At 38.3% G+C, this 64,533-nt stretch overlaps 2 protein-coding genes across 5 annotated transcripts; one reads left to right on the forward strand and one right to left on the reverse strand.

Moving 5' to 3' along the window:
* Nucleotides 1–16,225: 16,225 nt before the first annotated feature.
* On the forward strand, nucleotides 16,226–29,824 carry Cdkn3 (cyclin dependent kinase inhibitor 3). Of its 3 annotated transcripts, none has more exons than XM_005337963.3 (8): nucleotides 16,226–16,349; nucleotides 18,595–18,677; nucleotides 20,594–20,649; nucleotides 21,166–21,210; nucleotides 23,519–23,741; nucleotides 26,555–26,586; nucleotides 27,472–27,575; nucleotides 29,469–29,824. In XM_005337963.3, exons 1-8 carry the CDS (start codon nucleotides 16,341–16,343, stop codon nucleotides 29,553–29,555), a joined length of 639 nt encoding a protein of 212 aa, XP_005338020.1. In that variant the 5' UTR covers nucleotides 16,226–16,340; the 3' UTR covers nucleotides 29,556–29,824. The 3 variants fall into 3 exon arrangements, with proteins under 3 accessions (XP_005338020.1, XP_021590733.1, XP_013219558.1); XM_021735058.3 differs by having other exon boundaries at nucleotides 27,475–27,575; XM_013364104.4 differs by lacking the exon at nucleotides 21,166–21,210.
* Nucleotides 29,825–31,340: 1,516 nt separating this feature from the next.
* On the reverse strand, nucleotides 31,341–47,786 carry Cnih1 (cornichon family member 1). 2 transcript variants are annotated; one of them, XM_021735060.3, is made up of 6 exons: nucleotides 47,578–47,786; nucleotides 42,986–43,054; nucleotides 42,693–42,740; nucleotides 38,839–38,951; nucleotides 37,417–37,560; nucleotides 31,341–35,345 (listed from the first exon to the last, which is right to left on the reverse strand). In XM_021735060.3, exons 1-6 carry the CDS (start codon nucleotides 47,656–47,658, stop codon nucleotides 35,318–35,320), a joined length of 483 nt encoding a protein of 160 aa, XP_021590735.1. In that variant the 5' UTR covers nucleotides 47,659–47,786; the 3' UTR covers nucleotides 31,341–35,317. The 2 variants fall into 2 exon arrangements, with proteins under 2 accessions (XP_021590735.1, XP_005338018.1); XM_005337961.5 differs by lacking the exon at nucleotides 42,693–42,740 and having other exon boundaries at nucleotides 47,578–47,780.
* Nucleotides 47,787–64,533: the final 16,747 nt, after the last annotated feature.

Here is a 64,533-nt window from a genome sequence, read left to right on the forward strand (position 1 = left end):
GATCACAGTAGCAAAAAGTTGACAAAAACAGATGTGACTTAACTAGATGGTTCAGCCAGAGACGTTGTCAGTTTGTGTAAGACCCTTCAAAATGAAGGGACCAGGCTAAGCAAAGGAGAACACCTTAGCCTAAGAAGGCCAGCATTGGTGCTTTGCAAGAGGCAGACTCACAATCGTGTTACTAGAAGAAATTTGTATTTCTCTCATAGACTAGTTCAGGGATGGACAAACTTTTCTGCAAAAGGTTTATACTAAATATGTCAGACTTTTCAGGATTAGTCTGGTTTCTGCTACTGTTACAAATACCTAAGATAATCAACTTAAAAGATTTCAGAGGCTTCATTCCATGGTCATTGGGTCCCATTGCTTTGGGGCCTGTGGTAAGGTAGGGTGTCATGGTGGGAGCATATGCTGCAGAATGCTGCTTGTCTTGTGGCTCCCCAGAAACAAAAAGAGAAGAAGAAGAGCCAAGGTCCCCAATCCAATTCAAAGACATGCCCCCAAGGCATGTAACTTCCTTCCCCTCCCACCTCCTCAAAGTGCCACCACCTCCCAATAGTACCATAGACTGGGGACCAAGCTTTTAACATGGGCCGTTGGGGCACATTCAGGATTCAAACTACCATGTAGACTAGACAGTGTTGATTACAATTACTCAGCTCAACTTGTTACAGTGCAAAAATGGCCATAAACAATACCTACTGAATGCATGTGACTGTGTTCCAATAAACAGTCCCGTGATAATGGCCCATGGGCCATAGTTGATCATTCTCTGGGCCAGACACCAAAAAAAAGTTATATCACAGAGGTGAATTTTTTGTCATTGGGCAATTAAAGAGAAAACATGGGCAAAGCCCTGCTGATTGAGAGAACAAAGAGAAGCTAAAACACCCCTAGTCTACCCTGGCCCTCCATCCCTTCCTGCCACGGGACCAGACTGTCTCTGCAGAGTCAGCAGGAGCTAGCACACCCACTGAGGCAGAGATGGCAGGTTCTGCCTGATACTCAAAAAGACCAGGGCTTTACTCATCCCTGGGGAGTATGTTCTGAGAAAAATTGATGGGACACTTGATGCTAAAGAATAAAAAGGAGGTCTGTGGAGATAACACTGGGAGGAATCGGGAGAAGAGGAGAGCTCTAGAATAGGGGAGTATCAGACATCCTGAAGAACACCCAGAGAGGACTTGTTCCCCTTAGTCACATGGACCTGGGACTTAGTTTACCTAGACCCTCCCTTGAATCCTTCAGCAAAAGAAGAATTTTGTTTGCGGGTGGGGTGTCTAGTCGAGAAGTTGACCAACCAGGACTCTGAAGCCTCCCCACCATGCCCTGCTTCGTTTCCTTACCCCCTCTGCCTCACCGAATCAGCTCCTGCCCTCTGGCTTTCTGACCGTTCCTTGAACCTACCAAGAACATTCCCACCTCATGGCCTTGGCACTTGCTTACTTTCAAATGGAAAACTCTTTCCCTAAATATCCAAGCAGTTCAATCCCTCTTCATATGACATCTGAAAGATGTCTTCTCCAACTTTCTTTCCAGAATGGCATGCTGCTCAGGCTCCACCTTGTTTTCATTTGACTCTCTCCCAAGAGCACGCAAACTTCATAGAGGATATGATTTTGTTTGTTTGGTTCACTCCAGTATTCTCAGCACCTCAAATAGCACCTGGTATACAGATGGTTCTCGATCAATATTTACAGACCTAATGGATGAATCAAAGTCCAACATGCAATGGGATGGCTAATTTTAGTTACCAATTTGGCTGAGTTATGGGATCCAAATATTTGTCAAACAAATCTGGATGTTTCTAGAGGGTGTTTTTGTATGAAATTAACACTTAAACTGGTGTATTTTGAGTAAAACCAATTTTCCTCCATAATGTTGATGGGTCTCATCCAATCAGTTGAAGGCCTGAATCAAACAAAAGACTAATAGCACCAGCTCATCTGGGTCTCAGCCTTCCCTGCAGATTTTGGACTTAAAAGCCTCCTTAAATCATGTGAACCAAGTCCTTAAAATAATGAGTGTACACACACACACACACACACACACACACAATCTGTTGTGGAATATTAAGAGAACCAGTCAATCTATAGTGCATTAAGCCAATCCCTGCCTCCTTTCCCATTCTCCTACTCTCAAGAACAACCGGAGATGTGCTATGGGACATAAAGGAGGGGTCATTTGATTAGCTAAGGAATTGTCTTCAATATTGGTTTTATTTTCTTGTATCAGTTTCTGTTGGAGGGTGGTTGTTCTTAAAGGGAAGGATTTGCCTTATTAATTAAACAATGAAGATCAGACAGTACAGCTTTATTTCAGAAGCCTCCAATGTCGGTGGCTGTTGAACTTTGAGAACATAGCCAAGCAAGGCATGATGGAACCCAGCAGTGGGAAGTGCTGAGGTATATGGACAAATATTTGGCCTACAAAATGTCTAAATGGCCTTTCAAGAATCTAAAACAAGAGAAGGAAAGAAAGCAGTTCCAGCTATGGTCTCCATGCAGGAATACAGATTATTTGTTGCCACATCTGATTTTTTAAAAAAATAACCAGAAATAACCCCCACCATCTCTACCTCTGTATCTTTTTTTTGCTTTTGCTTTTGTTTTTTTTCTTCTTTCTTTTTTTTGGTTTTTGTTTGTTTATTTTGGTACCAGGGATTGAACACAGAGGCGCTTAACCACTGAGCCACATATCCAGTTCTTTTTTCTTTTATTATTTTGAGACAGGGTCTTGCTAAATTGCTTAGGGCCTTGGGAAGATGCTGAGGCTGACCTTGAACTTGTGATTCTCCTGCCTCAGCCTCCCAAGTTGCTGGAATCACAAGTGTGCATCACACACCTGGCTATTTTTCAGTTGTTGATAGACCTTTATTTTATTTATTTATTTATTTATTTATTTATTTATTTATTTATTTATATGCAGTCCTGAGAACCAAATCCAGTGCCTCACACATGCCAGGCAAGTGCATTACCACTGAGTCACAGCCCCAGCCCCTCTCCTTTTTAATGTAGAATTTTTCATCCAATAGAACAGTATGCAGGGTAAATGCAACATATCTGAAGACCAGACTCAGCTTGTTGGCCATCGATTTGCACCCTCTCTTTGATCTTTAATGTAAATCCCATATCTGGAGCAATTAAACAGAGGAGGAAAAGTTGAGAAGAGAAGCAAGGAGACAAAAAAAAAAAGAACAAGAAGTTAGAAAAGGAAGCAGAAAGGAGAGAAAAAGAACAAGATTGATATAAAAGGAAATGAACAGAAGTGTGTGTTTATTAAAACGCTACCTTTGGGGGTGATCTGTTTCATAGTAATGGATAACAACCACAACACAGGTTTCAAGATTAGGATATTAAAACCAAGCAACATGGAATAAAATGAGATCTTAATGATGATAACAGGAATTTTAAAAGTAAACAAACACACAACAGAGTTTCAACAATCCAAAAGTTCTTTGAGAAGAAGAATAAAATCAACTTTCAAGTAATAATAAACGGTACAATACTCTTTAAGTTCTGCATAGCTAGTTGGGTCTCATGAAATATTTTGCTGACTTTTGCTAGCTCCTGTAAGGTCACAAGTGATGAATGAGTTTGGCTGAGGTCTGAATGTTGACATTTTCATTTATGTTAATGAGAAAGAGAGAAGTGAATCAGCCGAATCATCCATCAATCACGTGAGCAAAGTCTGCTGAATCAGATCGCAGTTTTCAAATACCAGAGAACACTTTCTCAACATTTTTGAGCTATTCACAATGTAACAGTCATAGGTATAACACACTTAAACTGAATTTGCACTTTGCCCTCCTGGGGACATTTGGCAATGGACATTGTTATGACTAAGAAAGGGCTATGGGTGTCTGGTGGGTGGAGGCCAGGGATGCTGCTAAACCTTCCACAGTGCACGGGTCAGCCCCTCAAACAAAGAATTATCTGGTCCAGAATCTTGACAGTGTTGGGGATCAGAAACTCTGCCTAGACTAATAACAAAATGATACATCAAGGCTTGATTGGTAGAGCTTTAGCAATTCCAGGTCATCTTCAACCAAACAAGGAGTGAGATTATTCAAAGTTGGCATCACTCTCTCTGGAAACTGCTCTATGATCAGTTCATTCTTACTCCTAGAGTGTGACCCTTTTAAGTAATTGTTGAAAGCCTGGGGTTCTTAGCAAGCCCCTCATATTTGATAGTCCTCAAACTCAATTTTTATCTACTGGCTTTATGGGTCTGTGGAAAATTCTGCTCAGTCTCTCCGATTTTCAGTTCCTCTTTCAAAACTAACAAGAACCCTTGGGAGTAAACAACCTCAAATGCCAACCTCACCCCTCTGAGTTCTCTCCCCTCCTAGTTCTCGGTCCTACAGTTCCTCATCTCCTTAGTAGCTCTCTGATGCCTTCGAACATTTAAGAAATATTTTTACCTGCTTCTTCAATAGAATTAAGTGGGAATACTGGTCCAAACCATCTACCCAGTCATTGCCAGAAATGGAATCCTGGTATGATCTAATTCTTAAAAGACATGTTAGATTAATGAATATAAGCTATAAGGGGCAACAATAAAATCAGGAAGACAATCAGGAGCTATGATAGTAGTCTAAGAGAGACATGACGACATGAAGTTCAGTAGGGTGATGTGGTTAAATTACATGATTTGGGGTAATGACCGTGTCTACCTTCTAGTGTTGAGAGCCACAGCCAAAGGGGCCCCAGCAAACTTCCAGCTGCCGGCTGATGATTGGCTCACAGCAGCCCCAGCAACATCTAGCTGATTGGCTCCTCTGCGGTGATGCTCATTGGGCTGTTTCCCTGCCCTTTCAGACCATGGAGCTGCTCATTGGGGGACTTCTTTGGCTCCACCTATGCAACCCAGCCAATCGGCCTCAAGAGCAGGAGGATTGTGGGAGGTGGAGAGGCTGGTGTGGGGGTGAGAGACTTGTGGGAAGCCGGTGGTGACAGTTGGGCTCTGAGGGTTTTTTCCTGAGGAGCTGTTTTGTTTGGCATGCGTAGTTCTAAAACTAAAGTTAGTTTCTTTTGACAAGTGGCTCCTGAATTGTGCCCAGGCAGACTGCGGCATTCTAGGGACATAGTAAGTACTACATGAGTAGGACATACCTGTGAAGTACTACATGAGTCAAGACAGCCTAGGTGATGCCTCCATAACAAAAAAGAAAACTCTCCATGGCTTAAAATGACAAAGATCTCTTCTGGCTCACTTCACATGTCCATGCAAGTCAGGGAAATGTTCCACTCTGTATCATCCCCACCCCAAAACAGAGACCCTCTCTTTGGAACTAGTGCAGAAGAAAAAGGTGTAAAGATCATATGCTGTTCTTAAGGCTATCACCCAAATATGGCATATGTCATTTCCACTGTCACTTGCATTGACTAAAATAGGGATTGACCAACTTCCTCTGTAAAAGGGCAAAGTGAACATTTTCAGCTTTGTGAACCACATATGGTCTGCACCATGAACTTTTTTTTTTTTTTTTTGACAACCCTTTAAAAAAACGTAAATACCATTCTTAGCTTACAGGCTACAGAATGTAATTTGCTGACCCTGGAACAAAGCAATTCAATTAGTTGGAAGAAAACTAAAAGTATTTTTAGCATCACCAATGACAACTACAAGTGCTAAGCAGTGCCCATCACTATAAGATACTTAATCTCAATTAATTCTTCATCATCAACATAATCATCATCATTCAGAATTTCTGAACATGTTTCTGAGGTTTTTTTTCTATTTTCCCCCATGGGATCACAGAACTTGTCATCGTAGCATGTCACTTAGAGCAAAAGTAGAAGAGAAATGTTTTTAATATTATTCTTCATTATTCTCTAACATGTTTCTTTTTCTTCTATGTTGCTCCCACCTGTTTTTATCCCAGATTGCCTATCCTTGGTGGAGACTTGACCATTCTTCAAGTTCCCACTGAAGCAGAATCAAGAAAGAACATGCAAGTTCTAGAAACAGAATTTTTGCTTCAAGCCTAAATCTACTTAAAAAAATAAAGGACCTTGGATAATGAGACCTTAATTCCCTCAGTGTTCTTATGCCTGATTGTAAAAAGATTTTGATAATGTTTATCTCATAGTGCTAGAAGAAATATAAGTTAATGTATCACTGACCAACTGCCACAAAAAAAAAAATGCATGCTACAAACAACCCCAAATCTCTATGATTTACTTAATAGAGTGATTTCTTCTCACGGATGTAAGGCTGAGCTAAAGATTGGCTGAAGCTCAGCTTATCCAGGCTGGGCTTAGCTGGACAGCTCTGCTTATCTCAACTGGGCTCTGTATGTATGGAGGTTGATAGGGTTGTTGGCTGATTTTGATGTGGCTCTGCTGGGGAACTGAACTTTATTCCACAAATCTCTCATCCTCCTTCTAAGATAAGTGTGCTATACCAGAAGTGTTTTTCTAATCATAACAGAAGAAGAGAAAGAAGATAAACCTGACTGAACTAGAATTTTTTAAGCATTTGCCATATTATATGGTGCAGCAAAAAGTTAACACAACAAATTAATTTGCTAACCTTAGAAAGGCCTGCTTGCAAGCTTGGCCCTTGACTGGCATCTAGAAATTTAGATTTGGGGAGAGTTCCCACCATTCTCTGATGAGAAGGGATCATCATGCCTAAACTTTTTTGTACAAACAGTGTGTTCATGCTGAACATCTGTTTTCCTTGTGGGAGTCTGAAATTTGGGTACCCACTAGTCTCCAGTGAAACTACTGGTCATTGTGTCTGAATTTGTCAGCAACAGCAAAGGAATCATTGCTTGAACTCTATAGCCTTGGATAGCAAGACTGCTGAGACTGCAACTTCTGGGAATCTTTTGGTGTGAGGATACTGGGAGAAACGCCCATTTACAGGTGGCCACTGTTAAGGGGACAGATTCCATACCTGGTGTGGAATTTATGGGTTTGACAGCTTTGAATTCAAATGCCTACTGCCCTGGGGTGGAAGAAATATAGGCAGGCACACTCAGTAGCCTTGAGGCTCCAGCTATTAAAGCTAGAGAAGATATGAGGTAAGTAGATAAGCTCCAATTACCCCATTCCTGCTCCACTTTGCTTTTGTATACCTTGAAGAAGTTTTTCTCACAATAAATCCTTTTGATGTTCTTTGCCTATATAATAAAGCATGGGCTCTCCCTCTTTATTTGAGATCAGACCCCACCAGGGCTGATTCCCCCACTAAGCCTCACTATTGGGTCATTGTCTTTATTTCTTATTTCTAATCCCCTTAGCAACCTGAATTTGGGGAAATTGAGTAAACGAAACTCAGGTCGTGATGTGGGTTTGTCCGATTAAAAAAAAATGTACCACACATGTTGTCACAACCCATTAATAGGGGAACTAAGACATCCTGTGTGACTCCCATAGAAAAGGATTCTTGGAGGCTTTTTAGTGGTGCCCCCTTCTCCACTAAAAATCTTAATTAAGCTTCTCCAGAGACCCTCACATAATTGTTCCTAGACTATTAGGAAGAATTTCTGCAAAAGCGTTCAAATGTGGTTAGGCTTCCTATTTCCTGTTGTTGTGTCTTGCAATAACTAAATTTGGCTGCAAGCTTCATAATGTTATTTCTGCTTTTGTGGTAAAATGTGTAAAAATCTCTGAATAATAAAAAAATAGAAAGCAATTTCTGTGAACTCAAAGAAAAACACCTACTTTTATGTAGACTTGGACTTGGGTTTCAGAGGAAAGGACTGATTAGGTGAAAGCCCCCTCTGAACCGGCTGCAGCTTCCTGCTAACTCCTCAGTGTCCCACCTTCTCTGTCCTACATTAGCTTGAGCCTAGTTTCCTCCAGAATTTGTCTCATGCACATTTATGCTTCCTGATTTTGCTTGATATCCTTTTAATATCTAATAAGTCATAACCATGAAAGGAACCATATACTGAGTTCAAATGATCCTACTGAATCATCCAATCTGGAAGAAGACATACTGATTCCATTGACTCCATTGGTGTCAGAAGTGGGATGTGCTAAAATAACCCTGACTTGCTGGAACATGACAAAGACTTCTTTGGGGAAAGGAAGAATGAAGAAGTAGAAGGTGAAAACTTTTAAGACCTAGATGGCCATGCATTACTCAGAATATTAAACAAGAGCTAAGTTGCTGTGTGTTTTGAGGGAAGCATCTACCTATGGAATTTGAAAATGAGAGAATTTGAAAAGGAGAGCAGGCCCGCTGGATCACCTGGTTGCTTTTGGCCATGCAGACTAAAGTGAAAGGGGGAAAACTGCTGCTCCAAGATGCCTTTGCTTTTTGTTCTCTCCTTCATTTGAGAAAAGAAAGAGCCTAAAAATGCCCAAAGGCGAGTTTTTGGATAGGTCAAAAATGTTAAAAGTTTACATTGTCTTTCCTCCAGGTGGGAAGAATATAAATGAGTTTCTAAGGCTAGAGCCAAGGTTTAGATAAACCAAGGTGGGAGCATCCCAGTCAGTGGACTGCTGCTACCGTAACTTGCTGCTCCTTGCTTTCCAGTCAAGATCTTGCCTGGCAGCTGTAGTATTCACCATGCAATGCTAAATTTACTGCTGGGTGTATGAGTAAACTTGCAAAGGGGGAAAAAAGAGGGACATTTTTTGTGAGTACTGTATCTGGATGTAATATAGAAAATGATAGACAATGTTATATACTTCAATTTCAATCAGAGAAAGCTGCAAAGAAAAAAGTGTTAATTGAGCACTTTTTTATATTTGCTCCAATGGGCAGAATATAAACTATTTGAGTACTGGGCTGGGGATGTGGCTCAAGCGGAAGCACGCTCGCCTGGCATGCGTGCGGCCCGGGTTCGATCCTCAGCACCACATACCAGCAAAGATGTTGTGTCCACCGAAAACTAAAAAATAAATATTAAAATTCTCTCTCTCTCTCTCTCTCCTCTCTCTTTAAAAAAAATAAATAAATAAACTATTTGAGTACTGAAGACATAACCAGTCTTCATAACTGAGTTTTACATGATATTGCCTATTGGAGCTGCAGGAAAAAGGAAGATAACATGAAAAGAGAAGCAATCTCCGGATGGGCATACAGTTTTAGAATTATTTTTAATACCTTTATTTTTATTTTTTTTATTTGGTGCTGAGGATTGAACCCAGTACCTCTTGCTTGTGAGGCAAGTGCTTTACCACTGAGCTACAACCCCAGCCCCAGTTTTAGAATTTATAACAGTAGTTTTAGTTTGCTAATAAACTCTCACAAAAATCAGATGTCTATACCTCAGAGAGGCTGGTGACTTTCCAGCCTGCTATGTACCTATTTTGAAAAGGATCAAATTGGACTGACATGATTGATTGATTTTGGTACCAGGGATTGAACTCAGGGGCACTCAACCACTGAGCCACATCCCCAGCTCTTTTTTGTATTTTATTTAGAGACAGGATCTCACTGAGTTGCTTAGGGCCTCACTGAGTTACTTAGGTCCTCGCCAAATTGCTGAGGCTGGCTTTTACTCGCAATCCTCCTGTCTCAGCCTCCTGAGCCTCTGGGATTACAGGCATGTGCCATGGCACCCAGCCAAACTGACATGATTTAAAAGGACTTAGTAACACCTTTTTTGTCACTTGTACTAGAAACACAGCTGTCCAGCCCATTGCTGCTGCCTAAACATAGTCTTTTTGGCTTCTTCTTCTTTTTTTTTAATCTTTAAACTCACAGACCCTAATTCCTTGGACTTTAGGTCAAACCTGATACTATCTGTGATGGGCAGTTTCAGTTTCAGGACAAACTATACTGAACTACAATCAGGCATAGACTCAATTAATAATTCTTCAACTTGGGGACTAATGCAGACTGGGACATGCTTTAGGGGAGACATAAACTATGAAAACATCATGGATGCTAGCTGGACCATGGAGTCACATTCAGATGTTCATGGAAGAGGGTTTACTCTCTGATAAGACAACCTCAAATCAAGCTGCTGCTTGCCTCTGTATTTCTGATACAGACATTGATTGCAATCCTAACATGTGATTATTGCCAACAGCTACACACTGAGGAAGGCAGGCACATCCCAGTGATTGTGACCCTTCCACCACTCATGACAGATCAGACTCTCAACCCCCTCTGGGGAATGTCTGACTTCTGTTGACTCATTTGCCTTTCTGGATCAGTGGCAGTTTGCTGCAATGGATTGAGAGCCTGACTCTACTATTCTCCCTTTTCTCCTGTGTACACAGGAGATTGAAAGCAGTTTGATTATTAAGTTCAGCCATTCCCAGAGAGGGATTGATTTTTCTAGGCTGTTCACTAGATAAAATGATCAGAACAAAGAGGTGGAAGGTTATGTAAACTCATTTGGAAACTTTCAGAAAATTCAGAAGTCTCTCCTGATTGCTGAACATGACATACCTTTTTAATTAAGTGGTATAAAAATGTCATATGCAAAAAAATGCTTTTATCCCCTTGTATGTGACCTTTTGGACAAAAGGTTTGTTGGGTAAGGGGAGGAAGTGATTAGAAAAAAAAATGTAATGGTTACTAAATGGAAAAACACTGATTTTGTAATGAAAATTAAAAAAAAAAAAACCACCCTGGCACCTATTAAACATTTTTTTTAAGAGAGAGAGAGAGAGAGAAAGAGATTTTTTAATATTTATTTTTTTAGTTTTCAGCAGATACAACATCTTTGTTTGTATGTGGTGCTGAGGACCGAACCTTGGGCCCCACGTATGCCAGGCGAGCGCGCTACTGCTTGAGCCACATCCCCAGCCCAGACATCTTTTGTTTTCAAAACTGTTATTGGAAGCTTTCCTATCTTCCCAAGCTGCTGCAGGCACTTTGAATCCAAACTCATTCCTGAGCCTGCAATTACAAGGGACAGAGGGGATGGTGAGACAGCTGGATGGCCTTGGTCCTGCACTTTCCACAAATGTTATCCATATTTCTAAGGCACACAAAGTGATGTCCCAGACAAGCAAACTATTTAAATATGACTGTCTCAGAAACTCCTTCTAAAACCAAGGATCTGACCTAAATTATTTGGACTGGAGTGAGAATCCCATGGTGGGAGGCCACATTGGGGCCTGATTAACTTGCAATAGCGACCTTCACTTTTGTGAACTTTTGTGCTGGCCACATGTGCCCTCTGGGATTGTACATTGCTATGTGTGCTCTCTCATGGCACAGCCTCCACCCTGAAAGGCTTCAGCTTACTGGCCAGAGTTGTGCTGTGGCTGCATTGATGCCTCAGGCCAAAACAAGAAGGTTCATACAAAAACTTAAGGAGAAAATACCTAGCTTTTTAAGATAGATCTTTATGGTTAATGGGATATGTCTTAACTGACTCTGAGAATCTTGAACCTGGTTCTCCCTGGACTTGGCCCCATGCACCTTTCTCTTTGATGACTTTGGTTGGTATCTTTCACAAGCTTTTAAATGCAGCTCTGAGTACAATCAATGCTGAGTCATGTGAGACCTCCTGGCAAATTTTTGAACCTGGGGGTGGATCTTGGGAGCCTCCCAACATCCACACCCACTCAGACTCCATTGGCCAAGGCAAGTCACAAAGCCAAACCCGGAGTCAAGGAGTTCAAAAACATACTTTACCTCATTAGTGAAAGGATCTGCAAAATCTCTTGGCAAAGGCCATGGATATCAAGAGGGTTACGGATTGAGTGCTATCTATCACGACTTATGTAAATATTGTAAGAAATTAGAACAGTCCTTAACATGTTTGGATATGGTTAATAAATTATTATTCCACAAAGCTTTCCCAGATTTTTCTGGTGTATTTTGATTTCTCTCTCTGATCCTTTTCAACAAGTCACTTACCCATACAATAGAACTGAGCCTTGATTACATAGTTTTATTTCAAATTCCTCACAAAAATATTACATCCCCCAACAATACTATCAACCTCTAAAGTAAAGTATCAGATTCCCTGAGTTTCTGGGCACCATCTTGAAAGCCTTCTATGGCTAAGTCTGAGGGGAATTGGGTGTTGTGCTAGGCAAGATCTCATGGAGCCATGGCTAATCTCCAGTTTTGCATTTATTATGTTTTGGATGTGAGGTGTCCCCAAAAGCTCATATGTGAGACAATGCAAGTAGATTTAGACAAGAAATGATTGGGTTGTAATAATCTTAACTCAATCTGTAAATTAACCCACCAATGAGATTAACTGAGTGGTAGATAAAGGTAGATAACGTGTAGCTAGAGGAGATGAGTCCCTGGAGGCTTGCCTTGGGGTATATATTTGTGTCTGGCAAGTAGAATCTCTCTGCTTTCTGATCATCATTTTGAGCTACTTCCCTCCACCACACTCTTCTGCCATGATGTTCAGCCTGACCTCAAGTCTTGAGGAATGGAGCCAGCTGTATGTGGACTGAGACCTCTTAAACCACGAGCCCCCAAATAAATTTTTCCTCCTCTACAATTGTTCTGGTCAGTTCTTTTAGTCACAGGAGTGAAAAAGTTGACTAAAACAGTGTTCATTCATGTAACGAATGTTTGCTCATGTTTTCTGGGCAAACAACAGAGAAAAAAACTGGACAAAACTGAGTTTACATTCCAGTGATCCTGCCCAAGGTATTGATCAAACGCTTCAGAACTAAGGCATTCTAACCAAACCAGCAAGAACTCAAACTATAAACCAAATGCCAACATACCATTTTTAAGGGAGATGGACCCTTCCAGTGATTAAAATATCCCTGTGAACATCTATAATTAAGATTTTATTTTTAAGTATTAAATATTTTTTTAAATTGAGCTACATCTTGCCATCAATAGCATCTTAAAATTGCTACGCTTTTTCTTCTTGCTTCCCAAGGTTGAACTGCTCCTTTGCATCAGCTGATGCTCAAAGTATGGAGATGAATTTGTGCAAGAGCCTCTTAGCAAGGCCTAGAAGTGGCACATATCACCTCCCACTCATTAGCAGGAACTCAGGTACATGAACATCGAGCTGTAAAGAAAACTGGAAAAAGTAGCTGTGTGCCTGAGTAGAGGAGGAAATTGTTAGGTGAAACACCAATCTCTGCTATACCCCTCCTGGGAAGGGCAAGAAAAAACATGGACATTTCCTTTTTAGAGTGCTTCCTTAGCTGGACTTTCCAGCCAGCTGCCATTTTGTTGGGATATACTTAATACAGATTTATCACTATAGTTACCAAGTTAGAGTTCTCTTTCACATTCAGTTCTGCCTTCTTCATATTATAGTCTGATTCCCCTGATCCTATTTTTGCACAGCTTTGTCTGGAGTTCCATTTTATCTCAATTAACTTCTGCAGACCACCTAGGTAATCTAATATGTGAGCATTTTTACTAGTTTAACACCTAGTATGCCACCTGTGCCCAAGTTCTGGGACACTCAATTGAGCACACATCTAAAAGATACAACAAATTTTTCTAGAGATGCAGAATAGCATACATAGTGCTCAAGATCATCAGCCTGTAGCATCCACCCACCTGGGTCAATTCCCTGTTCTCACTTGCAGTTAACCTTGAGCAAGCTGCTCATCTTTATGACCCACCTCTTTGGATAACTAAGTGAAACGAATTAAAAGAAAAAGATGCAGTAAAGGAACTTAAAACTGTGCCCAATACATTAAAAAGCTCTTGGAAAATGGCAGTTGTTACTCGTTATTGTTAAAGATCACATAGTTCCAAATGCTTCTACACAATGACTAAATATTCTGCCTCTGGTAGAGATTCTTTTTTTTAATATATATTTTTTAGTTGTAGATGGACGCAATATCTTTATTTTATTTATTTATTTTTATATGGTGCTGAGGATCAAAACCAGTGCCTCACAGATGCAGACCACCTAGGTAATCTAATATGTGAATATATCAGTGCTCTACCACTGAGCTACAACCCCAGCCCTGGTATAGATTCTTATTCCATCAGATAGCCAAGAAGTATATGTTTTCTTTTTAATGGTGCGTGGTGTAGAAAGCTGTTAACCTCATGGCGACTAAGAAGTAAAAGAGAAACAGAAAGGGCCTGGGGTTCAAATATCCTCTTCAAGGGTGTAACTCTCAGTGACCTAACTTCCTCCCATAACGCTCCACCTCTGAAAAGTTGCACCATCGCACAAGAGCACCACAGGCTGTCAATCAGGACTTTAATACAAGTGCCTTTGGAGGACACTTTCCAAACCATAGCAACCAGTTTTTCTCCTTCCTATCCCTTTCTTTGGCCCTGTTTTCTCTCAGTGACCTTGCAGCAAAGAAAATAGGTCAGGTGCTTCTGACATTTTCTTTTCCTTCAACACACCTTCCCAGTCTTCTTCACTTTAACCGGTGAGAGAGTGGGGTCAAAGCTAAACTATGAGTGCCTCAAATGCCAATAACCAACCTCTACCTCTTTCACAGTGTCACCCAGGCCAGACTGGTTTACTTTTAAATGTATGCAAATGTAAATGTATTTCAAACTGGGCACAGCCATTGTGCTTAAAGTGTCCATGACCATAGTCATACATCAGAAAGTTGGTGCACCTCAAATGCTTGTTGATTATTTGACATAAGTAAGGCAGGACTCTAAGTCTAGATATCCCCTTGTACATAGTACCAGGGCCACCAATTTGAAATATGAACTTGTTGAGAGCCACAGCCGAGTCAGAATGACGCCTGGAATATTGCCAGAGGGAATGGTTGAAAGGTGACGCCAGCGAACCATTGAGATGATGATTTGAGTAAAGCTGTATATAATTGCTGTGATGCTGGATTGATTGAGTTGTATATGGACCCTGCTGTGGGGATTGGGCGAGGAGCCAGGTGAAGGGTGTGTGTTCCAGAAGAGTGTGTGTGCAGTGCCAGTGAGAGTTGGGAAAGAGTTTCTGTTTGAACCTACAAGGCTTTGTAGCGGTTATTTGTGCCCAGCCAGACTGCGGCATGAACTAACAGACCAAACCAATAGTCATAAATCTGTGGTGGATTGTGACCAGTTCCCCAGCTCTACTGCAATATCATCTAAGGAAGCAAATTATATTAAAAGAGGATACGTATGAGGAAGCATTTCCTCTGTGAGTGTGTGTGTGTGTGTGTGTGTGTGTGTGTGTTTGATTTTGGAGATAATGGGTCAATACGGTATCATATTGAATAGCAAAGATCTAAAAAAATTCCCTGACTATAGAAAATTCCAGTGGGTCTTAAGATGGTTAAGTTTTGTTAATTTTGAGCCAAATACCAACATATTTGGAGGAATATAATTCAGGATATTTCTGTTAGGGTAGCTTTGGATAAGATTTACATTTAAATTGGTGGACTTTAGATAAAGCAGATTGCCGGCATAACATGGGTGAGCCTCATCCAATCAGTTGAAGGCCTGAATAGAATAAAACTGGCTTCCCCAGCACAAGGGGAATTCTTTGGCAGATGGCCATCAGAGTTAGTTATCTCCAACTTGGGCTCTTCCAGGTCTTACAAACAGACTACCTTTGAATTTGAACAACTCTCTCCCAAGTCTCCAACCCACTGGCCTATCTCCTCAGGTTTGGGACTCACCAAGACTCCACAGGAGAGCCAATTCTTCAAAATCTCTTTCTATGTATTCATGAACACATCCTGTTCATTTTGTTTCTCTGGAGAACCCTGACTAACGCCGCCCCTAAATCAAACTGTGCCCTTTTCTTTACTACGGAATACTAATAGCTTTATGCCCACTGGCTTTCAGACATGAGGCAGGGAGTTAAAATTTTTTTTGCATGTTTTTCTCAGATGCGTAGGTAATATGGCTCTGGGTGTCTTCCTTTGCTATGGCCAGTTAAATAGGAACTGGGGAAAGGAGAAAATAATCGAACACATTCTGTAAAGATAGCTGATTGTGTAAAAACACTTGGCACTGTAAACCCACCTGGCATCATTTTCTCTTCCTTTCATACAATATTACTTAATATTTGTGAAGAGGAAGGTTGATCTGCACCCTATTACATATATTCCTGCGTTACGAAAGCAAGCAAAATCTCCCTACCCTGAACCACTCATACCTCCTACCATTAGAAAGCACAGCTTTGCATTGACTCAAAGCGCGGGAGCTACCAGAAGACTCGCTCCGCCCCTCTCCCCGCCCCCTGCACTCTCCATGCTCCCAACTGGCGGGAGGAGGACGCCCCCAGCCAATCAACGTTCCGCAGGACCCTCCTCCCGCGCGTCTTTCAAAGGCCTTCTAAGAACCAATGAGCGGTTAAAGGCTAAGCCCGGGCACCTGGAGGCGGAGCAAACAACAGGGCCAGGATTTGATTGGTTCCTAGAAGACGCCGCGCCCCACCTCCCAGAAGACATACCAATGAGTTGAAGGGAGAGGCGGGGTCCGCGCGGGGCAGCGACTGAGACGCGGGTGCTGAACCGGGAGGTGGCACTGGTCAAGGCGTGCGGCGGCCAGCGATGAAGCCGGTGAGTCGGGTAGGATGGGACTTGGAGGAGCGAAGCTGCAGTGACCGGAGCAGTTCTCTAGGCCTTTCTGAGACTGGGCGTACAGCCCGGGATTGGTCGCGGCGCGACTCGCGCATTAACCGTCCTGTGGGTTGGGGAGGTGTCGCTTCCCCGCACCGGCAACAGTGACCGCTGTGAAGGAGCCAGATCCCACAGACCTGGGTTCGAGGTGGACGAGGGGAAGTCAAGACACTCACTGTGTGCCTGCTGTGGTCTGTCACCTGTGGGTTTCTTATAAACCTCTCGACAGCCTTGCAAAAGAAGGCCAAGCCCAGGATTATGGAGAAAAATGAGGCATAAAGAGTTTTAAGTGTTTCATCGTATTAATAAGCGTGATATCCCACCCCTGAAGGGTGTCTGGGGGCTGCCATGAAACCCCTAGGAAAAATCATGAATGCGAATGTGTTGCCCCGGCTTGGGGGCGACATCACAACTGCCGCCATCCCCCAGGAACATTTGGCATTGCATTCCTTTCCCTGAGATTCAGAATCACTGGGGCCAGGGAAGCAGAAATGTCCAGCCTGATTAGGAGAAGTAGAGCTAATGGCCCACACAAATTTAAAATTTTATTAGTCAAAATTGCTTTAAAGTAAAGGAAAAACAGACGTTGGCAAGGAGCTGGAGTCCCACCTTGGTTGACATCCTATTGAAGGGCCTTCTTTGAGGTTGAGTTGATTACACTATAGATAGATCCAAAGCAACTCAGATCTTAAATCACTTTGCCATGTGATCTTATGGTTACGAACAGGATCATCATAGAACATAACTTAAGAGCTAAGACAGGGCATTAGGTGTTTACACTTGCTAATCCCTGTTTCCATGTGGGGAGACATCAGCTGTCCTTAACTCCTGGCCTCTTTCTCCATTTGTCCTCAGAAGGGAAGAGTAAGTTATCTGATCTTTGAGTTTGGGAGGAACTGAACACAAGTAGTTCAACCTTTTCTTCACTTCTCTCTCTAGATCTATGTGCCTGCCTCCAGAAAGTGCTTTCTGGCCTACTCTTTGTCACACAGGAGCCCTGGGTTGTCCATCAGTGCCTGTAACTGGGAAGATTAGTCTAATTATGGGGTGGAGATGTGGCAAGCTCACTCAACCTTTAAGCTACATCTTTTGCTTGACAATAACATTTTGATTTCCATGTACCAATCCAATGTCTTATTTCTCAGCTTGTTCCAATTAGGGAGCAGGAAAAGGGTATTTTTTAAATTGGTCTTGTAAATTCGTACAAAGTATCAAAGCTTCCATGTAAAAAATTCTGCCTTCAGGATTGAGTTCCACCTGCTTAGATCAGCACACTGGAGCCATCTCAACAATTCTAGTCTAGTGATTCGTAAATTTGGGGGCAGGCTAGTTTGTCTGTACTCCACCCATCCACCACCAAGCTGCCCCCTATATAGGAGTCATTTTTTAAGAAACTACTTCGCTAGCTTCATCTCCTCTGTTTCATCTCTATTTCAACATCACAGTTTCTGAATACACAAACCCTTTCTCTCTTTGTCTTAATTTCCTAAACTTCCTCCGTATCTGCCTACAAACCTCTTGTTCTTCCTTCAAAATTCAGAGTAAGCATCTCTGTAAAGACTTCTCTAGTTCCCTAAGTTGTCAGTCACTCCCTTTTCCGCTCTGGCATGTGGTTTCTTCTTCCATTTTAGCACTAAAATCCTTCTCCTCCTGCTGGGTGTGGCACACGCCTGTAATCTCAGCGACTCAGGAGGCTGAAGCAGGGTCAAAAATTGAAAACCAGCCTCAGCACTTTAGGCAGGCCCTAAACAACTTAGTGAGACCCTGTCTCAAAGTAAAGTCTTTCTTTTGTAATCTGTACACATCTGTCCCTACAGCTACACTGAAGGCAAGCTATTTACTTTATGGATCTTCCTATCTCGAGAGTTTTGGCCACTGAAGGTGTCCAAGAAATGCTTGTGAATGAGTAAACAAATCTCTTCACTTCATATTTAAGGAAGACACATCCAGGATAAACTGAAGAGTCTTGTGTACAACGATCTTTCCACTATGCAGTGCTAAGATTATTAATAGGATGGTAAAATAGTAATCATTTATTATTGATATTGCTGATGTCTGATAGTCCACATTGGTGACAAAATAAATAGAAAATATGAATTCGGTGGGTGTTTAGGCCAGAGTCAACTATGCTACAGCTATACATAAATTTTTTTTTATAATTTCTAACATAATATTTCTTTTGAAGCCTATTTCAATACAAGCAAGTGAGTTTGACTCCTCAGATGAAGAGCCTATTGAAGATGAACAGACTCCAATTCAGATATCATGGTATGTTAGCATTTCTAATCAGTGTTGGTACTCTTTGTAGAACATAATTCACATGTTGAAAACATTCAGTGATTATCTTCTGATTATGTAATTCTAATCTTTGAGGGATCTTTGAATTCTGCAATTTATAAGGCCCTTTTGTTCTCTTTATTTACAATTGAGAAAATCTTAATAGAAGCAAGTAAATAAGGAGTAGCGGTAGGATTTTTTAAATGATCTCTCACCAAAATCTACTTATTCTTTTAAGGCCAAAGAATAGTATACCAAATGTAGGATGAGATAATTTTGGGGAAGGGGGGCAGGCGGGTACCGGGGATTGAACTCACAGGCACTCGACCACTGAGCCACATCCCCAGCCCTATTGTATTTTATTTAGAGACAGAGTGTCACTGAGTTGCTTAGGACCTCGCTAAGTTGTTGAGGCTAGCTTTGAATTTGCAATCCTCCTGCTCAGCCTTCTGAGCAGCTGGGAGTAGAGTTGTGCACCACCTCACCCAGCAAGAAAATCATTTATTATTAAGTCAAAATCTTAGATAATATTTCAACCATTTGTCATAGTAATGCATCTGTCAGTAAACTCTGTTTTAAGATAAAATCCAAATATATATAATAATCAAAAAGAATTTTTATAAAAAAATCAACTTCCAAGTGTTAGCAAGTGATTTATGATTTACCAGATTCTCTACAACCAAAAAATGCTTCCTCTCATCCCTGTGAATGTAATTGTCTCTCCTCAGGAAAGCACCATCTCTACAGTAGGAAAGGAGTACTAAATGGTGTTGTCTCTGATGTTCTTTTGTCCTGCCATCAAGTAGCATTACCTTTCATTCCCCTTTTCAGCCCTTTTTAATGTCATACAGTATTTATATCATGCCTCCTGTTTTCCTCTAACTTGATCTCCTGACTTGAAAACAGGATGAACCTCTGTCCCTGAGTACTACAAACTGGGAACAGATAATATTTTATTTTAATCAAAATCCATTACAACAGGAATGGGTAGCCATGGTTGTCATTATATGAAATCATATCTATTAAAGTAGTACTACCAAAAAATCTTAAAATAGTAATGTAAAATGAATGCTAAAGATGGAATTGTCAGATGGTCATACTTCAGTTCATTTATCTAAAGTTACAACAGATCAAGCACCCCTAATCTGAAGTCTGAAGTGCTCTAAAATCCAAAACCTTTTGAGTGCCAACATGATACTCAAAAGGTTTTGAATTTTGGAATATTTCAGATGTCAGATATTCAGATTAGGGATGCTCAACCAATAAATTCTATGCAAATTAACACAATTCAAAAACTCCAAAATCTGAAATACATCTGGTAACAAACAATTTAGATAAGGGATATTAAATCGGAAATACAAAATATCTCAAGAAATATTCCATAGAATAACTTAAGTACCTTGTATACTACCCGGGATTATCTTTAAGGTAAATTTAAACTAACATACCATTTAAGACTTAAATTCTAAGAAAGCAAATGCTAAGTTTTAAAACTTCTCATTTTAAATCTTTCAGTCTTTCTAAGCTTTTTTGTGATCCACCTATGGATATTAACTATTAATTTTTGCTTTGTGACTTCTGTAAAGTTTTAAAACACCCTTATTTGGTGACAAGCATTCATGTTGGTTGAGTTTCCAGTTATAGTTTGTGGGAAATGGTAGGTGGGTCCTGGGGATTGAACTGAGGGCCTTGTGCATGCTAGGTAAGTGCTATACCACAGAGCTATATCCCTAGCCCTTTTTATATTTTAAGAGAGGGTTTTGCTAAGTTCCTTGGGATAGCCTCAAACTTGCAATCGTCTTTGCCTGAGCCTCCCCGCAAGTAGCAGAGATCACAGGCATGTACCACAGCACCTTAGCCATTTGTAACTTTTTAAAAATATGAACTTGTTAAATTTTTCTTTTCAGGCTACCTCTGTCACAAGTGAATTGTTCTCAGTTTCTTGGTTTATGTGCTCTGCCAGGTAGGTTATACTACAGTTGGCTTCCTATTCATATATTTTGGAGATCTTTTTGACTGTTAACACATTATTCTGTATACTGAGCAATGAAAGAATCTCATAGATCTAGACTGGGTAACTCACTTTGGAAGCCTTTATGGTTGGTTATAGATAAAGGTACACAGATCCATTCTTCAACCCTTCCAGAGCTGCCTTCAGAGCTTTATATTTCTGATTTACCTATCTTAATAAAACTTAATCCCTGGGGTACAAATGAGGCTGAGGACTACAGCCAGCCACCCATCACAGAAACACAGAATAAAGAGTTCTGGCTTAGGAGTTTCTTCAACTAGAATCTATGAATTCTTGTAATTATGTTCCGAAGAATCTAAGAAATTAAAATTCACATTCAAAATTAAATTGAAAGTAAATGGTCACATGGAATGATTTTCTAAAAGTAGCTATATATGTGTTTAAATGTGCTTGTTATATATTACCAAAAACTGACTTTTTTTTTACTTGCATTATTACTACTTATAGGTTGTAAATTTAAAGATGTTAGAAGAAATATTCAAAAAGATACAGGTAGGTGTAATTTGAGACAACCATACTAATAGTTTAAAAAACATTGAAAGTCTCCTTATCAGAAGGAACAAACTACAGTCTCAATCAATGTTTGATACTTCAAGTTTCAAAATAAACTTATTCTAATGTGTGAAAATGTATTTGTGAAAGACCCAGAGAACTCATCATTTATCTCAACATGACTTTTCACCAACTGCTGTATATTATACATAAAAACTGTATTTGAGGTTAGTACATATGATACAGGATGAAATTATATAAATAGGAAACTGACATTTTGTACTATCTAGATTTTTGATCATTCTTTTCCTTGCAGACTTGACTGCGGTAGTAGGAATTAATCCCAAGCTGGGAACCCAGAGGCAGGAATGAAACCATCCATCCTGGATAAGAAATGTAGAGCTAGCATCTAGGGTGAAATCAAAGTGGGAACTGGTTTTCCATGCCCAAGGACATTCAAAACACTATAACTTCAAGTCTAATAATAATTTTCAAAACCTAATCTATCCACATTTGGAATTTTCATATAGTACAATACTTATAAATATGAATCTTTTCAAAATATATTATTCTGATTGGCCTGGAATATCTCAATCCTATTAGTGCCACCAACATCTTTATACTCCAAAAAATAAAGAATGTATGTATTGCTTGACCCTGACCAGTATAGCTTTTTTAAACCTTAAAATCTTATTCTCAGTGGTAGAGTACTTGCCTAGCACATATGAGGCACTGGGTTCAAACCTCAGCACCACATAAAGGTATTGTGTTCATCTACAACTAAAAAAAAAAAAATTTAAACCTTTTTCTGGTTGTTCTAGAATATCAGTTTGCTAATGTACTTTAATTTGTTCCTTACCTCCCCAAAAGACTTAATGAGGCTAATAGATGAGTTGACCCTTGCAGTTATTTATAAAGATTTTCTGCTTTAGACAAACCTACTGTAATAGGAAATTTCTGTTTTAGAGAACATTTAAGTTATAAGCAAAATATAATTTAAATCATTGGTTCAAGACCAAACTTATACATTTTGGAATGCCCTATTAATTTAGTATCTTTCGTAAAAAGGTTTTCAATTTTTCCCGGCTTTGGTGGTTTGTGGATATAGCCATGGATTCAGCTGTCAACATCACAGAAAAACAGGCTGGACTCTCCTTGCATTAGTTACCATGGCATCTCCTCAGAGTCCTTTCTAGGACAGTCTGTAGAAATCTTCTGATGTGTACAAAAAGCAAACAGAATTACTTACCCATTTAAAAATGCTTAGATATATTAATAAATACTTGTTTACCAGTTCAAAAATATAATAGTTTTATCAGGAGCATCACTGTCTAATAAAATATAATGGAAGCCATATCTATAACTACATTTTCTAGTTGCCACATTAAAAAAGTAAAAACAAACAAACAAAAAAAAACCAATCAATTAAAAAAAAGTAAAAACAAGTAAAAATAATTTTAACAATACCTTTTATTTAGTTTAGTATATCCTAAATTATCATTTCACCAGCTTTTAAGTATAAAGCAAATAATTAATGAGATAGTTATTTTTGTGTGCTTAGTCTTTGAAATTAAGTATGTCTTTTATAGTACATCTCAGTTTGGACTAGCCGCCTTTCAACTGCAGATCTAGAGGGTCAAGAGAAAAGGTACTTTGTACCTCAATGGCTAAATGCCCTTGGATTTGGGGGCAGGGGCAAGCTTAAATTAGCCAAGATTATTTATTCTGAACCAAATGCTCTGAAGTGAATTGCCCTAAAGAAGTTCCCATGCATAGAATTCGTAATTCTTATAGTGAAAATAACTAAATGTAATTTTAAATACAGTTAATGCTTTATTTTCTAGAGATCTGGTCCATAAAATAAATACACAATGGTGTGGTACAGAGTAGATATGAGGGGTAATACAAGAACTCTTGCTAGAGGTTTTATATACAATGTTTGTGATAAAATAAACAGCAGAGTGATTAAGTAGCAAGTATGGTTGATGTGGGGAGGAAAAAAAATGTGCTATCCATTCCTTCTCAAGAGTTTATAGTATTAGATATTTTCAGATTCATATTAAAGCAGTATGATAAACTTTTTTTGCAAGAAAAGCAATACACAATATGATTGTCTCATCTTGGAATTCAGTACATAGTATTTTGACTTATATGATTAGATTTAATTATTCAGCATTTCAAATTTATAAATTATCACTTGTTACTAGTTTGGCTTAAGAAACTTAACTCCATATTCTCCCTCTTGACCATATTTAAATTTGTAATGTTTCATATGTGTGTGTCTGTGTGTATCTTGGTCTGTTGGCAGAAGAACTAAAGAGCTATGGTATACAAGACATATTTGTTTTCTGCACCAGAGGGGAACTGTCAAAATATAGAGTCCCAAACCTCTTGGACCTCTACCAGCAGTATGGAATTACAACTCATCACCATCCAATCCCAGATGGAGGGACTCCTGACATAGCCAGCTGCTGTGATATAATGGAGGAGCTTGCAATCTGTCTCAAGAATAACCGAAAAACCTTAATACAGTATGTTCTCCTTTTCTGCATACATTACATGAGAAATGTCCCAGTCAAAATGGTTTCTTAAACTGTTCAGTTATTGCCTACCTCATATTTTTATTGTAAGGATTCAAAGGACATAATGCATTGAAAGTGCTACCACAATGCCTGGTACAAAGTAAGCACTCAGATATTTATTGTTACTGCTTTTCAAGAGTAAGGACAATAAATAAATTTAATTGGAAATTTTTAGAATAAGGTCATAGGCTCCCTGCCCCCTGTCCTTATATTTGTCTTAGACCTTAAGTTGCAATTTGGGGACCACCACCACAAAAAGTAGAGCATTATTGTTATATACTATTCACTTGTCATTTAGGCTATCAGTTAGTTGCTTAGTTATTTTCAATAACAAAAAAAAATTTTTTTTCAAAATTTAAAGCAAATAAGTCATCCCTAAGCAATGAGCAACTTAAAGAATATGACTTGAAAATTGTTTGATATGCATTTGTTACCAGAGTGAAATGGGACTGTGTCAGTGGCTATAAAAAAATACAAGCTGCTTTATAAATGTTTAAAACAAAATAAAATGGGTTAAGGAAAGGGAGCGAAATGGGTTAAAAATGGAGAGGCTGGGCAGAAGGATCACGAATTCAAAGCCAGCCTCACAACTTAGAAGGTCCTAAGCAACTCAGCAAAACCCTGTCCCTAAATAAAATATGAAAAAAGGAATGGGGATGTGGTTCAGTGAGTAAGCCCCCCTGGATTCAATCCCCAGTGCCAAAAAAAAGAAAAGAAAGAAGTAGCTTTAAGGGTACAAGAGAGTGGCAATGGATAGTAGGTTGTAGAAATGGTACTGTGGATGAAAACCACAGATGACTTTCCAGAAGTGAGACACAGAGCAAAGGAGAGCTAAAGCTAGTCCTTCACTTTGTTTGTTGCTCATTCTTGTAACTTAATAAGCCACCTCATTTTTACTGAACAAATTAGAGCATTAAAGTGTGAATACCTCAAAAACTCTTAAGGTACTTCAAGTCATTGCTTTGAGCTCAAGGTGTACAGACTACCAACAGCTGCATAGGTTCAGGGCCCCTGTGAAAGGAAAAATCCAGAGAACTTCTCTCCTTGAACCTCATCCAATTGCACCAGTTCCAAAGGCAAACCCACCAGTACAGAGTCTTTGGTGACATAACACCTTTTTGTGGCCAATCTAAAGTCTGATATAAAGAGAACTAAAGCTTGCAGATGGGCAATAAAGAACTAGAAGCCATCCTATATTCTATGGTTTCCAAACTTTCTTAAGCATAGTCTCTCATCTAGTTCTAATTATAAAAGCAAATTTTCAGAATAGACTCAATTATCTCTGCTTAATTTTCTGTTAACTATAGGCAAAATAGTAATTAGTTAAATATAGCTAGTGAAAAGTATGTTTCCAATTTTTAGACCCAGTTTTTAAAAAACTTATTCTGAGACCTTTTTTAATAGCTATGATATATAGATATTTTAATATATAGTAAATAATATAATATATAATTAAATAATGTTATTTTATTTTGTACTGGGGATGTAAACACTGAGCCACGTCCCTAACTCTTGTTGTTATTTGAGACAGGCTCTCATTAAGTTGCTGAGACTGGCTTTGAACTTGTGATCCTCCTGCCTCAGCCTCCCGAGCTGCTGGGATTACAGGCATGCACCACCACGCACCGCCAAAAACATTTTTTAAAAGAAACTTCTACTGAAAAGTTTCTGAAGACCAAACTATTTGAAGACCAACTAGTTGGGTTTTTTGAAGCTTAACAATTTTTACCATAGCAAGTTTCAGCAAACTAAATGCCCTAATGTTTGAACAGAATACAGATGAGATGGACAGGGGGATGGGTGAGCTTGCGTATATTGAATGTTTCAGGCTCCCATAAAATACTGCATCTGATGGCTAGAATTTTGCCTTATTCTATAACTTTCAAAGGTCCTACAATGACAAGTTTGTTTGGACAAAGATAATGTTCTATCATTCTGTTATTTTGAATGCTCATATTACTAGATAGTAAGAGGGTCTGCTAAATTTTTTTCACAGTCCCATTCTCTGCCAGTGCTCTCTGGCTTGTTCTGCTTAAACATTTTTAGTCCTTTATGAACTTGGTGAACACTATTGCTACCGTTTACATTGTTCCCTTGGGCTATTTGTAACAAAGTACCAAGGATTGGATGGCTTATAATACAGAAATTTATTTTCTCCCAGTTCTGGAGACTAGAAGTCCAAAACCAAGGTGTTAACAGAGCCACACTCTCTGAGACTGGGTAGAAGACTTTCTTGCCTCTTCCTGGCTTCTGGTGGTGGCTGTCATTCCTCAGTGTTCCTTGGCTAGTAATTATCACTCAAGTCTCAGCTTCTGTCACCACAGGATTCTCCTTGTGTGTCTCTGACTTCATGCCGTGTTTTCCTTTTCTAAAGACACTAGATAAATTATTTCTGTGCAGATAGCATTTGTCCTGTAACCACTCAGGTTTTGTCTAAAAGAGAATAATCAAAGTAGCAGTTAGTAAAAATAGATCAATTTCTACCAATCTAGTAACACACTCCATTTCTCAGATGTGGATCTTGGGGTTTAAAGGGGTCAATATTAAGGGGCCTGTCTATCCTGACCCTTGGAGGTATTCAGACTACTTCTCCACAAATAAATAAGCACACTCAACTTTTGATTTGTTAAACAATATTAATGTCTGTGCAAAGTGCTGTGCTAGGCATTGGAGTTAGATAGTAGGCAGGAAAAGCAAGCTTTTGGTCAAAACGTTGGATGCAATGACAATATATAAACTTCAAAACTGTATTTCCCTTTCAGCTGTTATGGAGGACTTGGGAGATCGTGTCTTGGTAAGAAACACATTTTCACGATAATATTTTTAACCTCAAAGTAGGCAGACTTCTGTTTGATCCACATTACAAGCAAAAGAAGTCATAAAAGACTACATATCATATGACCATTTATGTGAAATGTCCAAAATAAGCATATCTATAGAAACAGATCACTGGTTGCTTAAAACAGAGATTAATGGGGTATTAGAAAGGTGTGATAGTGAACAGGCACACGACTTCTGTCTAAAGTGACAAAAATGTCCCAAGATTGACTGAAATGATGGTTGCCACATGTAAATAGACTAAAATTTATTGAATTGTACACTAAATTGAGTCTTTTATACTTACTACCCCCAACTTGCGTGCAGCTGAACCTAAGATTGCTAGTGCAAATTTGCAAGGACACCAAATACAGACACAAATTACCTTTACACAAGCTTCAGGATGGTTTCTCCACTTTCGGCCTCAGGCTCCCCAAGAGGGAGAGCAAGAGAAAGAAGAGAGAGAGAAGTGGGGGGGGGGGGTAGGGAAGGGAAGGAGGAGGAAGGAGGGAGACAGAGATCACCTTCAGAAGTGAGCTTTCACTGGGGGGACTCTTGTTCTTTAGAAAGTTCTATCCAAAAAAAGGCCAGGAGGGGCAGGGCTAAGAGGGAAAGATGAATGTAACCCAACCCCCGGGGGCACATCCCACAAAGAAGACCATCTTACTATCCTAGCTAGAATCCACCCTAACCAGAAGGAATGCAGTGGTTGCATTCAGAATCTGAGACTTAAGGACTAGAAGAATGAGGTCATTCATTGTGGCTCCCCACATATACCAACATAAATCTAGTTAGATATCAAATGTTTTACCCTATCTCTAGTTTTTTAATAATATATTATTTTTCTGGCATGTTCTCTTAGTAGCTGCTTGTCTCCTTCTATACCTATCTGACACTGTGTCACCTCAGCAAGCCATAGATAGCCTGAGAGATGTAAGAGGATCTGGGGCAATACAGACCATAAAGGTGAGACACTTGACTCTTCCTGTTTGGTTGCAGTTAGGGGCAGTCTGTTATAAGGACAGTATAATATACAACTAGAGGGCACCAGATGAAAATCCAAAGCATGCTATTGGTCAAACACTTATTTTTTAAATTTATATTTAAATATAACCAAGATATCTACAAAAGCTCAGTATTTAAAAAAATAATGACATTTTTAAACTTTCTACTTTACCTCTTTCAAGATCTACCATTGCAGTTTTTTTCCCCCATTCAGTTCTAGGAATGGATCATCTCACTTGGAATAATGAGATAATTACTATAAATTTGGTTAAGAACTAAAGATCCTATTATATCATCAAAACACTGAACAAAGATTAATAGTATAAAAAATGTAAATCAGTACTAATTGTCTTTAGCCATGGACCTCTTCCACATTTACCCTGAAGTGACCTCTTCTACATTTACCTTGCCCTTAATACTTCAAAAACATTAAAGTAGCAGTGCTAAGGATATTATATATTAATCATGATATCAAAAAGAGTCTGTGATTTCACTTTATTTGTAGAACTATGATGCTAATTTTGCCTTCTTTTTCCAAGTACCCTGTCTCAGCTCTAGGACTAGAAGGCGGGTGCGAAAGAATCCTGGCCATTAAAGCAGCTCCCTGGGCTTGAAAGTCCATCTTCCCAGGGCTGGGATGGGTATAATCTAGTATCATATATGGTGAATTACTGTAATTATTGATAAATTCACCAAGCAATTTGATTCTCAAGGATTAAATAAGGTCATTCACAAAACAATCTGTATAAGGTCTGCTTCACTGTATACATTCTGAAAAGAGAATTCCCCTTATTTTAAAATCAAATGTTTCAAATTCAGGAAGTTCAACTCTCTTTGAAACAAAATATATGGGCTGATATATGAATGAATATGCCTACCTTCCATATTTAATACTGGAAAGAATGAAGCCCACACTATTATGAGCTGTCAATTCATCACCTGGGCATTCTGTGGCAAACTAGTTTTAACCATGTTTGTGCCAATGTAAGTTGGCGGCACATGGTTTCAGTGTCTCAGAAATGATAACATCGACTTGGGAGACTGAAGCAGGAGGATAACAGCGTAGGCAACTTTGTGAGACCCTGCCTCTAAATTAGAAAAACAGAAAGGGCTGGAGATGTAGCTCAGTGGTAGTGCACCCCTCAATTCCCAGTACACACACACACACACGGAACAATATGAAATGATTGGCAGCTTGGCAGAGTGAAAATACCCTTTGGGAAACTATTTAAACTTCAAATAAATTTTAAAAATCTTTTATTTTGCTTATCTGTATGATTAGTGATGTTTGGTTTTAAAAAATATTCTCTAAGAATTGTTTCAGATAGAATATATCATCACAAAAAGCAAGAGACAGAGGCTTCAATAGCTCAAGATTTTCTTGAATATGCCATTATTATTTTTTATTTTTTAGTTATAGGTGGTTACAATATCTTTATTTTAATGTGATGTTGAGGATGGAATCCAGTGCCTCATGTGTAGTAGGCAAGCACTCTACCTCTGAGCCATAACCCCATCCCTGAATATGCCATTATTAATTGCTATAGAAAGAGCCTTCTCCTTCCTTATTTCACAGGGAAAAAGCATTAGCAAATATTTACTGCTTTTAATCCTACTTAGTTTGCCAACATAGAGAGAAAGGATTCTATAAACTTATAAAGCATTCATCCAAATTTCATGCTTTCAGATTTTGAGATAAACTTCCCCAAGTTACAAATGTTTTCTTAGCCAAAATGATGTAGAATTGCTCTTGGCAGTTGTTTTTTTGATTCATTCCTCATTCCTGCTAGTATTGTGTATACTTTGGTAACTAGTTTTCTACAATGTATTTCAGTATATCTTTACTTTTTGCAGCAATATAATTATCTTCATGACTTCCGGGATAAACTAGCTGCATATCTATCATCAAGAGATTCACTATCAAGATCTGTGTCAAGATAAAGAGTTTCAAATAGCATATATGTATATGTGACCATGTCTGAAATTTGAGTTCTCTAGCATCATTTGTGTTGAAACCAAACTACTAGTGTTATCCACTTCAATGTAAATGTATATATGCAGATATCCCTAAAACTTTATTGACAAAATTGTCTCTTTCACTCATAACACACAGATAGGAAATTTGGTATAGTTTTCCTTTTAGAAATATACTGGCTGCTCTGGTATATTTTACCTATGCTGGGAAAAAAAATACATGCAAATTTGTATTATTTACATGTCTGTCTCATTTTTCTACCAGTTACTATGAGTTGGCATATGGCATTGGAAGTATGAAATTTTTGTATGAGTACCCACGCTGAACTTTCACTCTCTATTCCTCCTGAAATTCTTCCATTAGTTTTTCTACTTCATAGATTTCTAGCATTGTAAGAGATCTCCCAGCACTGGATCAATCAAAACAGGTATTTATCCAACATCTGTTGGGATTTTTTCAGAGATAAGGAATTCATTGGTTCAGACAGTTGCTCCACTTTTACAGCATTCATTTTTCCACCCTAAAAACTACACAGAATGAATTTTAGTCCTCCTTTCACTTTCACAAAGTATTTGGCTACAGATTAATAATCTCTCATTCTCCCATTCCTTCACCTCACCGCATACTACTGAAATATTTTGTCTTTAAATGAGCTACCCAATACAATCATTTGGGCCATAAACAAGAATCATTTGGGTCAAAGCCACCTCTTTCCACAGATATTGATGGTTTCAGTACCACACCCATACATAGGTCCATGGCTTTTTTGGCTACTGGAGATCACAAAAGTGAATCAATGGTCATTGGCTATTACCAACAGGCTGCAAACTCATAGGCAGTTCTACAGAAGACAGTTTCATCACATCAAAATTTAAATAATCATAAGGTGCCCCAAAGTTTTCCTTTGTCTCACACTCTTCTTGCTGATGAAATACTTGAATTTCATTAAGAAAAACTCCACAACAATTACCAGCGCTGTTTGTGAACTTCAGACAAGAGCACCAGTATGTTCTATAATACAAAATCAATATTTTAATACTTTTATATATGCGGTGCTGCTAGAACTTAATATTTTATTAAGAATACTAAGCAAGATGGGTGTTCCAGATATTCCACCAGTATTTAATCTTTAACTTAGATTTCTTATCGGATCATAAATGCCAAAAGTTATAGCTAACGCAGTTTTTGTTTATTTACTTGTTTGTTTGCTTAAGAGTATAGGTTGCAACAACAGATTGGCCTTCATTATTTCTGTATTACAACCAAGTACAATTTAAAATCACAATACCTGTAAAACTTTAGACTAAAACTGACATTTACAAATCTAACATTACCAATCTCCTCATTTAAATACAGAGCTTACTCATGAATACTAGGGAAAATATTGGCATGGATTAATCAAATCTTTTAATAATCAATTGAATTTTCAAAGTACATGCATCTTAATTTCCATAACTGCATATTAAACCTTCTATATTCAAAATGCTTGACTAAATTGTTTTAATGCCAAGTATATAAGAAAACATCAATTATTCCACAGCAAGGAAACAAGGCACGATACTATTCTGAAAAAAAATTGTCCAGTTAAGTTTACTAACATGTGATTCCGATATTCTGGAAAAGTATTTTCTCTGCCCAAACTGTGTGACAGCCCTCAAAACAATTGGGGTGGGAAAGGTGAACACAAACTAGCTGTATTTGATGATATTAACACACAGACTCAACCATTACCCATGAATTACACAAAGAAATATTTGAGACTGTTTTTATTAAATGTACAAAAGCAAAATAACCAGCTCTAAGGAGTAAAGTAGGGCTACTTAAGAGCATTTTCTTTGGACAGTGATACAGCACCACCAAGCTTAAGATTTTAACAAATCGTGAGCATACAGAGCTAACCACATTTTATGTTTCTTTTAGTAGTTTTAGGGTCTATCTAATTATCAATCTATTTAAGAAACTTTTCTTCTCCAGAAAACATAAACATAATCCAAAGAAACTGTAATATTTAGAAAAAGCATTATAAAATATAATTAACATATGAGAGATACAATTCATTCCTTTACAGGTCAAGGTATCTTCTATATTTGTACAATGTGCACTAAGAACATTAATGCAGAACAAAAGCCTTACTCCAACACTGCTGACTGGTATTCGTACGTGGTTAATACTATTTTCCAAAACAAAATGTTATCTACTTCTTTTTTAGACATTTATCTTTCTGAATCTTAATCAAAGTAAAATTGTTCTAAGAAATATAGTCAATATATCCAGAAATAGAGCCACGCTTTTTCTCATGGCATCACTCTGGGGTATTAGTTCAGAACCATCTCCTCTAAGTTATAAACTAGTACCAGAGACTTTCTAGCCACTGGTCTGACTAAAGATCAATGATGGGTTTGAGCAAAGAACTTAAAATTATTTGAGACTAATAGTTTTCAGAAAGGATGAACATGAGAACTTTTATGAACAATTCTTGACAAGGTACCAGTATTTTTCTTTCCTCTCTAAAATGAGGGAAATTGTTTTTTAATATAAATCATTATTTGAATGGGCTTAATATATCATAGTGCTGTAATATTTTCACACCTAAAATGAAAGCTCACCCATGCAGGGTAGAAAAGATACACAGATGTCACTAGTTGCTCCGTGACAATAATATTCTATGAACAGTATTCATAAATATATAATTAGAGAAGTGTTATATAAAGAAAAGTATTTTGCCACATAGTTTTATTTCTTTTCTATGCAAATATGAGACATACCTTCAAAGTATGTTGATATAGGGAGCAGAGGAGAGCTCTGTAAGCTCTTAGCAGGAATGGTCCTCAAGTTGAAAAATACTGAACAGACTTACAAAGAGAATCATGCAGCAAACTGCCCTGTACTTTGTTGCCTGAGAAGAGATCATTATCACAAATGTTTTACTAATACTCGAAAGAGATTTATCTGTTCATTTCCAATTACTTTCCCTTCCCATTAAAAATAACTCAAACTTCTTATTAGCAATTTGTCTATAGCCTAGAGTGAAACTCTCCTTTACCCTACAATGAGGAGTGAAAGGGATCAATTAAACATTGTGAAAACCGTCATGTCATTAATAACATTTAGATACAGGTATTCAATAGTTTCTACCCCTACGTCTATTCAGTACTAAAGTGACCTATTACCATGATATAGTATTACTCAATAGAATAACTGCTAAACAGACTACATTAATAAGACTTTTAATTCCGGAGACTCTGTAGTATCCATAGCAACAAAGAAGTGTTGGTCATAGCTATAAATGTAGTTACACTAGACGTAATAAAGTAGGTGCAAATAGGGAAAACATCTGAGAGCTACAGAGTTCATAAAGATAAAATGAAGCATACAATATCAAAAGTAATTGTAATAAGGAAAAGAGTAGGAATTTGATATAAACTGGAAAGATTATAAATCTAGGCTAACTATGCTTCAGCTGAGCCTACAGGAATAATAGAAGTAAGACTAGGGCCATCCCAAACAAAGAAGAGAACAAATCCAATTCAGAGCAAGGAAATGAGCCAGTAGAATATTGTCAGGTATAGTATTGTTTCTGCTTTCACAAAAAAAGGCAAAAATGGGCAGATATTATTAGAGCATCCAGGTACTCAATCATCTAATCACTTATTGCGTAGGCACTAACAATCTACCAGTGAAATGGATGAACCTCACTGTGGAGATCTCCTGAGGATTCAGATGAGGACATTGAATTTTTGACAGCATGAAAACATGGCTTCCAACCAAGAAGCTTTTCATTAATCCCAGAGAAGATTATAGATTATTATAAGGATTTTGCTAAAACTTATAAAACAAAGTAGTATTTGCTAAGAGAGCAGGGGTTCATGAAAATACTTTATGACAGGAATACTAAAATTACAGTCCCAGGAAATCTATCTGTATTGAAGACTTGGCCAGATCTTCCATAATCAAAAGTACTTATTGGGGAATGGGGAGTGGATGCTGGTACAATTAAATGGATTAGAAACTAAATGACTGCATGAATCTTCAGCGCCTAGTAAGTGCTCAGTAAATAATTTACTACACAAACTGAAAAAGTCAGTTCCCTTTAGTGGTTCTCCAGATTATAAATTTAAAGGCCATTAAAGCTTTCCTTGTTATGAAATGGTTTGACTCTTCTCACCCTTCTGGTTCGACATTTTCTTCAACGTACTCACCCAAATTACCCAATCCCAAAATGTTAAATTACTCTCACAAAAGTGAAGGATTATTTCCAAGCATTTTTTCATTTGTAGAGAATAAAATAGCAACTAATACAAAAAGTTCTTAGAATCAGACTTCCACAACATCCATCAACTTCCTTGGTCATTCTGGGAATTTCCACATATTGGTTATCTTCCTTTGATGCTATGTTCAAGAAACTTCTGAACCACTTACATTATTTCCCATTTCTTTAACTTTCTCATTCCAAATAAATCAGAAGAATGCTTACAAAAGCATACTAGCCATAATTTACTTTCTTCATGAAAAGCAGCAAAAACTCAAATTTATATGTCATTTTACCTTAAAATGAGCCATTTCAAAAAGAAAAAATTTAAAATATTTTAAGTGCCACAATAATTTTTCTTTTTTAATTGGCAAGAGAAAGGATAATGCTGCACCATCAATCGTTAGGAATCTTCTCAAATGACAACAGAAATAACGTGCTTGGCCATTTAAAGATCTGGGAATTTTTTAAAAACCACAATGTAATAAATACTCTATTTTTTCAATGATATTCATATGTCTCTAATATGGATCAAGCAAATGTGAGGAGGAATAGCTATTCTTAATCTTTAAAACAATGCACTGAAAATGAGTCAATTTCAGAGTTTTATTGTATTGCACTAAAGGAACAGCAGGATGGTTATACAATTCTCTCTCTCATTCAGTTTTGAAAATCTAAAGTACTTGCAAATTCTTAAGAATACCTTTACCACCAGATTAAAACTGTAAGCATAATATAACCAATTTCTTAATAAGTAAAGTCTTACAAATAAAAACACATTTAAAATAGCTTTAAATGCATTCTTCACAAGTAATTCAGTATATATTTTTATATCACGTTCACTTATGCTTAAGAATTAAAGCAAGTATATTACTCTGATGAAAATATGGGAAATCTTTCATTCATGCAATATACAGGGATAATATTCAAGTTGAAGGGAAAAATTCCCACTCTTCTTATTTTTGTAAATGTATCCATATATAATCATCTACATGATAAATGAGGAAACCTATAAAGTTTCCCACAAGTCAGATACATATTTTCAATTCATCAGAAGCACCTGATAGCTACAGCTAATTTATAATTAAATGGCATTTCAATAAAACCAAAATGGGCCCTACAAGTTCCTATAAACAAAAGTTTCCAATGGACTAAGGACAGTCAGTAATTAATGCAATCATTTGAGGATTATGGCTGTTCCTTAAGGAGTGCAAGTTCAAACCTGTCAACACCAAAGGTAATCATTTTATATTAATTTATACATAATTCCATTTAAATTCTTTATCCAAGTATAACATATGAAAACAGTCTTTCCACAAGCAAAAAATGTGGAAACATTTAAAAAATAAGGAGTCATTTTTTAAAGTAACTGATCAGATTCCATAGGCTACTCTTGGAAACAGGATCTTGCTGGATAGAATCCCCTCATTTGGTGGCTGTTGCATGCACTTAACTGCACCAATTCTTCTGTGTGTTGTTCTAAGAGCTCACCAAAACATAGATCATGCTGAAAAGAAGAAAGAAGCTATTAATTCAAACATTCCTAATTATAAAAATTTAGTGCACAAAAAAGTTAAGCATGCCTTATACAGCAAACTAATATGTGGTACCATTCCATCAGAGAAAATGAAAAGACTAATGACAAGTTCAGTGTGATTTTAATTTACATTTATGGACTTTTGCCTAACACGACTTGGCTCGGTGTATGTGCTATAGTTGTCCCCTATTTCCTTTCCAATTTTAGCATGCAGAACAGCACAGCTGAAAGCTTAATAGGGATCCAAGCTTAGAGAAGCAATCTAAAACGAACTCTCTGGAGTTGAGTCTAATAATAGGAATGAGCATCTCTGGAGAGCTCACTTTATGCTGGGCTCATTAGGTCCCTCATATGCATTATCTCACTTAATCCTCCAAGCAGTCCTAGGAGGCAGGTACTGTTATTATTCCTATTTTCAGAAGGGAATGGTCAATTGAGGAATATTCCCATTAAAGCCTATTGCTTATAGCCTTTCTCTAATGGGAAAGGGTCTAAGCAGAAGAAAGAGGGTTTTAAAAGAGTACAAACCAACAAAATAAAGGCAGTAATAAGCATTTGATTTAGGCCTACAAGGTCCAAGAGCAATTCTACATAAAGAGTTATGTGGGAAAGGCAGAGACGCAGTTTAGAAAGCACATTCGTATCTCTAAATGGAAATATAAAGCAAGGAATTGAGAAAACTTGGTAAGTGAGTTTTAAAAGAGAACAGATGTTCTAGTGCTACCACATCCTGGTGAACATTTTCTCACAACTGCACATCTCCAACTTTATTATTCAGTAATTCATTTTTTCTTTCTTTCAACAAATACATTTTAAATAACTAATACATGCCAGCAGTGTTCCAGACATTATTACAGAAACTTACAAAGTGAAAATTAACAGGAAATTAGACCACATGAAATTTCACTGTTAACCTTTCACTATCTTTGTTTCACATATAGGCAACATCTACAGATGTACTAAGGATATTCATTTTCTCCATCATAACCTCTGAAACAACTTTATTGTAAATTTCAATCTAATACTTCATTCATGCTTTCCCATGATTAAACATTAAATGATGTAAAGAAAAACATGAAAAAACCTATAAGATAATACTTCACAAAAAGGAGAAGGAACAGAAACTGAATTATTTCAACAATTTCACCTTACAGTGATACTTTTTAAAAATACTTTGAAAACCAGTGGAAAAGCCCTCTCCAGTTTATTTATATAGCTTAAAGAAAAATTCTAATTCCACACTTAACAGTGTCCTTTTCTAGTATTATCAAGCAGTCATTTGACTGTACTTACAGTACCCCTCAAACAATAGTTCTCTACCAACACACTTTTGCACCATGGGGCATTTGGCAATGTCCAAAGACATTTTTGGTTTTCACAACTAGGGGAATAAGTATCAGTGGCCTCTAGCAGGTAAAGGTCAGGGGTGCTGCTGAACATCCTATGACCTACAGGGAAGCCTCCCACAGTAAAGAATGATCCAGTACAGAATATCAATAGTACCAAAGGTAAGAATTCCCAACCTAGAGGAACAAGGAGATAAGTCCATCACTGTATAAAGTAGAAAAAGTTGTTACTGCAACTGTAATGTAGAACTATTTTTATTTTGCTGGTCCCATTCAGATCAAGCAAACCAGAAAATAAAGAATAGAACATAATATTTATAAAGAATGGTAAGGCAAAAAAATTAAACACTATACCTGGAGAGATACTGAAACCAGGGAGAAATACTTATTTTGCAAATTTGCACAGTCTTATCTTCTCAATACAATCACTTTGCCATGGAGAACAAGGACTGTTGTTTACCAGTTAAATGTGTCTGCAAATTTAGGAAGCAGTATCTCTGCATGCCAATTTGCTGCTTTAACATGTACCTGTGTATTTCTCTTTGAATGTGTGGAAATTTGCTGGTGTGCACTGTGTTATTAGCAGTTATCACTATCCAACACACTGAGTTATTCTTCAAGTAAAACCCATATAATGTCTACAAATTTCTTAGGCAGCATAGTAAAATCATTTTCATTTTCATATTTATACTTACCCATACAGGTAGTAAAAAAATGCTAGAAGGTAAAAAGCTAACTTGCACCATCCTTCTTTCTGACAGTATGCTAAAATATCTGCATTCATGATGGTTGTAGGGTCATAGAGTCCCGGTCCACTCATCACTGGTCTACTCATGTACCTGGAATAAACACAGTCCATTAGCCACTCAGAAAGGGCAGCAAACCTTCAGGACAGGAAGGAGGATTTCTCTGCTCAAACATTGTTACAATGAGAGAAGGTCAGATAGGGAAGCAAACTTACTTATAGGAGCAATTCTTTCCTTTATCATGTTAATTTTAAAACTAGAGCCCCTAATAAGCCGAACAGAATAGCTAATCAAATCATCTAGTATCTGTATTTTCAGAAATTCAAGAAAAATAGAAGTGTAAAAAAGAAACCAGGTCCTTCTAACTTTTATATCTTGGTATAATTTTAGATAAAAATGTATAAGAATCCTTCACCCAAACATTCCCATTTACCTCACCTGCATTATCCTTCTCTCTCTCATTTTACTTTTAACCATGAGTACCTTTTTCTTTGAACTACTTCAGAATCAGGTACACACATTATACTACCTTGCTCCTAAATATTTCTTTTAGTGTAATACTTCCTAAAATCAAAGGCAAAGAGATTTTGGCTTGTCTATTTAAAGCAAAAAACAATAATTCCAGCCAAGAAAAGTGGCACATGCCTGTAATCCCAGCGCCTCAGGAGGCTGAGACAGGAAGATCAAGAGTTCAAAGTCAGCCTCAGCAATGGCGAGGGGCTAAGTAACTCAGTGAAACTCTGTCTCTAAATAAAATACAAAACAGGGCTGGGGATATGGCTCAGTGGTTGAGTGGCCCTGAGTTCAATCCCCAGTACCAATAATAATAATAATAATAATAATAATTCCATACAGGGTAGATAAAAGCATTTGAAGTTATAAAATATGGTTATCTTCTATAAGTACATAAATGGTTGTAAAGTCAAAGTAAATGTGACGAAAGAAGAAATGCACCATATATTTTTATTTATATGAAGTTTAAAGACAGGCACAACTAATCTAAGTAGACAGAAGTCAATGGTCTTGGCAGGTGTGGGAGTTACTACCTGGCACAAGGGAGACTTCTGGAGGATGAAACTGCTGTATGTCTTGATCTGTGTGGTGTTTCACAGATGTATGAATACATAAAAATTCATTAAGTTGTACACTTTGGGCTTGTGCACATTACTATACAAATCATACCTCATCTATTTAAAAAATCCTTTAAAAGGTAATGACGTAAGCTCGTAAGAAGTATTAAAGTTATTTGTTAATCCATTTGATATTTTTAAAAATAAGTGCTAATTTTCAAATGTCATTTAGATGAATAGAATACCACAGTATAATTAAATTTTAATTAGGAAAAATATTAAAAGTATATCTAAATATTACCTCCAAATATGATATGCCAAGAGGGGCATATTGAGACCCAGTGTAAGCCACTCTGCTGCACAAAGAAACATGACACAGAAGAAAGCATGGATGAGGTACTCTGGAAGTACAAGCTGGAAGAAAAATACAAATCCATTACGAAAATGCTTTGGCAGTAGATCAACTGCTAATCTGAAAACCAGGAGGAAACCAAATTTCCAATAAAAAAAAAAAAGCACTGTTTCCTTAGAATCAGAAATGAAAGATGCTACTGAGCTTTATCTCCACATTTGGCTTTTTGTCAAAAGCAGAATTACAAGCAAACTGACCAGAGGATATATAGTTTGTACTAAAAAGAATAAGATATGACTTAAAATTTAAAACCCAAATTCTTACAGCAGCACATTAAATTATAGAAAGTAACCATCAGGGTTGTTCAGTTACTTGCTAGTCAGTTGGAATACTTTTTATTTCCACAACTTAAAAAATGATAAAAATACAAAAATGAATTATCTGATCACATGCAACATGATTTTTTAAAAATCCACAAAAACAAAACTCCCCTTTAGAAGTTTAGACATTAGTGTTTTTCAGCCTTTAACAAAAACCAGGAATGCTACAAATACAATGTCTAGCAAATCACATCACATTACCACAAAAGTAATTTTTTAATGGAAAGCCAACCAGCCAATAATCTCAGCACAGGGGGGGAGGAACACTAATATGCACAAATGCAAATGATGTGCTTTCTGCAATGTAGGAGGGAAAAGACTGAATTTTTAAACATAAAATTAGAATTTTCCAGGTTCCTGAATTCTCATCCTTACATTGCCTTTCAGTTCCTTTACTCCTGCTTGTCAGGAAAATGCTACATGGCAGAAGACAAGGAGAAATTCAGAACTCAAAAAGAGCATAAATCTTTTGAAAGTAAGTAGTATTGAGTGAGAAAAATTAATTCAAGCAAAATGCTTTTTATAAATGACCAAGACTTACTGCTTTATTTTAAATCATCTTTCTCATCCCAAAGATTTCAGACTAATGATTTTGTTAAATAAAAAAACCAAAACCTTTCACTGCAAGTTTCAGCCAAAAAAATCTCCCAAAAATCACAGCTATAAAGCCAGTTTCACAAATGTTCATTTCATACCAAGTTAAAATCATATGAATTCTTCACATAATCAGATCTTTCCTGAAGGGAAACTGTGGCTATAGAAATAATATAATTACACCACACAATGAAGTCCATTTTCTAACACTCACTCCCAAATTTTCCAGTTGAAAGTTAGAGAGAACTATTTTTTTTGTTTGTTTGTTTGTTTTTTGATGGTGCTGGAAATGAAACAGTGCTTGTGCATGCTGGGAAAGTGCTCTGCCACCTATAGTACTAGAATGCACTTTTTAATGAATACTATCTTAAATGAAATCTTGTTAAAAATCAACTAATCTATGCCACTAACCAGAAGTTTTCTTCAAACTTAAGCAACAGAATAAATAACAAAGGTAAATTCTGCATATAAACTCATAAATAAAAGAACCTTTAAGCCAGCATCTATTTAAGATCAAAGTTCTCTAAACAAGTGTCCACAGGACATCTTTGAAATTAAATAACTACAGCTAGAACATACCAAGAAAAATATATATTAGGAGCATCATTAAAGTTGCTTTTATAACACTAATTTAAATTACAGGATAAAATATAACAAAGTCTATTTCAGTCCTCTAAGATCAACTAATACCTAACAATACAAATTATCTTGGAAGGTTTTGCCCTACACTTGCAGACTGAGGTATGGAGAGAGAATGATTTTGAAATCAGGATGATTCCCATTGCACTTAACCAATTTTAAAGAGTATTTAAAAGGTAATTGTGACTCTACCAGTCAAACATGAAACAGGAAACAAATTTCACTCCCTCCCTATTCCTCAAAAAAAGTTCAGAAACATATTACACATTTCTAACAAAAACCAGTCCTTCTTCAATGATAAAATTTCACCACAAGTACCACAAACATTTTTCTACTTAGGAACCAAAATGTACACAAAAACTAGTATCCAGATAAAAAATACCTCATGCAAATATGGCTGAAATGACAGAACTTAAAACATGCAAAAACATAATATTCTCCTGTTATAAAGTTCACATTTTAAAAATAATATTTGTCTTCCCCCATACTTTGGCAGAACTGTCAAAACAAATTAAATAGGGAAAACTGTCAGATGCACTGCTGTTCAGCCAATTATCGGCACCCTATCCAAAATGCAACTTGTGCTGCTATTATACTGACCTTCAGACCTCCTGAAGGATCATGATGTCCCCAAGCACATGTCTTTTCTCAGTGAGAATTTCATTCCATTAAGAAATCACACATTATATATTAAAATGAAATTAGTCCCTCTTAAAGTTACAGTAAATTAGGAAAACACAAGAACTTCAGCTTCAAAAAGTCAGGCTGTCTGGATTCAAATTCTGGTGCCTACCTTAGCTGTGTAACCTTCAGCAACATGCTTCAATCTCACAAAACACCTCAGTTAAGGGTCCTAATCATGAAAATAACAATACACCTACTTATTAAGATTGTCATGAAAACTGAATGAGAAAAGAAATCCAGAGAACGTGCATATGAGCACAGAGCCTGGCACCCAGCAGGCTGATTTCAGCTGAACTGATTTCAGCTATTTAATATGCTCATCATCATTTGGTTATTTCAAGTAATGCAAAGTCAAAGGTCATACAATGCTATTAAGCAAAAGGAGAAATTTCAGTTTCTTAATTTCTTGGTAGCAATTAGTTTCAATTACTAAGGTAAAAATGTTTTATAATAATACACAGTACTTTCCAATCAGGAGAGTTATCATCTCATGTTTTGCTTCCTAAGAGCAGAGAAGCAGCTAGTAAGTTAAAACTTTTAACTGTTCCTGCATCAAAACTGTACCTACTATAACAGGGCCCTAAGAACAAAACAGAAATCTATATTCCATCATTCACATTTATAAGAAAGTAGCCAACTGAGTTTATAGGTGCTTTTCCAAATAAGACCCTCTACTATGCTAGAGCATTAGAGTTTGACACAACTACAGTCTACACAAATTCTAACCTTCAGTAAGAAATTTTTAAAGATGAATTACTGTTTTCTATTACTTGAAGATATACCCACTAAAAACTTTTCAGTTTCTGACCAATCAAGCAAAATCAAACCTAGAAATTAAAGACAACTCCTCCTAAATGAAGCAAAATATATGTATATAAAGCCCCTAACAATAACAGCCACAATATTACTAAATCCATAGCTCAGAATTTAGGATAAGAAATTTAGAGTAGATAGAATACACTAGAAATAACTATGTAAACATTCAGTATATGAATTGTTATCTTCAAAATTCAGGCATCTATAGAGTCCAAAGGACAGCATTACAAGATTCCAGAACAGAGCTATCTACCTAAAAGTCTCTAAATAAACATCAGTTGAAAGACCAAACTAGTTTATTCAAAAACATACATAATCACAGATAAAACTAGATATGGCCGGTGAATCTATACTACATTTGCATACTACTACATAGTCACAAACCAGGAATAAACTCACAATCTATTAAGTCATTTTATGCTAACCAACTTCCAAATACAGCACCAAATAATTTAATATAGATGTGCCTATGGCCATAACAAAAAAAAATGCATAAGCATTTAACAGCTTTCCCTACTTGACTGGGCCAGCAAGCAAACATTTGCATAAAACATAAAGTTTCATGAAATAATAAACCTCAACAGGCATATGAACGAGCACACTGAACAGAACAGTACAAATACAAATGCCCTAACCCTCCCCATGAAATGAATGCAGCATTAAAACATTAAACTAAAAAGCAGTACACACCTTTAGTGCAATTTTGACTCTTTTAATCTTTTTGACCTTTTCAACTGTCTTTGGCCGACAATGTAAAAAGCAGATTGGAAGAATGTTAGTATGACAGCTGATAAGATCACCAGTAGATTAATAATTGTCAGAACAGTCAAGCATGACAGGAAAAGAATATTTTTCAAATTCTGCCTACTTCAAAACATACAAATATATCATGCTACTGAGAATATTGGCCATTTTCAAAATATATCAAGTAAAAAGCAAATACATTTTAATAATCTAAAGATACATCCTATATTACAACTTACAGGATTCAGGGTATTACACTGGTCTATAGGATTCTTGTAATCAGTCTTCAGCTCATCAAATGCTATAATCTAAAATAAAATTTAAAAAGTTAGAACCACTCATTTCAATAAAAGCAGGAACAAACCTGCCCCATCGTCAAATAATTACTGAATAAATAAAGCAAAAGTGCATTTACAGGTACCAAATTTACAGTAACTTCAATATATGCTAAATAATAGAAGTACCAGAATTGGATTTAAAGAACTTGTAATACTTTTATGTCATGACTATTGAAATGATCTGATAAGCAGCTGAGCACGGTGACATATGTATGCTATTCAGGAGACAGAGCAGGAGGATCTCAACCTTTGCAACTTAGTAAGACCCTATCTAAAAAAAAAAAAAAATTAATTTTTTTTAAAGAACTGGGATGTAGCTCAGTGGTAGAGCACCCTGGGTTAAATAACCAGCACCCCCACACACACACACAAAAAAAAAAAAGATAATAATATTAATATAAAGATCTGATATCACTGTGATCATTCTTTAATTTTCAATTTCTTCAATGTCTCTGTTCAAGGTTTTGTTTGTTTTTTAATTTAAAATGAACTTTCCCTCTCCTACACAACTATTAATATAAACTCCTCTTTATCTAAAAAACCCTCTTCCTGTACGGACCCCCTCTCTGTAGGTTTTCCTAACTCCCTTGCATAGAAATAACTGCATCCCTGACTACAACTTCATGTTGATAAGGCTATCAATATGGCATTTCTCACACTGAAGAACAGTATAGGTTTGTTCATCCCACTTAACAAAAAGGAGTATCATTTAAAAATATCTGTATATGACCCTGCCCCCCCCATCAGTGTTTAAAGAAACACTTGAGATGAACTCAAACACTTCAGTGTATTCCTATTTGTGTCCAAACACATAAATTTCTAAAAATATTTTCGTCCATACTATGGAATAATATGGCTTTAACATAAAGGGTTACTAAAACACAGAACTTCAAAGTCAAAATATACCAATAGAGGCTTTATACCACTCTATCACCTTAATTCAGGTGTTAAAGAAACCAAAGCAGCAGGTGTATGAGGAAGCTGTTTTAAGTTGCTGTCACAGGTCACCCACAGGACACGGAACCTAACCTACTCTACTTAACCTACTTACCCCTGGTGATTTAGGAATAGTATCTATAGATGTTATATAGTATTACTCAACATTGTCAGTGATGAAGAGTTATAATATTTCTAGCTTTTAATATGCTTACTTCCCTAAAGTTCTTAGTTTTGTTTTTTAAAAAAAGTTAAATCTCTAGTAGAATTTTATAAAATTCATCAATCTGCTATAATAAAAACTCCAACCAGGGGCTGGAACAGTAGTAGCTCAGTGGTTGGAACACAGTGCCACATATGTGAGGCACTGGGTTCATCCTCAGCACCACAAAAAATAAGTAAATAAAGATTATGTCCATCTACAACTTAAAAAAAAAAATCCAACCAAATAAGAATAGAAAGAAAATAATTAAACATTAAAATGTAATCTTCAGGGGTTGAGAATGTGGCTCAGTGGCAGAGTGCTTGCCTAGCACATATGAGGCACTGGGTTCAACCCTTAGTACACATAACAAATAAAATAAAGGCATTTTGTCCATATACAACTACAAAAAAAAAGTAAAAAAAAAAAAAAAAAGTAATCTCCAGGAGAGCAAAGAATCTCTACTAATATGTCCCATGACCTAAAATATAATATAATACCTATTTAAGTGTTCAAAAAATTCATTCATTCACACACATTTAAGTGTTAAATGTTCATTTGTTGAATGGAAGGGGATAAAAAAGTGAAGGAAAAAAAAATTGGATAATTATATGAAAAAGTACAGAACTCACCAAAAGGGATTTCTTTTCTTTTCTTTCTTTCTTTCTTTCTTTTCTTTTTTTTTTTTTTTTAAGGTACTGGAGATTGCCACTGAGGTATACCCCCAACACATTTTATTTTGAGACCGGGTTTCACTAAGTTGTTTAGGGCCTCACTAAGTTGTTGAGGCTGGCCTTGAACTTGCAATCTTCCTGCCTCAATCTCCTGAGTCTGAGGGATTACAGGTACATGCCACCTCGCTCAGTGGAATTTTCCTTTGCTAATGATTTCTAACACAGATAAAAGTTAAATGTATAAATGTGTAATTAGAAGAAAACAATTTCTGATTAGTTATGAATATTGGTCAGCTACATGCTATTAGCTATGATATATCCCCAATGTACTTTACTAATAAAAGTTCAAAATGAAGACTATAATTGCAACAAATGCAATTACTTGCTTAAAACAATATTCAACTTAATAGCAAAATGAATACAAAACTTATTTTTAAAATTAACTTTTCTGATTGGACATTTTCTTCTGGTGACTTTAAGGTCTTTTGAGTAAGTTGCTGAATAGATTTCTATTTGAGTGCTGTATGCTAAAAGAGTTTTCAAAATTCTTCTGAAAATATTCTTAAAACTAGCAGCTTTTAAACCTTTTACAGCTATGCAACTGAACAAAAACATTCACAAAATATTTCACAGAAGTGTAAAAGCAATAAAACAGATAAACCTTTAAAGACGCCAAAGCACACAATTCAAGGAATCTTCAAATTTGATAAAAGCCCTGAAGGAATGACTTCTGCATTTTGGGATTTTGAACCACCTAGACCTCCAATTCTGTACTACACCAAGCGGATATTTAAATTATCTTAAAAAATAAGGTTATACAGGAAATAGAAAAATTTTTAAGTATTTATTTTAAACTGTTTTCAAAAGGATGAAGTAATTCTCTGAACTAAGAAATTCCTAAGCATAAAAGTTCTCCACTATTCTGTGATACAAATTTTTAAAAATTCTATTAATAGGACTTAAAATTATCAACTTCATCCAGACACACATTCCTTTCAAAGTTGAAAGTAAATCACCCATTTTTTAAAAAGTGTAGGTCAGGTTTTCCATAAGTCAAATACAACCTGGTTTAAAAATGTAAAAACATGAAAAAGGTTATCCATAGCTCTCTTCTATGACTGTCCATCATCCTAGAAAAAAAGAACACCCATCAAGCAGAAAGTGATTTAAAGCCATGTCTGTAGATAGAAGAGAACCACACATCTTAGTTTCATCAGAGGCTAAGGCAGGGCTAGTTGGCATCTCACTTTATATTGTTTTTGGTTTTGGTTTTTGGTCCTGAGGACTGAACCCATAGGTGCTTTACCACTGAGCTACATCCCCAGCCCTTTCTATTTTTTTGAGACAGGTTGTTAATAAGTTGCTGAGGGTCTTCCTAAATTGCTGAGGCTGGCTTCTACCTTGAGATACTCCTGCCTCAGCCTCTCAGTGAAACCTAAGATGCTCTTTAAGCTTTTGGTTTCTAATGACAAGATTTTTAGATAGCAGTTACTTCTGACACGTGAACAACCTATGCATGTGGTACATAAGCAGGCGGTTTTAAATAAGTAGAAACACACTTTTAGCAAAAGGTGATAGATGTGATAGCCCTCTATTTTTGAGGCTTTTTTTTTTGCATATGATACTGAAGCAATTTAATCATTCTGTCCAAGTCTCACAAGCAATGGTTGTCATGAAACCTGAGTGAACATGCTCAATCATTCAAATTAATACGAATATCCCAGAAGGTACTAGAACATGGGGGAAGACAAAAGCAAACATGAAACAATTTTTTACAAATGCTGATTTCCAGAAAGTTCTCAATGCTAATTTTATGCTAGAAAAACAGAAATCCTTTTAAAAAGTATTCTTGTAGAACTATGTCACAGTGAACTTAAGACTTATTCCTTATAGGGCACAGTAAAGATGTGCAACATGATACAAGTAACAGAAATAAAACTGTTCTTGAGAAGCTTGAGGTTTCTGAGCATTTTCAAAATCTAATTAAAATTCCCTCTACTAAATCAAGCTCCCCTGAATACAGGGGGTGGTTTGGAAGACTGTCTCTTCAGAAACTCTTGCGGATCAAGTACTACTTAGTGGGAAAGCTCGGACATGCAATTAAAAAAGCATCAAAGTTCACCAGGAAATAGGGTTCCGAAAAATGATGATTCTGCTTGAAAGGCACCCACCAAGTGCTGAAAAGTAGAGTTGGAAATTCATCTAAAAATAGGTTATAAACTACCCCATCTTTTGGCCAATGCTCCTGCGGAAACCCTAGAAAGACAATCTACACAAGAATAAAAATTCAGAAAACTTGACGTTAAGTACTCTGTGCGCACCTGACATCCTCCCGGGATGCGGGAAAGCGGACCGGCAGAGGGTCCTGCGAGCCCGGCGCTGTCCCGAGGGCCCACAGGCAACGAGGTTGCCCCACCCAGCCTGAGAGGAGTAGCGGGGCGAGGCCTGCGCCCCTAACACCGCCGGCACATCCATTCGCGGCCGCAAGCCGGGGCTCTCCTGAAGCCGCAGCCCCCGCCCGCAGAAGAGCGCGCGCAAACCCCGCACTCGGGGCCCTCGCCGCCCTGCCCCATCTCCGGTGCGCGGACCTCGGGGAACCGGCATTGCCGGGACCGCGGGCCCGAAGCGACAGGAAGCTGCGCCACGGCCTCTCCTTCTTTCCCCCGACCCCAGCTACTCACGTGCCAGATGGCGAAGAAGATAAGCGCGGCGGTGAGCAGCAGCGCCAGCATGTAGCAGAAGGCCGCGAACGTGAACGCCATGGCCGGGAAGGAGGAGCTGGCAGCGGCGCCGGTGCCAGCGGAGAAAGGCGGCGCAGGGCCCTCTGGGTAAAACCATTCACTTCCCCCGGCCACAGCCACGACCGCCGCCGCTGCCGCGGCGCCCGCCTTCCCAGCGCGCCTGCGCACCTTTTCAGTCGCGCCGTCGCCCTCTGATGGCCGGAGTCTGCGTCGCACCTGGGTTGTCCACACAATTGATTGATTTGTCCTTCATTCTCCAATGTGTTCTTTGAATAAATATTTATTGAATGAGTGTCTAGTTTGCTGATTTGTACTATGTTTATCCTTGAGATACAAAAATGAATAAGATAGTACTTGTATCGAAAGAAATCAGTTTAGTACCGGAAATGAACAACTAAATAAATAATGATTGTATTAAAAACTGTAAAGAGATCTCTGTGGGATGCTACCAAAGGTCTAAGAAGGGTTCCCAGCCCACCGTGGAGCATTTAGGTAAAAAGTATTTCCTAATCCCAGACTTACACAATAAGTAGTCGTCATTCAAGCAAAGAGATGGTAGAATTGGCAAGGCAAGGAAAAAGTTCCCAACCAGCAAAGACACAGAGATTAAAAAAAAGAAAAGGAAGAACAAAAGTTAGGTGTTTTAGGTGAAACCAGAAGCATTTCTGTATTAGTCAACATTAGTGCAAGATAGAGAGTTAAGAGTTAGAAAAGAGTTAATCGAAGATCAGTTTATAGAGAATGGTAAATGCCTGGCTAGGAAGCTAAGATTCATATTCCGTAAACCCAAGTTTTTGAAACATTTTTTGCTCATCACACACAATTAGAAAGATTTCTTTCATTGCAACCTAGCGACATCATAAACACATCACATTTCAGAGAGGTGGACATCTTGGTATAGAGACAAATAAATATAAATAGAACCAAACAAAAATTTCACAAAACAGTACTAAAGAGTCTGTAAGTACTTTTTTTTCTATTTTGTTTTTAATTTTGGTGGTAACCCATAACATTGATTCACCACCCACTGATTGCTAGTGATGGAAGTGGAAGACATTGACGGGCAAGAGACTGGCATATTTAGATTTGCATTAAATATTGCTCACATAATAAACTGTATAGAATGGTTTAGAAGATGGGTCTACCCAGTAATGTCCAACAGAATTTTCTGCAGTATTGAAAATTTGCTATACCAGTGCTGTCCAATCAGAAGTCAGTAAAATTTAAACTTTAAATTTTACATTATTTAATTTAATTAAAGATTTGAAAGCCACATTCAGCTAGTGTCTATTGTACTGGACAGGGTACGTCTATACCACCAGGATTAAATGGAATCTTTGTGCAAATTGTAAAGGTACTTTCTCCAGATAGATAGAGGTCCAAACCAGAGAAGAGAAATGTAGGCTATACTTCAACTTCACTAACTTCCTTGGCCAGACACCTGTGTGCAGGATACTGTTTGATAGCAAGTTGTTTGGTTGTACATGGTGATCCTAAGTAATGGTCCATCAGAAGTGAGCTCACAGCAATTGTCCAAGCAAAAGTTGCTGTGAATCTGAACTAAAAACAGTGGAAGCTAAGCCCCAAAATGAGTGAACATATTTGGTAGCATTTGAGAGACAAGCTCAGCAGGACTTGATTAATTAAATTTATGGTGAGAGAAAGGAGTGTGTGTGTGTGTGTGTGTGTGTGTGTGTGTGTGTGTACCAGGGATCTAACCCAGGGGCACTTTACCACTGAAGTAACCCCAGCCCTTTTTTATTTTTTATTTTGAGACATGGTCTCACTGTGTTGGTGAGGGTCTCACTAAGTTGCTGAGGCTAGCCTTGAATGTGTGATCCTCCTGTATCAGCCTCCCAATTTACTGGGATTATAGGCATGTGCCACCACACTGGGCCAAGTCCCAGAATTCTTTGGAATTTGCATTAACTCTTTCAGTCTATGGGAGTACTTTTACAATCCTGTTTCTACTAGTATATATGGATAGGGTTAAATGATATTGAAAAAAAAAAAAAGACTGATCTTATAACTCCTTTTCCCTTGCCTTCTTTTTAAATATTTACTTTTTAGCTCTAGGTGGACACCATATCTTTATTTTATTTTTATGTAGTGCTGAGAATCTAACGCAGTGCCTCATGCATGCTAGGTGAGCGCTTTACCTCTGAGCCACAACCCCAGCCCCTTCCCTTGCCTTCTTTCTTCTTTTTCCCTTCCTTCCCTTAAATTCCTTTGTTCAAATTGTCTTTCTAGCAATTTATCTCCACAGCCCTTACTGACCATGCTCCCAACTTGGACACCTAGACACAAATCAGGCCCTGGAGACCTGAGAAATAAGGCCCAAAGCCAAGCATCTAGTCTAAGAAAAGACCAAAGAAAGTTCAAATATACAACTGAGAAATGTTTCAGCTCCCCAGACTAGATAAAGAAAGCCAACATTGAAGAAAGGGGAAGGGAAGCACTAAGTAGTTAGGAGTATGTGAGTTTAAAACATCTCCAGCCTCTGTGGGAACAAGCACTGCTTTGCCAGACTCCAGGGAGTCACATGGAAGTTCAGATCAATTTTTCTTTTGGTTTCCCTTGGCGCCCTGTGGGTGTCATTTGAGGGCTGCCAGTTGACAGCGGGGCATATTTTACCATGGATCATCCAGGTGGGAGTGACTCTTGGCACTCTGGTCACCACCTCTTTCAGTCCACACTACGGAGACAATCCTTGTTCTTTGGCCCAGGAGATTCATAAGTCCCACACCCACTCCCTGGGAAGGAAGGAGTAGGATACTTAAAGACAGGTGGTAACATAAAAAGGAAAGCCCCATGCTGGTGTGAATGACCTTCAATCAACTCAGGACTCCCACAGAAGTAGAAGGCTACAAGTCATCCCAGTTATAAATATCATGAAGAGTCCACAATGCTTTGGGAATCTGAACCCTTGCCTTTTTTTTTGTTGTTGTTGTTTTTTTTTTAGAGAGAGAGAGAGAATATTTATTATTTTTTAGTTTTTGGCGGACACAACATCTTTGTTTGTATGTGGTGCTGAGGATAGAACCTGGGCCACACGCATGCCAGGCGAACGCGCTACCGCTTGAATCACATCCCCAGCCCTGAACCCTTGCCTTGAATAAGGCATTTCCAAGAGGAAAGAACCCTGAGCACATGCTAGGAGCCACTGCAAAGTATTACATTCATATGGAAATTGGGCTCCTACTGTTCACTTAGGCCCATTTGGGGACTCAAGTTACAAGACTCCTGGAGAGTTCCCATTGGTTGGGGAAGGATGGTAGGAGGGTGTTCCGGGGGAAGTGGAGCCCCCCGGGTCCGGTAGGGACACACGTGTGTGGGTGTGTGGACCGGCTTGTTAGGGGGACGCACACGGCCTCTCACAAAATAAAACTTTGTTTCAGTTCCATCTGGCTTGTGTTTTTGTGCTCAGCCGGATTGCAGCATCGCAAGCCGGCGTGCACTGACAGCGACCCGCGAAAGCGCCCAGCAGGAAGGCAGCAGGTGAAAACAGCAGCGGGCAGAAGCGGAGCCAAGGCTCACGCGGGCCCCGCCGTCCAGCCTGCAGCATTTTGGTGGCCCTTGTACGGGGAACGCCCAAAATTTATAGGTGAGTGATATCGCTCGCCCCTAAGGAAAGGCGACAGAATGGGTATTTTTGTTTTGATTTATTCTGCTTTTATTTCAGGCTCTCTAGCCTTACAATTTTTTCAGGCGAATTGGGAAAAATGGTTGGCTCAAGGTTTTAAGTTATTCGGCCCTGAGAAAGAAAAAATTGATATAATCATTTTTCTCCTCTCCGTTTCTGTTTCATTCTGTTTTGGCTTTCTTCTATCCTACCTTATTGGGTTACGTTACCTTTATAGTAGATTAGAATCTAGTAAAAAACAAACCGAAAGACTGTTAAGTAAATTGTTAGAGGTCCAGGCTATGGCAGAAAACTTATTAGGTCAAGCAAAACAAAAGGTCCCTCAAGCTAGTCAGACAGAAGAAAAATTGAAGAAGGCAAGCTTAGGGAAAAAACGACCCTCAGATAGGGAGGCTAGTACTAACTCCGTTCCATCACCAGAGGGCGTAATTCAACCAACAGCTTCACCTGTAGCTGAGCAGCCCTCAGTTTCCATAGGTGATGAACAGAATCCTGAGGCAGGACCCCAAAAGTTAGCATGCCCTGTAGTTGAGCGGGGAGAAGAAAGGGAACGAGTTTACCGTGCCTTAGATTTCAAAATAGTAAAGCAATTAAAGGAAGCTGTACAAACCTACGGGCCTGCGGCTCCCTTTACTGTCAGAATGGTCGAATCTATTACCAGCTGGGACTTAACACCAGAAGATTGGGCTAGCGTGTGTCACTCTGTGCTAAATGGAGGACAATATTTATTATGGAAAATTGCCAATGAGGAATTTTGCAGGGAGACAGCTAGGCGAAATGCAGCAGCAGGTTATCCTGAAAGAGATTCTCAAATGCTATTGGGGAAAGGACCTTATGAGGGTCAGAGGCAACAGATTAGATATGATCCTGGCGTATACGCTCAGATCACTATGAATGCAATTAAGGCATGGAAAACTTTGAAGGGACAAGGGGATTTACAAGGTCAACTATCTAAGATAACACAAGGAGTTAATGAGCCCTACGCTGACTTTGTAGCTAGACTTATTGAAACAGCCTCTAAGACATTTGAAAATACAGAACAGGCAATGCCATTTATAAAACAACTGGCTTATGACCAAGCAAATCGTTGCTGCAAAGAGGTCATTAGACCGTGGAAACATGGAGATTTAAACACATATATTAAATTATGTAGCGACATTGATGAACAAGGACAAGTCATGGCAGCTGAAGTAAAACAGGCTTTAGATACCAAACCAAAAACATGCTATAATTGCAATCAGAAAGGACATTTTAAAAGAAATTGCCCCATAGGAGGAGGGTTTAACAAAGCTAGGTATCAAAGGAGTAGAATCCCGGGTATTTGCCCACGATGCCATAGAGGGAGACATTGGGCTAATGAATGCCGTTCTCAAACCACCATAGAGGGTATTCCGTTATCAAAAAATGGACAAAGACCAAGTGTCTACCCACAATATCGTGGAGAAAGGTATCAGGCCCCGTTGTCAAAAAACGAATTGGAGGGCCCAATGCCCCGGGGCCCAAAGCCACAAATATACGGGGCAATGGAGGAACCCAGCAGCACCATCAAGGTAGTGCCCAGGACGCACTATCCATCAGATCCCTCATCAGACAAACTAGAGGGAGCGCAGGGTTGGACATCTGTGCCTCTGCCAGAGCAGTATTAACTCCAGAGATGGGAGTTCAAATCATTCCCACAGGAATAAAAGGACCTCTTCCCCAAGGAACAGTAGGCTTATTATTAGGACGCAGTTCTTCTACACTAAAAGGACTTATGATAAGTCCTGGGGTAATTGATCCCGATTATGAGGGTGAAATAAAAATTATAGCCAGTTCTCCAAGAGGTATATCCGTAATTTCATCAGGAGATAGAATAGCACAGTTATTAATAATACCCAGCCTACATGATGAATTTTCCAGTTGTAATGTAGAAAGAGGTTCCAAGGGATTAGGCTCCACAGGTGTAGATTGGGCTATGCTTTCTTTAAATTTAGATTCTCGCCCAATGCTAAAATTAAATATTCAAGGACATGATTTTAATGGGCTGCTGGACACAGGTGCTGACCTCAGCATCATATCTCGTCAGGAATGGCCAAAGCACTGGCCATTGCAACAAGCCACTCAAACGCTTCGAGGCCTAGGAGTGGCAACTAACCCCCATAGAAGTGCTATGGTATTAGATTGGAGGGATCCTGAAGGATGTGAAGGAACTATACAGCCTTATGTATTGGACCATCTTCCCATAAATTTATGGGGACGGGATGTCCTAGATCAATTAGGATTGACATTAACAAATAACGTCAATTCTAACGCGCCCACTAGTAGGGCTAAACAAGGCTTTAGAAAAGAAAAAGGATTAAGGAAACAAGATCAAGATATGATAGCACCAATTCAAATAGATCAAGAAATAAATAAACATGGATTGGGTTTTCAAAAAGGGCCACTGAGACAATCAAAATTACATGGAAATCAGAAAGACCAGTGTGGGTTCCTCAGTGGCCCCTGACTAAAGAAAAGATACAAGTAGCCCACGATCTGGTCAAACAACAATTAGCGGAAGGACATTTACAACCTTCCGTATCTCCCCATAATACTCCCATTTTTGTCATTAAAAAGAAATCTGGTAAATGGAGATTATTACAAGATTTAAGAGCCATTAATAATGAGATGGTTATTATGGGACCTGCTCAATCAGGGATTCCCCAATTGTCTGCTTTACCAAAAACCTGGCATGTGTTAACTATAGATATTAAGGATTGTTTCTTTTCAATTCCAATTCATCCCGAGGATAGTCCACATTTTGCATTTACTATCCCTGCACTAAATCATGAAGGTCCTGATCAGAGATATGAGTGGAAAGTTTTACCCCAGGGGATGGCGAACAGCCCGACTATGTGTCAAATTTATGTTAATAAAGCAATCCAGCCACTTAGAAATCAAAATCCTGAACTACAAATATTTCACTATATGGATGATGTGTTATTAGCACATAAAGATAAGAACACATTGCTAGAATGTTATGCCACACTTACAAACTTACTAAAAAATTATAATCTAGACATAGCAATAGATAAAGTACAATTAAATTTTCCAATTAATTATTTAGGAGTTTTATTATCCTCAACCATGGTCCGTCCACCAAAAATTCAAATACGAGTAGATCAACTCAAATCACTTAATGACTTTCAAAAATTATTGGGAGACATAAACTGGATAAGGCCTTACCTAGGCATACCAACAGGAGAATTAGGACCCTTATTTGATATCCTAAAAGGTCCATCAGATCCAAATTCACCCCGCATGTTAACGCCTGAAGCAAGAAAGGCATTAAAAATCATTGAAACATATATGGAAAATATGCATTTGGATAGAATTGATATAAGTTTGCCTTTATTATTTATTGTACTACCAACAAAAAATATTCCTACAGGAGTATTTTGGCAAGAAGGTCCATTATTGTGGATACATTTATCGTATTCCCCTAATACTATTCTTACTAGATATCCTGAGGCTGTAGGACAATTAATACTCAAAGGGATAAAAGCAGCGAAGGGAGTGTTTGGGATTTCTCCCAATAAAATTATTACTCCATATACTATGGATCAAATTGATGAGTTAGCTAATGAGTTAAATACTTGGGCAATAATCATGTGTAAATCTAGTGTCTCATTTGATAATCACTTGCCATCTAATCCCTTGTTGTCCTTTTGGTCTAAGCATCCTGTAGTTTTTCCTAAAATGACAAAAAAAAACCCTATCATGAATGCTCCAAATATATTCACTGATGGGTCAAACAATGGTACAGCAGCGGTAGTTACCCCTGATCAAACTTTTACATTTTTAGTACCCAAACAATCAGCTCAAAAGGTAGAGCTCAATGCAGTATTACAAGCTTTTATGATGTTCAAAGATTCTGTATTTAATTTATTCTCTGATAGCCAGTATGTAGTTAATGCTATAGCATCCCTTGAAGATGCTGGTAGGATTTCTCCTTCCTCTACTGTTTTCTCTTTGTTTTCTGCTATACAAACTCTAATCTGGGACAGAAAAGATCCATTCTTTATTGGACATATCAGGGCACATACAGGGTTGCCTGGAGCCCTTAGTTTGGGTAATGAACTAGCAGATAAATCTACACATGACATACATATTTTCTCCACAATAGAAGAAGCTATAAATTTTCATAAAAGGTTCCATGTCAATGCTAATACCTTACAAAAACGTTTTAAAATAACTAAGGAACAAGCCAGACATATAATAAAACAATGTCAAAATTGTGTGACATTTTTACCACAAGTTAATCTTGGAGTCAATCCTAGAGGACTGATACCTAACCATATTTGGCAGATGGACGTTACACACTTGCCAGAATTTGGAAAATTAAAATATTTACATGTTACAGTTGATACTTCTTCTGGATTTTTAATGGGCTCCCTTCATGCCGGAGAAAAAACTAAAGATGTTATAGCTCATTGCTTACAAAATTTTGCCACTGTGGGTGTTCCTAAACAGTTAAAAACTGATAACGCTCCTGGTTATACGTCTAACTCTTTTAAACAATTTTGCTCATCATTTGGCATTACTCATATAACAGGAATCCCATACAATCCACAGGGTCAAGGCATAGTTGAAAGAGCTCATCAAACTATTAAAATGTACTTATTAAAACAAAAGGAAGGAATTGGAAAAGGGTATATATCCCCCAAAGATAAACTTAAAATAACCCTTTTTACTCTAAACTTTCTAAATTTGGATTCATCAGGACTTAGTGCTGCGGAAAGACATATGTATCCGAAAAATGTACATAAGCCTAAGGTACTTTGGAAAGATATTCTAACAGGACAATGGAAAGGTCCGGACCCAGTAATAGTCTGGAGTCGGGGCTCCGTCTGTGTTTTTCCACAGGAGGAACAGCAACCAATTTGGATTCCAGAGAGATTAACTAAAACAATTTCTACAGAAAAAGAAGATGATTTGACTCAAATCCATAACAGCTGATATCCAGAGCTCCAGCTTGGCTATTCTTACATCTACAACAGTGATTTACCACGGTGCCTTTTTCAATATCTATTTTATTATTACATTTTTCCCACATCATAAGGTTCTATTTTATTTATTTATTTATTTTCTCTTTCTTTTTGAGCTCATACAAACCTAGGTTAATGTTTTTCTGATCAGTTTTATTTTTTAACTGTGTTTTATTTTTTTTTAACTGTAAAGTTTTTAAACATTGCAATGGAGATTTCACCTAGGTATAGCTACAAGGCCTTTATTTACTATTGTCCTATATGTTCTATGTTATGTATGCACTGTTTTGTGTTGTATGTCTGTATGTGTGTATGTCCATATTTCATTTATAAGGAGCGCTCATGTATAAATAGATATAAATGGATCCAAAAAAAAAAAAAAAAAAAAAAAAAAAAAAAAATCACGTGACTTATATGGTTTAATTTAAATTAGGTAAACAGCTGTTATAAATTTTGCTTTTAAAGGTGGTTAACAGATCTGTTTGTTTACTTTCACCTTTCCTTTTCATTATATTTAACAATTCTGTTCAAGATAATGTCTCTTTAGCACCATGGCCAGAATTCCCATCTCCATCCCAATGCCGGTGAAGACTAAGATAAAACCAAACTACAACTTCTATGATAGCTATCACAGTAAACTATATAAACTGATACATCAATCAATATAACTCAATAAGTATCCTCAATCAAGGACTTAATTTACTTTGGGAGAAAATGGACATATTGACAGACTCCTCCACTTTGAACTGCTCAATCAAGGACTTAATTTACTTTGGGAGGAAATGGACATATTGATAGACTCCTCCACTTTGAACTGCTTACACAACTTGCCTGGACTATGTATCACCTGTATGCATTGTGCTCTATTTGTTGATACAGTGAATTATGGTAGTGCTGAAATATCTTAGCTGCTGTGTCACCAGTGTTACTGTTCTTCCTAAGGAGCCGTCAATTGGCTTGGTGTCGTGGCATTTCTGTATCTTCCTCCCTTCTACTAGTGATGGTCTAAAACTTGGGGGCCAACAGAGGTGAGGCAAGAACCTCACCCCCCCACTGGCACCAAAGTTAAATTTGGGGGCCAACAGAGGTGAGGCAAGAACCTCACCCCCCCACTGGTGCTTAGGCCTATCCACAAGCATGGCTATGCTAGACCGGTAGTCAGTGACGGGTTGATCTGATTACAGTGGATTCAACCTAAGACAGGAAACTGACGTGTAAAAGTCAGTTCTCCCATGACGGGTAAGAACCACATGTTAAATTGGACAACCTACCAGGCACGGTCCCTAGCCACATTGCCATTGCTTAATTAAACAGAAGGGGGCAGATGCTAGGAGCCACTGCAAAGTATTACATTCATATGGAAATTGGGCTCCTACTGTTCACTTAGGCCCATTTGGGGACTCAAGTTACAAGACTCCTGGAGAGTTCCCATTGGTTGGGGAAGGATGGTAGGAGGGTGTTCCGGGGGAAGTGGAGCCCCCCGGGTCCGGTAGGGACACACGTGTGTGGGTGTGTGGACCGGCTTGTTAGGGGGACGCACACGGCCTCTCACAAAATAAAACTTTGTTTCAGTTCCATCTGGCTTGTGTTTTTGTGCTCAGCCGGATTGCAGCATCGCAAGCCGGCGTGCACTGACAGCGACCCGCGAAAGCGCCCAGCAGGAAGGCAGCAGGTGAAAACAGCAGCGGGCAGAAGCGGAGCCAAGGCTCACGCGGGCCCCGCCGTCCAGCCTGCAGCAAGCACACAAAAAAATTATAACCAGCAATTCCTACTCTTCCAAAAGAGGTTTACATATTTCCAAAAGAGAAACTATCTTGCCTGGATTAGGAACGTTTGTGGGTGGCTTATAGATGTAGATATGTGCCTGTGACTAAGCCTTGTAAAGAATAGCTAAGAAGCTAGCAAGAATGGGATGGATAACAGAAAGTATGAGTTGTCCCCAAATCCACCCCACTCTTCCTTATTCGTAGAGATTAGAGTTTTCTTAAGGGTTCATGACCCTCATGCTATATGCTCAGACAAGGTCTTGGGAAAGGTAGCCTTCATCCCTCCAGAGTATAATAGAATACGATGACTTTAATTTGCTTTCAGTGTGTGCTGAACTGACAATCTGTCGTTCATGATTTTTTTTTTCTTTTTTGGTAATGGGGAGTAAATCCAGGGGTGCTTAAACACTGAGCCACATCTCCAGCCCTTCTTTGTATTTTATTTAAAGACAGGATCTCACTGAGTTTCGTAGGACTTCATTAAATTGCTGAGGCTGGATTTGAACTCATGATCCTCCTGCCTCAGCCTCCCAGGCCCCTGGGGTTCCAGGCATGCACCACCATGCCAGGCCCTTTTTATTTTTTATTTTGAGACAGGGCTTCAGTAAATTACTGAGGCTTACATTGAACTTGTGATCCTCCTGCTTCAGCTTCCCAGGCTGAGAATACAGGTGTGAGCCACTGTACCCAGCTATTTTCTTTTCACTAAAGACATGTCTAAAACATCAGGCTAAGACTGCATTCAAGTGGCACGCATAGCCAGGTGCAGTGGCACAAGCCTGTAATCCCAGGAGTTTGAGAGGCTGAGGCAGGAGGGTTGTGAGTTCAAAGTCGGCTTTGGCAACTTAGTGAGGCCCTAAGCAACAAAGTAAGACCCTGCCGCTAAAAAACACATATAAAAAAGAGACAGGGATGTGGCTCAGTGGTTAAGTGCCCCTAAGTTCAATTCCAACTACCAAAACAAACAAAAAAAAGTGGAAACCATAGAACTGTCCAGCAGGATGTGGTTTCTCAGTATCAGTGTGAATCAACTTGGCCTTTGCCCTAGGAAGGGCTGTTACACACTCATTATGAAGGAAATAATGCGTAGAAATTACTGAGTCAACAATCTCCCATATACAAGAATATGCCTCCTTAATGTTCTTATTTTTTTATGTGCTCTCTTTTTCATAAAGTCACATAAATGGACAGTTTAAGGATGGTGAAATGCAGGTCTTAGCAAGTGTACAATTCAAGGAGTTTCAATACCAACACATGCACATACCCATGTGAAGACTCTTCCCCAGGCAAGGTAGAGAATATTGCCATCACCCCACAATGTTCCCTCCCCAGTCTAATTTTTCTCTTCAGCAGAGAACAGAATCTCCATGTTTTTAAACTTCACTAAATGGGATCATTTGATTTGTATCCTTTGGTTCTGGCTGCTTTTTTTTTTTTTTTTTTTTTTTATCTGCCTAATGTTCTGAGGTTTCTCTTTGAGATTCATCCATCTTGCTACATGTATCTATAGTTCATTCATTTTTAAATCAATCTTATTATGATTTACATAAAACAAAATGTACTCAGACTGAAGGTACAGTTAATGAGTTTATATAAAATTATAGACTCAGACAACCACCCACAATCAAATTGTTCAACATTTACAACACCCCAGAAAAGTTACACCGTGGTCTTTCCCAACCCATACTGCAAGGCAACCACTAATGTACTTGCTGTCAATATAGACAACATTTTTCTTTCCTAGAGTAGCATCATTAAAATTATGCGGTATGTCCTTTCATATCTGGTGTATTTCATTGAGTTGTATATTTCTGAGATTTATCCATATTGTTGTTATTAGTAGTTCATGCCTATTGCTCTGAAATATTCCAGCGTATGAATACATCACAATTTGTTTATTCTCCAACTCTTGAACATTTGGACCTATTACAGATAAATTAACTACAAACATTCTTGTACAAGTCTTTTATTTCTGTGAACATATATTTTCATTTCTCTTGTGTGAATACTTAGGAGCAAAATTTCTGGAGAAGGTTTTATGTTCTTTATTGTGTTTAAATTTTTTTTTCTTTTTTCCAATTCCAATTTCCCTTTCCCCTGGATTAGTGAAAACTTCCATCTTAGTCTTATGGACAACCTCCTTCTGAGAGTTACATTGAGTCCTAGAAATGTATGCGGTCACAACAGTAGAACTGGCAGATGGTAGAGTCTTGACTAAGGTTGGGAACTCCGATTCCTCCAGGCCCCCCAGGATTGAGCTCTCTATTATGTCACCAAGCCCCAAGTTCTACAGCCAGACAAAGCACATGTCTTCACTACTACCAACAAGACCCACAGAACTTTCTGACCCTTTCCCAGTTTAGGAGAGTGGCTCTTCTTTCCTCTTTCTCCTGGACCCCAAAAGCCTTCACTCGCCACCTTCCCGCTGTATTTGTGGTGCAATAAGGGATTTTACAAAAGGCAAGAAAAGCTGTTGATGTCAAATTGCTTCTTTCTGTCTTGCCTGCAAAAATTCTCAAGGCAGAGCAGTCTAAAGAACTTGGCTATCTTCCTATTGTGGGGAGGGGGATACAAGAGAGAAAGTACCAGTAATTATTTTTTATGTAAATTTTTTTATTTATGTATGACAGCAGAATGCATTACAATTCTTATTACATATATAGAGAACAATTTTTCATATCTCTGGTTGTATAATAGTATATTCACATGAATTCATGTCTTCATACATGTACTTGGGATAATAATGATCATCACATTCCAGAAGATGGAAAGATCACCTTACTCATGGTGATCTTTATCAAAATGACCATACTTCCAAAAGCACTTTACAGATTTAATGCAATTCTGATCAAAATTCCAATGACATTACTCATAGAAATAGAAAAAGCAGTCATGAAATTCATCTGGAAAAATAAGAGACCCAGAATAGCTAAAGCAATCCTTAGCTGGAAGAGAGAAGAAAGTACCAATAATTATATTGAGAATATCAACTACCTGTAATCACTGAGGACGGTTTAATCTTCTTTGTGATAATTTCATACATTTGATTTCCTGAAGTTGTAATCTGAGTGTCCTCTTTGCTGAACTAAGTTTCTGAAAGTTTTTGTTTTGTTTTGTTTGTTTGTTTCAGAATAACAGACGTGAGTTTGTTAGAAGGGATAAGAAAGGGGAAAGGGAGACAGTCTAAGGGAGAGTGGGTCCTACCAGAGAGAAGGATCGGAAGTAAATCTCTGCAGGAGACCAGATGGCTTTATGGGATGTTCTGCTCTTTAGTTTTTTTTTTTTTTTTAAACCAATATGATCTGTGAGGGGACTAGTCAGGCTGGTTGGGGCTTCAAGGAACAGAGTGGTTCCCAAGTGTCATAGTTCTATGAAAGTTTACCATTGAAGATATGCTGGGAGGCAAAGATGCTAGGAAGGAACCATAGCCTTTGCAAGTCTTTAAAAGACTTCATAGTAGGCTGATGCCCCCAAACCTAGGAACTTCAGAGAAACAAGCATGTGATGCCCTCATTCTAGTGTCATAGCATTATCTCAGGTCCAGTGTCACCTCTCAACTGTCTCCCCAGCCACATGGGCTGACTTACCACTGGTTCCTTTCTAGACAGAAGAACTACACATTGAACTTGGAATTTATTGTGGGAAAGTACCCTGACCAAGCATTCAAAGGCCAATGTAGCAGTCAGAAATCCCTCCTTTGCTACTTCCAGCTCTGGAATGACCTTGGGGAAGCAGCTTTGCCTCTCAATGTCTTCATTGCCTCCTCTAAGAAAAAGTGTAGATGATAATAACACCTACTTCATAAAGTAAGGATTCAACGAGATGGAAAAGCACTCAACTTGGATAAATAGAAGAGACAATAATCCCTGCCAAGAAGAGGACGGATTCAATATGTTTGATAAAAGAAAACCAAAATGCAAAAGCAAGAAGGGAAGTGGAAGAAGGAGATTCAGAGCCCAAGTGGAAAAACTCACAGAGAAAGGCATTTATTCATACCAGAAAACAAAACAGGGACATGATCACTAACTTGAAGAGAAGTTGATCATGTTCTGAAGGCTTGCCAAACTCATAGCCTCTTCTGGGAAACTGATCGTGAAACTACAATATCCTGTCACAGCTGACTGCACCCAAGCTTAGCCTTTGGCTGAGCCCACCAATCAAGTCCCCAGTCATTCAGGAACCAAGGAGGTGGCATTGGGGGAGGCCACCTAGCTGATACCTCTGCCTCACAGTGATAACATCCCCAATGGGCCACAGGAATTCTTTGCTTCTCAAGAGCTTGAATGTGAGACTTAGGAAGACACTCAGGAACTGAGAGCAAGCACAAGTGAAGAGATGTTTAAAGAAAAAGCTGTCAGCAGAACCCAGAAGTATTCAGAACCCCAGAGTAATTTAAAACCATATATAAAAGAAGTTATGAGTAGGTCAAGCCGTACTCAGGCATACTTAGGGTTAGGGTTAAGGTTAGGATTAGGGAAGTAGCCACTTCCCCCATAGGTACTTCCTTCCCTTCCTAAACAAGTGTGGGAAGCTATTCAAATCATACAAAAGTTCAATATTGTTCTAGTCCATTCATGATACTATAACAAAATACCATAGTCTAAGTAGCTTATGAACAATTTTATATCTCACAATTCTGGAAGCTGGGGAGTCCAATACCAAGCAGCCAGCAGATTCAGTGTCTGGTGAGGGCCATATGCTGGTTAAAGTGATAGGATTAGGATATAGACTTCTAGCTGTGTCTTCAAATGTGGAAGGGATGAATGAGCTTCCTTGGGCCTATTTTATAAGGGCACTAATTCCATTCATGAGGACTCCACCCTCAGTCTTCTTCCAGTGGACCTATTTCCTAATCCCATCACCTTAAGTTTTAGGATTTCCACATATGAATGGGAGTAGGGCACAAACATCCAGACCATAGCAAATATATTTGCTCTTTAATTGTTCCTTACATCCACTGTCTGAATTATCTTAAGCCAACTAAACATCACAGAACCTGATCTTGAGAGTCCAGTTCCTCAACTTGCTTAGAAAACATAAAAATGAGCGAACTTTTGCAGATGTAACACAGATATCTGGTGCATGGATGTGCCATTCAGCTGATGGCTAGGCACCATTCTCTATACTTCTACAGGTGGTAATGAAACAAGGTAATGAGCATATGGTTGTTTGTTGAGAGCCACAGCTGAAGGGGCCCCAGCAAACTTCCAGCTGCCAGCTGATGATTGGCTCACAGCGGCCCCAGAAACTTCTAGCTCATTGGCTCCTCTGTGGTGATGCTCATTGGGCTGTTTCCCCGCCCTTTCAGACTACAGAGCTGCTCATTGGGAAAAGCTGGTGGTGGCAGTTGGGCTCTGAGGGTTTTTCCTGAGGAGCTGTGTGGTCTGGTTTGTGGTTCTAAAAATAAAGTTTGTTTCTTTTGACAAGTGGCTCCTGAATTGTGCCCAGCCAGAGGTAATGAAACTAGATAATGAGCATATGGTTGTTTGTTTCTATCACTTGTTAAATTTCATGCTTTTTATTAACTTTAAATTGTATACCTTTAAAATTTTTTGTGTAATTTTATTATTAGGAATATTTTGTAATTTTTAAAAAAGTTAAAAGCTAGCAGGGCATGGTGTCTCACACCTATAATCCCAGCAGCTCTGGAGACTGAGGCAGGAGGATTGTAAATTTAAAACAGTCTCAGCAAAAGTGAGGTGCTAAGCAAATCAATGAGATCCTGTCTCTAAATAAAATATAAAATAGGGCTGGGGATGTGGCTCAGTGATTAAGCACCCCTGGGTTCAATCTCTGGTACCAAAAATAAATAAATAAATAAATAGCTTATAATTTTAAATGAAGAGTATATTTTTCTCTGATGTTATTAAACTAACTCCACTTCTGTTTCTCAGAGAGGGCCACAAGATAGAACAGTCAAGAAATTGTACCTTCCACCTCCAAGGTTATATGGATTCTGAAGCCAAGCTACAACCTAAGTAGGCCAGGCCTGGGGCAGAGGCTAACCCAGGCATGCACCACCTTGCAATGCACTGAACCACTTGTAAAGGCATTGCCAAAGTGAAAGGATATTAACAAAGGTTGATGTAGCACACTGGGCCAGGAGTAACCAGGATCCTTAACCAAACTCAGATCTAAAGAATTGTAAAAAGAAACCAAATTTGAATTCATAATCCAAGAGTAACTGAAGGATATGGAAAAACAGGCGCAGGGAACTTCCCTTATCAACAACTGTTCCCCTACCTGCCCTCCTGCCATGTGTGGGGAGATATCTGTAGTAAATTGGTGCTTTGGTCATTGCAGCAGGATAAAATAGAAGCCCAGGCCTCAGCTGGAGGGTAAGCAGAAGGGAAAATTGACACGAGCAAGGGACGGCGGCGAGGTCCCTCGACCGCTCCCGGGTGGTCCTGAAGTCACGGTCGCCCCTGCCCCAGGTAACCTCTCCCGGCCGACGATCCGTGTCTTGAAGAAAGAAGCCGCC

Source organism: Ictidomys tridecemlineatus, chromosome 5 (assembly GCF_052094955.1).
Source record: "Ictidomys tridecemlineatus isolate mIctTri1 chromosome 5, mIctTri1.hap1, whole genome shotgun sequence".
Lineage (NCBI taxonomy): Eukaryota > Metazoa > Chordata > Mammalia > Rodentia > Sciuridae > Ictidomys > Ictidomys tridecemlineatus.

Coding starts and splice junctions, on each gene's coding strand:
- Cnih1 (XM_021735060.3), bottom strand. CDS start 47,658: ATGGCGTTCACGTTCGCGGCCTTCTGCTACATGCTGGCGCTGCTGCTC. Junction 43,055..47,577: donor TCTTCTTCGCCATCTGGCAC/GTGAGTAGCTGG, acceptor ATTTTATTTTAG/ATTATAGCATTTGATGAGCT. Junction 42,741..42,985: donor AGTGTAATACCCTGAATCCT/GTAAGTTGTAAT, acceptor TGTCGGCCAAAG/ACAGTTGAAAAGGTCAAAAA.
- Cdkn3 (XM_005337963.3), top strand. Junction 23,742..26,554: donor AACCGAAAAACCTTAATACA/GTATGTTCTCCT, acceptor TTTCCCTTTCAG/CTGTTATGGAGGACTTGGGA. Junction 26,587..27,471: donor ACTTGGGAGATCGTGTCTTG/GTAAGAAACACA, acceptor ATGTTCTCTTAG/TAGCTGCTTGTCTCCTTCTA.